The following is a 72,089-nucleotide window of genomic DNA, read 5'->3' as shown; positions in this document are numbered from 1 at the left end:
AGAACCACCAAACTAAGGAATAGACTCTTGGATTCACATGACACACCTAAAGTAAGTGCTGAACTTTGCCTGGGCCCACAGATCATCTGGTGACCTGAAAGCAAAGATTTTCCAGAAGTGAGGTAGATAGCATCTAATGATAAAACATTGGAGCTGGTCTGTTAGAACATTTTGCCAAACTTTTGATGACATAATGCTTCAGATGATCACCAATGTCTACGATCTTGATAACATATGGAGTTTGGATTAAAAATCCTTGAGAGAGACACTCCTACCCCCTGCTTATTACTCAAATGTAACCTCAAATAGGGTTCTGATATGTGCTTTTTCATTTCAACATGAAACACCACACTCAGGAAAGGTTCTTCCTAGTATTAAGAGGCAAAAAAAAGTTGCGAAAAGAAGAAAGCCTGACCCTTGATCAATGACGCTTTCAGAGGAAGATCTTGATCAAAATGGGGCCGTGTAAAAAATTAACAGAAATCTCAAGTAGAGTAGGGTGACCAGAAGGGGGAGCTCATACACCCTGTGACGTATCCTTGCCCCACAGAAGAAATATTCCTCCTCTTTTCCAGTGAGGAAGGATACAATGATGAAAACCCATGGACGTTTTTTATTATATAGGCCTCCCAACCTCATTTTCTCCTCTATCATATAAATATTCTGAACTTCATTTGACTCACCCCACCCCAGATTTATTATCCCTTTATTCTTTTCTTAATCAGTCTTTATAATGATGGTTACAAAATGGTGATTCTATCATTCTTTCTATATTTATTAGTCAGCCCTTCACTGTAAAGACCAAGTTTGTCTTCTCTTCCTATAGCTATCTATCTACCCATTTATCTATATTTAATTATTATAAGCAGAGACATATTATTTTATTTATTTATTTATTTATTTATTTATTTATTTATTTATTTATTTTTGCCACTCCTATGGCATGTGGAATTTCCTGAGCCAAGGATTCAACCTGTGGCACAGCAGTAACAGTGCCAGATCCTTAACCCACTGAGCCACCAGGAACTCCCATGGAATCAAATTTTATTTCATGAATTCTAATACATTACTGTTGTTTGAGACTATGGGAGTCCTTTCATGTTGGCTCCTGGATCACTGTGACATTTCACATTTCTTGGTACTTATATCTGATACCACAGACATTTTATTTATTTATTTAATTTTTTTGGTCTTTTTGTCTTTTTAGGGCTGCATCCACAGCACATGGAAGTTCCCAGGCTAGGGGTTGATTTGGAGCTGCTGCTGCTGGCCTACACCACAGCCAAAGCCACATGGGATCCAAGGCATGTCTGGGATCTATACCACAGCTGATGGCAATGCCAGATACTTAACCCACTGAGCAAGGCCAGGAATCGAACCTGTGTCCTCATGGATGCTAGTCAGGTTTGATAACCACTGAGGCATGTCGGGAACTCCACCACAGATGTTTTAGACTCATCTTGAATTTTCCCTCAACTTCCCTGTCTTGGAATCAGCCATATTTTAAAGAGACTCTGGTTTATTTCAGTGGGGAATGCTTTCTCTCGGCTTCCTCCCCTGGATGGCTTTTCTCAGTCTTTCTAGACTAGTCTTCCTCTGCCAGCCCTTATGTGCAGGGGTCTTTAAGTTTCTGCTCTGGGCCTCTTCCCTTTTCCTAAATAATTTCATCAATCCCATGGCAGTATCTCTCTCCTGAGTATGAAAACTTCCCACCCAAACAGAACTGCCCTGGCTACATTTGTAATTTGTATAGTTAGTTCCTGAAATATCACAGACACACAATTAATGAATAGTTTTATGACAATGGCATAGGGATTAAGTCACCATAAATTGTATTTTACTCTGTGCATCTTCTACTTTTGGCAGATATTCTCTAACCTTCAGTATATCTGACTTTATGCAATAATTTTTCATATCAGAATGGGTTCCTACTGTAATCTTTTTCTTATTTCTAGAATTATTTTTACTAGAAAATTTTAACATAGATTCATCAAGATCAACAAATAGGATTGCCAGATAAGATAGAGGATACCAAGTCAAATTCAAATTTCAGGTAAGCAATGAATAATATTTTGGAAACTATGTCTCAAATAAGTTTTAAAATTTCACTGTTTATCTACAATTCAAATTTAACTGAGTGTCCTATTTTTACTGCTAAGTCTGGGAGCCCTATCAATATATTATAAATATTTAATAGAAAATAGCCTGTAAAGTGAGGTAAGACCCTCTCGTATTATCTAGAAATAAAAGTTATATTGTGTTGAAAACTTATAAAATGTTATATTAGAAAAGAACAAGAAAAAAGGATTCTATTTTCCTGACTATTATACTTTGAATATTTCACAGGTCCACCTCAGATTTATAATTTAATTTAAATTCAAAAAGGTTTTTAGCAACATGGATGGATCAAGAGATTATCATACTAAGTGAAGTAAGCCAGACAAAGATAAATATCATAGGATATCACTTATGTGTGGAATCTAAGAGAAAAATGAATAAATGAACTTATATATAAAACAGAGATAGACCCACAGACACAGAACACAAATTTATGCTTAAAAAGGGGAAAGGGGGGAGGGAAAATCAGGAGTTTGGGATTAACAGATATACACTATTATCTATAAAATAGATAACTAACAAGGACCTACTATATAGCCAAGAAATTATACTAAATATCTTGTAATAATGTATAATAGAAAAGAATCTGTAAAAGAATATATATATTTTATAATATATGCATGTGTTCATCATATTACAATGTTCATCATTCTCAACAGTGAATTGAGTGGGTGGTGTTACATGATGTAAAGCAGACTATGGTTTGTGGAGGATGTGAGGTAACAGATGCAGGATCTCCTCAAGTTAGCACCAGTGCTCCAAAGTCAGCATTCATACAGGCTTCCCAAGTATATGAAAAGATCTGGACAGAGCAGAAAACTCTTTTAGGTAAATGGTAAAACCACGCTAAAAGACAAAATGGGAAAATACAAACAATGAATGTTACTTAATTCTTTCACTACTTAACCCCAAACTCTAGTATTTGAATTTTTGCAGTAAAAATAAAAATGGTTGAGGTAGAAGTGTATTCACTGGAGAGGATTAATAACATGACACTATTATCAGTTCACTTGTTTCACTATCAAAGTGGAGAGAAATGGCCAATTAACTCAAATGTGACAAAGATTTTAGTGGTCATACCAGAAATGGGAATTTCAGTACAATCTCATCAAAATCTACTTTTTACTGGAATGTGCTAGAATTGAATTTAAAAGAACAGATTTCAGCTTTAAAGGTGTCAGCTTCAGTGTCCAGTTTAAATGTTGACTATTCTAAGCTTTCAGTTTGCTAGATGTGGCGTATTTCCACCTGCTCTTGAAAAATGGACTAGATTCTGAAACTTTGTAAGGCTTGTAGTAGAGTAATGGATAGAAAAAAATGAAGGGTCATAATATTACATGATATGTAGTTCCAGTTTATAATAAAGAATAGCAAAAAATAAAGAAAGGATAAGGAAATAAAAAAACATTCAGAATATGATTCTCTCAACACATATATATCTTGGAAGTTGTTATGGACAACAATTTGTTGGGACAAGGATTCACTATTGACTTAATAGAAATTAGTTTCTATCCTTATAGGTTTAACTTACTAATCACTTGAGTAACACCTACTGTGTGCCTGATTAAGCACTGTTTTCCTACTGTGGACACAAAGACTAATAAGACATTGGTGATGCTCCCAAGAAGCCCATTGACTATTGAAGAGAAGCCATAGTCCAGTGTTGGTAAATGAAGTATAGCTTTTGTAAGTACTTCTATTCAATAAATCTGAAATTGTATATGAATTTAAGTATTTAAAAAGATGTGCTTATATTTCCTCTTTCAAGATATTCCTTGGTCTAGGACTAGCCTGCAGCAAGTAGAAAGGAAAGCGGTAAGTAGCATTTACTCTTTATTTTTTAGTAAATGATAACTAATGGGTTGAGTTCACATATGTAGATGAGACATGCTTGACAATTCCAAAAGATTAATGGAAATATGGATTCCATAAATCACTGGAATGTTTTCCAGTGTGAGGGATTATGACACACAGCAACAAGGTAGAAGATCTGGTAATGGAGCATCTTGCACATTTAGTGCTTTCTCTAGGATTTGATTATTTAGCTCAGATTTTCTATAACAAAGTTATTGATGAGGAATTAACTATGGCATAAAGTTTCAGTTAAGCAGTATGACTAAGCTCTAGAGATCTGCTATATAATATTGTACCTATAGTCAACAGTCATGTATTATATACTTAAACATTTGCTAAGAAGGTAAATCTCACATTGTGTTTTTGCCATGATATCAATACTCTGAGATAAATTATATGGGATAAGAATTTGAAAAAGAATGGCTATATATGTACATATATGGCTGATTCACTTTGTTATACATCTGAAACTAACACATTTTAAGTCACCTATACTCCAACAAAATGTATTAAAATACATATGATATACAAATAAATTAAATTAAAATAACAGAACAATAGATTATCTCATCACAGCTTTTTGCTGTTTGATGGTATTCAGAACATAAAGATCTAAAAGGATACTCAAATGAATATTCTGGAGAAAAAAATCTTGAGGTACCAGGATACAAGTTAAATTTCAGTGAATTAATACAGAGACATGTCTAATTGCCAAGGTATTCATGCCCCATGGGGTCTCCAAGATTTTAATTTTTTCTTTACTCAATCTCAGTAAAAACTGGGGAAAGACACTGTAGAATTAGAATAAGCTGTCTTTAGTTATCATACGTATTATTAGATCTTTTCCACAAAGATTCTGTTGTGTCCTTAGCTAATATGACTTTTGTCTGCACATAAAAGCCTTGTCAGAATCTAGTAAATAACAATACTTGGTGCATCTTTACTAAACACATTCCAAAACAGAGGATCAATGTCCATACACAACTGTGAGTAAATTAATTTCAAGTTTTAATTAGTAAAACATTGCCTTCCATTTTCATTGCAATTCTCAATTCCGTGGAAATTCAAATTTTAACTCTGGGGGAGAAATAACCAAGATTGATTCAGGTAATATTTTTTCAGGAAAATAAAGTTCAGTCTCCTGAGTTTATGAAGTTTTAAAATATGTTTTAGCATTTCTAGCTAAATATAGCCAAGAAGAGAATGTCACCCAGTAGGTAAGGAAGTGACAGGTGTGGTGGACAGATCTGGAAATGGAGTTTGGCTGCTTTCTTCCCTAATCATAGGAGATGGATTCTTTTCCATAGTGGAAATACACTCTATGAGAGTGAGCCAGAATCTCAGAAATATTCAGTACGTGCAGGCACAAGCAGTTTGTTTTGTGAGGACTAAATGAATCACAATTTAGTTTCTCAATGTGTAAAACACCTATTTCGGTGAAAGAATTTTCTCAGTCTGAGTTTCAGAATGTGAACAGTGACAGGACGCATACCCGAAGTTTTCCCCCTTTTTTTTTTTTTTTTTGGCCTTCTCATTATAAGAGAGGTTTTAATTGTGGCCATGTGGTTCATATTGAATCTGACAAGTCATGTAGCGATTAAAAATTGGAATGCTTTGACAGCAGGGTGAGCATGAGGATCAGTTGCTGCATAACTCCCCATGATGGAGAAAGCCTGGCAAGTGACTAGGGTCTGGTCAGGGGGGAGTCTTCAGCATCAGTGCACAAGGCGGAGAGGATTGACAAGTCTCATTGAGACAGCACCTGGGGATGTCAGATGCAGTGACCACTTCCAGTACTTGCTTGTCTCTCCCTTGTGCTGTTTCCCCTGCAACATAAAATGGAAACTGAGTTTCTGCCACCTTGGGTTGTGGATTTTAGGATTGGCCTGGAAGTCAATGAGGGCCTTAAACACAGCTTCACACTCAAAAAATATATGTTTACATATACATATGTTTTTTTGCAAAAAGATATTAAACTGTTAAAGCTGTTATATCTGTGAGCAAAATGTAAATGTGAGAGGGTTCATAGTGTTCTACTTATTGTTCATTTTTCTTCAAAATCAAGCAATCAGTAAGATTATAGTTTTATCAGTTTTCTCTACTTTTTGTAGAAATTGAAGTTTATTTTTGCTTTCATCTAATGTATGTTATTGCTAATGACATGATAATATTTTACTGGTGCTGACTGATTTTCAAGGCCATTAGGAAGTATCTTGCTGAAAACGTCAACTTTAAAAATAATGCTATTTTTAAGAAGGGACTGTTCCACAAGTATTTGTATTCATGTGTGTATAAATAAATGTGTTTCTGGTTAGCACTCAATTTTTTCTTAGGGGGACTAGTATTTCCAACAAGTGGTTGAATTCGTGGAGTACAAAACAAAGAAACCAAAGCAGAAAGTTCAAAGGAGGAAAAAATAAACTTATGAAGGAAAAAAAATATTATTACTATATTAGAGTCCATATCATGTATAAAGGAAATTTTGTTGACTTGATTTTTAGCTGTACACACTGTGAGGAACATTGTCAAAATATAACCTACAAATTTTTAATATTTTAGGTTATCTTAAAATTTTAGGTTATCTTGATATTATCTTGAAATTGAATCTCATTGAAAGAGTATTGTAAGAAACATTTCTTAGGCTAAATTGATAACTTAAAAAACACAATTTTTTATTGTTTTCTTCTATCAGTTTTCAGAATAGTAAGATGGTACCTAAGCCACCACCAATGGTAATTAAATATGCATGTTTGTGTATGTATTTTAGGCATTGTTTTAAGCACCCAGATATATTTTTTAAAGTATACTAAATTATTTTTTATTGTTGAATAATATTCCATTTTATGGATTTACCACATTTTGTTTATTTATCCATGTCTTGATAGTTGTTTGAATTATTTCTGTTTTTCAGCTATTATAAATAACACTGTTATGAAATCCATGTACAAGTTTTTGTGTGGACTTATAATTTTATTTATCTTGGGTACATAACTATTTGTGGAATTCCTGACTCATATGATAACTCTATGTCGATCATTTTGAGGAAACATAAAACTATTTTCCAAAGTGGCTTCCCATTTGGAATGGCTTTCCCATTCCATCAGCAATGAATTAGGTTTCCAATTTTCTAATTTCTTCACATTCTTGTCAGTTGAACTTTGAACAACACGGGTTTGAATGGCTCAGGTCTATTTTTATGTGGATTGGTTTCATTTTCTTTTTTTTCAATTTACTTTTTATTAGGGTGTAGTTGATTTACAGTGTTCAGTCAATTTTTTATTACTAATTTTGGAGCATTTTCAATTATGTATTTTTTTAAATATAAGCAAGTAATAATATAGATATTCATATTTCCACCACTTTCTTAAGTTAAAAGTTAGCATACCTGCTTTTTTTTTTTCACTTAACACTTAACAGTAGCACATCAGTAGATAGATATTGCCCTCGTTCATTTTGTAAGGTTCTCTAACATGTGGATGTACCCAGTTGTTTCTTATTAATTGATAATATTAATAAATAATACCAGTAAAAAATAGCCTGTGCAGTCATCGCTTTGCATTTTTGACAGTATGTCCTTGGAATATATTCTTAGAAGTGGGGATTGCTGAATACCACAGACAGCTGGAACTCCTCACTGTCTCCCTTCCTCCCATTTCTATGAATTCCTTCACCAGCATCCCTGAGTATTTGCTACTTACGGCCTGCAGTCATAGCTAGAGAACTACCCTCAGGGTACCAGAGCAGGTACCTAGGAATACCTAGAGATTTACCTCCTTTCAGGGTGGCTTTTAGGAAAGGATAGACTTGTACCAAAGTGTGAAAGCCCAGGTACCCCTTTGAAATTAGGCAGAAGCTTCTTTCTGAAACTGTTGCCTGAAGATAACTCTTCCTTGCCCTCACTCCCTTAGCAATGCCTCCTAGGAGCACCTATCTAATTATACATGTGTGCATGAAAATTTATTGCCGGATCTGCTTTTGACGAAATAGACTCAAGAGTCTAGGTATATGTGACTTTGATAGATATTACCAAACTTCCTTCCAAAAGGGATGCATCATTTTGCCTTCCTACCAGCAAAGCACAAGAGTGCCTATTTTACAGAGTCTCACCAAAGAAATGTGTTAGCAAATTTAATTTGAAACTGTCAAAATATATGCCATTTCATATAATTAGAAGTTGCAATCTTTAAAAAGTTAAGATCTATTTACATCTTCTATTAGATGTTAGCCTATCTTGATAAAATAGTGAAGCCCAGAGTCTATCAATAACAAGACAATCCCCTCTTCCAGTTGATCTCTCTCAACATACTATATGAATTATTTAGCACCAAGAGAGAAACAGGCTTCAAATTCAATCAATTAATCCATAGTATTTAGTGACCACCTGTAAAGTATCTAAACTTAAGAATAATAACCATCAATAAATTATGATAGAGTATAGTTGTTAAAGCATACTTTGGGAAGAAGAGGTTAAAATATTTTTTGATACTTGCAGTTTTTTATCACATGTCTTGACAAACAGGAAATTTGGATTTGTAAATAAAAGATTGTTCAAGGTTTTACTTCAGAAATATTTGCAAAAGCATCAGCTTTCATCCAATGAATAAACCAAAAGATTTATAAAGCAGAGCTCACAGAGTTTGCAACCACAAATCAAGAGCTCAAGATACCTACACTACATCTCATGGCAATGCCAGATCTTCAACCCACTGAACAAGGCTAGGGAACCCACATCCTCATGGACACTAGTTGGGCTCACTACTGCTGAGCCACAACGGGAACTCCCTCATATTATATCTTTAGAAACAAAAGAAGAAATTAAGTTCAAAGATAATAATGTGACATATGAACATAATACACAGTAGTCATACTCCTAAGAACTGCAAGTATTTTACACTCAAACCACAATCTAGTATAAACATTAACTTTTATTTTATTCAACAAATATTTTTTGAATATTACTGATAGAGATGGAGTAAGCACAGGTAATTGTAGAAGTCCCAATAAGGGGCATAGATAGAGAGGGAAACCTAGGGCCCTTTGGGAGATCACTGTAAGTTAATAACTGCTCAGGAGGGCCATCAGAACAAGGCAGGCTTGCTTGACTAGTGGAGGTGCAAAATATGCCTCAGGTCATTGGGTGGGGGATGAGGTGAGGCCTGCATTCAGGTTCATACCAAAGGCAGGAGTTTAAGAACCACCTTCCTTCTGCTGATTTGTACCATGACAGTCCTAGTTTGACTTTATAGAGACAAAAACTCTCTTATCAGATACAAAGGAGGAGCTACTACTTGAAGAAAGAGGAAGAGGTGGTATTTTCCCACTCCCCACTCCCCCTGGATTATAAAAACACAGCCCACCTAATCCTAAAGGCAGGGCCTCCTTGCCTGCCTGCTTGCATCTCTCATAAACATCCTATCTTAATATATCTATTTTTTGCCTATCACTTTGTCTCTCACTGAATTACTTCTCCATGGAGGCATAAAGAACCTGAACCTGAGTAAATCTAGACACTGGGTGAGTGATTCTAATTTAAAAACTGTGGGTTCCACTCTTAATCTGGGTTTAGGCTGGCTTAGAATCCCAGAACGTGGGTTCAAGTCCCTATCTGGGTTCTTGGCTTGGTTCAGGCTATAGTGCTGTCAGTTTCATTACCCTGTACCAGGCATTAATTTGGGTTCTTAGAATACCATTAGCACACAAAACAGAGATTCTAGGGAGACATGCAATAAACAATACTCATAACAAGTCAACTATGTAGTATGTTAAATATTGAGAAGTGCTAAGAAAGAAAGTGAGGCAAAGGGGGTTGGATTTCAGCGCCAAAGTTTGAGATTTTAAATATGGTTGTCATGGCAGGCCTCACTGAAAATAAGACATTTGAGCAAGTGTTAACCACGTGGCTACTGGGTTGAGCAAGTGTTAACCACGTGGCTACACCACGTGGGCTGTGGTGTAGGTTGCAGACGCAGCAAGGATCCTGAGTTGCTGTGGCTCTGGTGTAGGCCAGTGGCTACAGTTCCAGTTAGACCCCTAGCCTGGGAAACCCCATATGTCGTGGGTTTAGCCCTGGGGGAAAAAAAAAAAGATAGAGGCAACAATACTTCCTACCCAAGTGGGTATGGAATGAGAAGGAATGAGAGGAATTAAAGATGATCCCAAAGGTTTCTGTTTGATCAACCAGAAGAATGGAGTTTCCACAAGGGAGATGGGAAAGGCTACCTAGAGGAGTTTTGAAGGAGGGACAAGGGTAACAGCTTTGGGCAAAATGAAATGGGAACTTCATGTTAAAATAATGTGTAGCCTTTGAGATTAAAGGTCAAATTAAAATTTCCTTTAAATCAGGACTGTGACAGCTCTCGAAATGCCACAAAATACCTACTACAGGACTTTGTGCACAGAAGATGTAAAATGAATATTTGTTGCATGAACTAAATGCCCTTGGTTCTTCCATATTTCTCACTGTGGCATGTGTGGAATGTATGCACACAGCCATTCTCAAATTCATTGTTAAATACTTTATTTATACTCTTTTTAAGTGATGGAATTTTTTTTAAAAGCTGGCAAAATAGCCAAACTGATCATTTTTATAAGATAATCTTTTTAATATAGACTTAAAAAAAATACTATACCACCTGTATATAAATGCATACAATGCACTCAACATCTCCACCAACAGTTTTTCTTTTAAGATCTCCAGAAGAAATTCATTTAAGAATATATTTTTAAATGTATTTAAGTGGAACCTAAATAGTTTTGAAATGTATCTTTAGGTTTAATAGATATCCATCTTATACAAAATTTCCATATTTTTCCCTTTCTAAATCAAATTTTACATGCCTATTCAGTAACTACCAATACATGTAAAATAACAGAAAGAGAACCACATACTTATAATATCTTATTCCCATGTCTCTTAAAAAAATCTTATATTCACGCAGTACTCCTTGGATTTCTTTCTCACATTATTCTGCAATGCCATGGAGGATATTTGCATATAATTCCAATTATTTAAAAGTGAAGCTCATGCAGCAAATGGTATTGGACATCTTTTCATTTTAATAGCTGAAATTAAATTTATGAAGAATTTGGATTCCCCAAATAGTGAGAATTGTATGAATGCACAATCTATATATACGCTATAGTGTAAAGAATTAATATTCAGATATACGTGCATCTATATTTTCCATATTACAACACCTAAAACTAAACTTTCCTTTAAAAAGATATAAAGGACTTAGTCTCTAGAAAGTTTACTGCAATATTGACTGACAACAAACAGTTAAATTAAACTTTAGATATGTGTTAGTCATAACATAATCTCTTGATATATTAGTAGGTCAATAGTTCAGCCAAGAAAGGGACTCTAACTTGAGCAGACACTAATTAAAAGAATCAATTCTTATCCTACTACATATGTCCAATCATATTAACACATTTCTAGATTTCTTACTCAGTGGACTAGTCAAGATTAAAGGATTTGCTAATATGAAGGAACAGAGTATGCTTCCAAACTGACTGAGCAGATTTGTGAACAAATTAGTTCATTTAAAATTGACAGTGAAAGATTGATTTTGCACAGAATGAGTTACCTAAAGTATTCATCATTTCCTCTGTCTCTGCACACAAGACAGAGATACGTTTCCTTCACTTTCTGATTGTAATAGGGCTGCTTACCGAGCACCTTTATTTTATAGTCCTGATTGCAGCCTGTCATTCTTTTTAATTCAGATGTATTTTAGCCTCTTAGGCAGACCTTCAGAAATAACTTCCTTAAAAGCCTCTGTAAAATGACTCATTACATATTGCTCAATTCAACCATACTATAAATTATAATGCCGTGGAAAGTTCTAATTGCACAAAAGATCCAATTACTCATAAGGCTATTTGACTCATTATTCAAATGCAGGGGCAAGCAGGAAATCCAGATGCAGGAAACCTTTTTTCAAAGTTGAAGGTCGGTACTCTACAACTCAGACAAAATATAAGATGTTTGATATTTAATATACATTTAGTATATTTTTGTAAATATACAGTAGATAAATATTTTATGAAAAATGTTAGAAACTCCAGACAGAAAAAATGGAAACAGAAAGGTTAAAGGGGCTGAGGTATTCCTTTTTTAAGTTAAAAAAACAAAAGCAAAATCTTTTGGAAGGAGAAAAAATTAGAACACAACAATGACAACATAAACACAATTCAGGAAACAATATTAAGTCAAAACAATGTCCAAAGAAAAGTGTGGGAAGGTAAGCTATTGCATTTACAAAGACCTAGACTTCGTATATCTGAAACATAAACATACATTATGGTAAGGTGACAGACTATGGGGGTAATTTAATTTATCAATTAATTATCAGTTAGAGTTGAGGTGCCAGGAGAGGACAGTAGAGATCTAGGTTAAATACTACAGGTGGAAGAGTTGGGTAACCTGGTCCATGACAGTGTCTACTCATTCAAAAATGGTGATATCATGGAGAAATTAGAGGAGCAATGATTCTGATTTTAGATCTTTGGAATATCTATGGGAAATCAAATGGAGATATCCACAAGGGATTTGAATAGATAGATGTGTGTTCACAAGTTATATAGAAATGAAATATTACATCTATTTTGCAGATAAAATGGAAGCTCAGAGAGAAGATTCAATTTTCCACAAGGTATCACAGTCAATCAACACTGGTATTAGATTATCTGACTTTAGATCAAATGTTTGCTCATTCATAATAAGAGGGGTGTGTGTGTGTGTGTGTGTGTGAGAGAGAGAGAGAGAGAGAGAGAGGGAGAATCTATATGTTTAAAACAACCCACATGTCAGCTAAAGAAATCCAAAGGCTTCCTGAAGATTTCTGTGGAATCCTTGGGTGATTTCATGTTCACTTTTGGTTCTAAGATGCTATTTTCACTAAATTCTCAATTTGGTTGCATTTTAACACCCATGTCCTGTTTGATTTGTTCCATTTATGGCTGCACAGGGAATTCCACTCCCATCACTAAGTCAACAAACCTATGAATAGCTGCACCCAAATGTTTTGTCTATCCTCCAGTCATCAATATGTCATAATAAATAAAATCTTAATGGTCTAAGGCCAACTCTACCTCATCTATACTAAATACCACCTCCCTCTCCTAGTGAAGGAACTCACTCCTGTAGTTGGTTCCTTTGTTTTTTTCAAAGCATTTGCTCTTTTTCACTGTCAGATTGTTTTTTCATTAGCAAAATAAAAGCTTAATAATAACCATGATTCCTTTATTAAGTGTTATCAAAAGTAATTCCTAATAATGATGATTGATATTTTAAGGCTCCAAAACCCACCTCCCCCTCCAAGTTTGCCCACTGTTGCTTAAACCCACTTTAAATTTTTTTGTCCTCCACTGCATCCAATTGCTCTTGTCAAGGACTTTAGGATCTCTACATGCTAAAACTAACAGTCAATGTTCAGACCTCAACTTATTTGACCCAATTATAGTATTTGGCAGAAGTGAAAAGTTAGCTTTGCTTGAAACCCTTCCATTCCTTGGCTACTCAGATACCTCTCTTTCCTGGCTCTCCTTCTCCCTATTTGGCTGCTCCTTCTTGGTTTCGTTTGCTGATTTCTGCTCATCTTCCCAACCCTAAATGTTGTGGAGTATCCCCAGGGCCCTATCTCCAGAACTCTTGTCTTCTCTGTCTACAATCTCTCTCTCTCTCGGTGATCTCAGACGCCCCATATTTTTAAATCCCATATACATGCTAATGTATGCCAAATGTACCTCAGCAATTCAGACCTTTCTCAAACTCCAGACTATTTTTTTTCCTGTCTACTCTCATTTCTAATTGGTTGTCCAACAGGCATCTCAAATGCAGTACATCCAAACTCAAGCTCATCATCCCCAAGCTCCCTAAACTGCCTTCTTACAGATTTTCCATCTCTATACATGGTACCTCCATTTTTTCACAACCCATGCCAAAACTCTTGGTGTTTTTCTTACCTCTTCTCTTTGTTAATACCAAATCATGAGCAAATCCTATGACTCTTTTTAAAAAGCAAGTTTAAATCTCATAATCTCTATCTCCCTTCCCTTGTCAAGGCCTCATTATGACTCACTGGATTGTTGGTATTGCTTTTGAACTGGTCTCACTATTTCCATTCTTGCCTCCACAGATATTCTCCATGTTACTGCCAGAGTAACCTTGCAAAACACAAATTAGATCATGTTATTCAGTGCTCAAAAGCCCCCAGTGCCTTCCAAAGTCACACAGAGTAAAATCTAAAGTACTTACAATGGATTATAAGCCCTGAGGTGATTTGGCCCCCTGTAATTATCTTGACTTCAGTAACTAGCATTCTACTTTGGGCTTACTCCTTCATACTTGCCTCCTTGCTATAATTGTACCGTGCCAGGCATAATCTACTTCTGGGTCTTTGCTCTTGCTATTCCCACAACAAGGATGCTTTTTATCCATAAACCCTCACAATTCCTCTCTTATTTCAGGTATTTCTCACAGTTACCTCTATCCATTAGATTACAGCTTTGGCTATGTGATGTTACAGAGGCCAAAATAGCAATTATAGTCCTCTACTCCAGAGGCTGCTTCATTATTATATTATAAACTCCTTGAGGATAAGAAATCATGCCTTCCTATCGCAGGTTCTCTATTAACACTCAGGACTCGCCTGCAATTAAGAAAACATTTAAAAATGCCTACCTGAAAAAATTTATTAAAGCCAAGTGGGCATTGAGATTTCTCAAAAGCAACAAGACTACACATCCTACTACCCTCACCTTGATCATTTCCAGTGGAAAGAGGGTTCCATCTGATAGTTCTCATGAAAGAAGCTGGCTTTTCTATCTTTTATGAGAAACACTTGGTCATATCCATTATAGGCCTGAAGTTTCCTTTACGCTCTCCATATAGTTAATAAAGTTCTCCTTTTCTCTAGATTAAAAGGTAAGGAGAAAATATGACTCTCGAGAAAGTCACCCTAAGATCTATAGATATCTTTGTGGGAGAAAAATAAATTCATAAGATTGTGATAAACATGTAATTCTTATGGGAAATATGTATCTAATAATAGTTTTAGCTTACTGTTTAATATTGGTTATGGAGGCCAGAGAAAGACCCGACTCATGAAACCCATCTCAAATTGGATAATGAGTTTTGATTGGATGTCATTACTGTCAATCATTTTGACCTTAAAAAGCATTATGAGAGAGGTTGGATATCCCTCCTCCTTTGAAGCAGAAGCCCAGGCTTCCTGCCAAAAAGTATGGCTGAGTATTGTGGTCAAGGGGAAGTAGTCCAGCTTGCAAATACTAAAAAAACAGGAACTCTCAGAAGCAACACACCGAACCTAGAATGTGACATCTTGGTGTTGTGTAATATTATTTTGAACAGGCAATATTGGGCACTAATCTGTTGGATCATTGGTCTATTGAATCAAGAATGCCCTGAAATTTCTGCTTTGTTGCTTATTTTTAAAGAATAGAGAACTGGGTCTAGCGTGGAGAAAGGTCTCACCCTTTGACTTTCCAAAGTATCTATTACAGCTTCTCACAATTCTCAGTCATGTCACCCCTTCTCCTTAGCGCAGATGGGTTTAGAGCCCAACTAGAAGCTGGTCACTGTGGCCTGGAGGAGGATAAACTAATTAGATAAAACAATCAGAGTCCACCTAGGAAGCATGGTGGGTCAATCCTTCCCAGGTGTGGGAAAAGCAAGGAAAAAAGAGTGAATTCTCAATTAAATTATTTTTAAATAGAAAAGGAGAGAGAGTTCTCCAAATGTAAGGTCATACATGTTTATTAGAGATGTCACTGAGAATTTTACAGATGGAGCTGTACAGTATAATTTTTGGGTAAAAAAAAGACTACATTTAGAGAGATACAGGTATACATCCAAAACAGAAGGACTTCAAGATAAGCAACATAATACTAGCAGTGGTTACCTCTTGGGAAGGGATTACAAACAGAAGGGGTTCCACCAAGTGAAGATGGTTCACAATTAACTTTAGGTACATGTGTTCTTTGAATTTCATAATAAGAATAAAGTCATATTTTGACTACTGAAGCAATTTTTAATTAGAAAATAATATGTATCCCTTATGACAGAAAGTTTATAGCTTCACTTAACAGTACCCCTGAACAAGACAGGCAATATTGACAGAATGCCATTACATTCATACTTCATGAACCCTGATATGGATTAAAATAACTGGCTTTATAAATAGTTTTAATTTGTTTGAGTTATATTTACTTTGTGTTATAAGCCAAATAGTATCATTTTTAGTAGGTTAGTGTATATCTTGTGGAATTTCACATGTAGAAAATAACAAAAAAGAAAAATATGTATTTGCCTAACGATTGCCTTTATACATTACAAAAACTGTCACTTTGTTCTCTGAAACTGTATTTACTTATTCATTTTCACGTGAGGAAAACATGTGGGTTATAATTGTCACATCTTCACAGATATTAATAAGCTTAGCGCTTAGCAAAGCACTAAGAATTGTTAATACTGTCCTTGTGGTGTTTCTTACTAAAATAAATCCTTAATGGGCCATTGTAACCCACCATGAGTACCTCTGTGATCTTCCCTTTGCTTTTTGATTTGTTGACAGTTTGATTTGGGGTGTATGTCTGTGTGTGTGTGTGCATGTATAATGACAATAATTATTAAATACATGTAACGTTCATTTATTCATCAAACCTCATTGAGTACCTATTATAAATTAGCCAGTGTACAAGGGATACAGACACAAAGCTGGATGACAGAGTCACTTCTCCAAGAATTACAGGGACTGCTAGAAACCAAGGATAAGTAAAAAGTTCCTTCTATTTACTTATGCTACATTTATGAGGAACAGGGTACCTGAAAGTTGCCAAGTCAGTGGAGGTAAGGATGGGGAAGAGATTCAGGCCAGGCTTCCCAGTAGAACTGCTGCTTAGCAGACCAATGGGTTTCAGAACACACTACTCCCAAATTTGACACTGTGGCTTATTAAACATTTCAACTGGAGGTAGTCTGAGAAAAATAGCAAAAGCAGAAAGATCACTTTGAACTTCCTACCATTCTTTTATTCTGAAACAGCTCATGAAGCCTTGATCTGAGAGGGGCCCTCCCTGTACCTGGAGAAAAAGAGCATCTTCATCTCCAAAGACAAAGAGATGCTGATAAGAATCCTGATAACAGGCCTTGTTAATTTCCCCAGGTTCACTACCCTTACCCTCTACTCCTTAGCCTATCAAATTTCTATACAATTGTCCACTCATCATCAAACCTAGCATGAAAATTCTCAGTCCTGTTTCTTCAGGTCTTTATTTCCTTGTGAAATCACCCATGCCACACAAAATTTATATTAAATAAATGTTTATACTTTGCTCTTGTTAATCTATCTTTGTCAGTCTGATTTTCAAACCCAGTCAAGGACCCTAAGAAGGTCAAAGAAAACTTTTTCTTCTACACAGACAATGGGATGATATTGCATTCTAAGTCCAAGGAATACCAAAGAGAGTTATAAACAGCAGAGTAGAATGGAGAAACTACAAATAAACCAGTACTAACAAAGTGAGGAAGCTTACTGGGCCCAAGATGGAACCGCTCTTGTCCTGTGTGCCAGGTCAGCAACTGAAATGTAATAGCTTTCATGCCCCTGTAAATGTTTCACTTGACCAGAAACATGGTCTATCCCAACTGCCAATCCCCAAACCTCAAGTCATCACTGGGCTCTGTACTTTATTTCCAAACAAAGTGAACTAGGTAGTCCCAGACAAGTAGATGTTATCTTTTTGTCTCTTCCTTAGTCTTTATTTTTTATCCAATAAAGACATCTTGCCTCCCACCCCATCTTGCAGTTCTTAGAAAGGAGACGACTGTCCACTTCATGAAGCATTAAATAAATTTGGTTTGTATCACCTAAATTATCTTCTTTAATCATTTTTTTAACATCACCAAGAAGGCAAAATTTATTATGTCATCATACAGACTTTTTCATGGATAATGCAATGGTTATTAAATTGGGGAGAGGCATAATTAAACATATTTTTAGAGATAAAACTCTAGTCTGGAGATTATATGAAAGTGAATTAAAGGGAATTAAGACTAAAGGATGAGTTAAGAAGCCATCATATAATCCTGATGACAAATGATGGCTTGAGCTAAGTGGCCCTGGGAATAGGAACAAGGGCAAGATTTGAGTATATTTGGGAGATCTGAAGCTCATTTAGGCGTGGGACTGTGAAAGCAAGAAGGATCAAGGATAGGCTTCAGAAAGCTTTCCCAGGCTTCCTCTCTATATGGTTATGTGCATTTTTCTGGGGGAAATAATTTATTTCCAGATCTTTGGTTGGGTTCATAACTGAAAGAAAACTCAAACAACCATACTGTGCTATTATCATACTCCCACTTGATTTAAAGACAAATAGTTTTACAATTGTTTCTTATGGTACAGTATACAAATTTAGGCTTACAAAAACACAGAATGAGATATAGGATTTAGCAAATACAAATTTACATTTAACTGAGTGCCCTGTACTTTATTTGGTATTCCTTCTGAATGACACTAGGGCTGTGAAATAACATTTCGCTGGGAAGATAATTCTATTCTTCATTATCTAGGTACAAGGTTCCTTCAGCTCAAATCCATTAGTTAATTAATATTGATGGGTTGCTACCCTGTCCATACTGAGTCCACTTAATAAGTAAACAGATTATGGTCCCTTTCCCTTGGGAGCTTACAATGGAATTGGGAGATGCTTTTTTTTTTTGAAAAGCTGATAAAAGAATTAATAAATAATTATAATTTGTAAGTACTAAGAGGTAAGCAAGAAACAGTGATAGAGAGCAATGTGGCATTTCACTCAGATGGGAAGGAGGCCAAATCAGGTGAAAGGCAGGAAGGAAAGTGGTTTAAGCAGAGAGATGAGTTTGCTGAAAAGAACCATTGAGATTGGAAACAAGAATGATTTCTTAGAGTGGTCATAGGGGAAAGTGGAAGCACTGTCAGCAACATAATTTGCAGGAACCAATACAAAATGAAAATGTGTCCCCTTGTTCAAAAAGTAGGAAAATATGTCATTAAAGTTCCTAAAAAATAAGATTTTTTGCTTTATTCCACTATCTCTTTTGATTTGTCAAAGTGGGTTTTTTTAATCATTATTTGATATCATTCTAAGTGTAAAAAGCAAAAAAAGTTAAAATTTTAAATCATTTCCATCACTTTCTCCATTTATCTTTCTATTGGGCAATGTTGCTTTTAGGTACAAATATAAGAATATTTACCTCATATACAGAATCACCAAAATCACACAGTTTGTATTTCATAACTTATACATACGTATGTATTTCATTCTTACCAGAAGAGTGAAAACACTACACAACTGGCTCCACTGTTTTTATTTCACTTCTTGATGCAAACACATTCTACCAACATACTCTACCTTCAGTCTATGGATAGATAAGGAGGAAGTGGAAAGGGGCTATTGAGCTGCCCTCTTTCCCTTCCCTTATCTACCATCCCATTCAGTGTAAGTGATTGGCTAATACAGGGAAGTGACAGTAAGAAAGAACATAACAGGACTCTTTGAAACTTTGTGTTTCTTAGAATACTATTGCCTTCTTTCTGCACAGGAAACAAGGTCTGGTTCACAAGAAAAAGATGAGCTCTGGGGGCTCTCAGCACCATCCTCTTACTTACTTGTAGACACAGCACACTTACCTTTCCGTCGCTTTGACATGCTCGTGAGTCCAGCGAAATTTTGTGCTCTTTGAGGCACAGCAAACTGGGGCATCAAGGAACAGTGGGCCCACACTTTACACGCACTGTCAGCGGGCATGTTCTGTTGTCTCATTGGACTTCACTTACAAAACACAAATTCAAAGATAAAATTAAGAATTCCAGAATGGCAGCAACAAAGCATTAAACCAAGCATGAGTTCCTATGAGTACAGGCCCATGAAGACAGTCCTATGTGAAAGGAGACAAAGATGGAGAACTGGACCAGGATCAGAACATGCAATTCATGTTCTGGCATCTGGATTTTCCTTGGTACCTATACTTTTCCCATAGCTCTCCCCATCCCCAGCTCATCTTTACTCTGTATGAAAACCTATATGTGATTTAAATTTAACATGCTATGTCTTATATCTATTCCACTTATTCCAACATAATTTATTCCTTTCACCTATTAATGAAGCCTTGAACTTAAGTGAATAACAATTGGGAGTTCCCATCATGGCTCAGCGGTAATGAACACGACCAGTATCCATGAGGACCCTAGTTCGATCCCTGGCCTTGCTCAATGGGTTAAGGATCTGGCGTTGCTGTGAGTTGTGGTGTAGGTCATAGATGTGGCTCGGATCCTGTGTTGTTGTGCTGTTGTATAGGCCAGCAACTGTAGCTCTGATTCAACCCCTAGTCTGGGAACTTCCATATACTGTAGGTGTGGCCTAAAAGGCAAGAAAAAGAAAAAACAAAGACAATCAAAATACACATTTTCCTTTACCTCAATAATTGATGTCTAGGTCTGTCACAAAGAATAATAATAAAATAACAACAATAATAACATATTAGGAATTGAGGGACAATAATGAAGGCCAAATATTTTATGTAGTAGTTGGCAGTGAAAAATGTTTAAAAGCAGACACCATGACTCCCCAAGAACCCTTTCACAGTTGAATTTTGCCATTTCACAGGACTGCTGGCCCTGGGGTGATGCCCTCTTAATCTGTTTTCTGACACCCATTAATGCATTTCCTCACTTCCATGATTGAAGTAGTGCATGCACTGATCATTGATTTCTAAAGTTGGGTGTGAATGTCCGATGAATTTTAAAGAGAAACCTTTAACACTTCATTCCATTCCAGCCTGACTTCACTTTGCAGTCAGTGCCCTGCGTTACTTGCTGCCTGTATCCTGTTGCGTCAGAACTGGCTAAGAGAAAGGAGATGGGGGCAGAAGAAAGAAAACAAAATAAACTTTTAGGCAAAGAGCCCTCATTCTGCCAGTTTTGTCTCATAGATTGCAGATAAGTGAAACCTCCAAAAATCTCTTTGATAGTATTTTTGGCTTTTTTTTTTTTTTCTAATTTGGTACACAGCACCACTAAATCAAATTATGGTTCTGTTCTGGTCTGTCTTCTTCCTGCATTTGGGGAAGCTTGTTGTCATTAAGAGCTCATCAGACACCCTGAAGTGTTTGCCGGGGATCATGGCATCTTCCATGCTCACAGCCTTGGGCAATGATAGGAATGCCTGAGCTTGGAAACTGGCATAAATTGAGATTAGTAACAAAATGCTGGGCATTGACTTTTTTTTCAGATACTGCCTGCCTATGAAGAGAAAAGGATCCTCCCAGTTTACCCAAAATAATTTTCAAAATTCCCTATAGAATATTTGTTTTTAAAACTTATATTTTCAGAATGTAATTTGGTACAGCCTCCTGAAGAGAAGGAGCCAAGGAGTGGGATGGACTGGGAGTTTGAGGTGAGTAGATGCAAACTATTACATTTAAAATGGATAAGCAATGAGGTCCTACTGTATAGCATAGGGAACTATATCCAATCTCCTGAGATAGACCATGTTGGAAGATAATATGAGAAAAAGAACATATATATGTATATGTGTGTGTGTGTGTGTGTGTGTATATACAGTTGAGCCACTTTTCTGTACAGTACAAATTGGCACAACACTGTAAATCAACTATACTTTAATAAAAATAGATAATTAAAAAACTGGTACTGCCACTATGGAGCACATTATGGAAGTTCCTTAAAAATCTAAACTAGATTTGCTGTATGATCCTGCAATTCCACTCCTGGGCATATATCTGGAAAAAACTATGATTTGGAAAGATGCATGCACCCCTATGTTTATAGAAGAACTATTTACAATGGCCAAGACAGGGAAGCAAGCTAAATGCACATCAACAGAAGAATAGATATGAATGGACACAGAAAATGTGGCATATAAATATAATGGAACACTACTTAGCCATAAAAAGGAATGATACAATGCCATTTGCAGCTACATGGATGGACCTAGAAATTATCATACTAAGTAAAGTAAGTTAGAAAAACAAATACCATATGATATCACTTATATTTGGAATCTAAAATATGACATAAATAAACTCATCTATGAATCAGAAACAGACTCACAAATATAGAGCACAGACTTGTGGTTGCCAAGGGGAAGAGGAAGTGGGGGAGGGTCAGAGTAGCAAATGCAAACCATTATATGTAGATGGATAAACAACAAGGTACCATTGTATAGCACAGAGAGCTATATTCAATATACTGTGATAAACTATAGTGGAAAAGACTATGAAAAAGAATGTATAGATATTTATAACTGAATCACTGCTGTACAGCAGAAATCAATACAACATTGTAAATGAACTATACTTCAATTTTTAAAAGAGAGAGAGAAGTAAAACATAGAAGAAAAAATATTTTTATTTATTTATTTATTTATTTATTTTTGTCTTTTTGACATTTCTTGGGCCGCTCTCACGGCATATGGAGGTTCCCAGGCTACGGGTCCAATCGGACCTGTAGCCGCCAGCCTATGCCAGAGCCACAGCAATGCAGGATCTGAGCCATGTCTGCAACCTACACCACAGCTCATGGCAATGCCGGATCCTTAACCCACTGAGTAAGGCCAGGGATAGAACCCACAACCTCATGGTTCCTAGTCGGATTCATTAACCACTGCGCCATGACGGGAACTCCAGAAAAAAAAAAAATCTTATATTTTCTACACATTTAATTTTTCAAAACTGATCTATAAATACTGTAAATACTGTTTATACCATAATTTTTCGCTCTAAGAGCAAACATGTTTTTTTGCACCAAGTCAACATAACAAAGAGAGGCATTACATTTTTGTCTTTGATGATCTAGGAAAAGAACCAGTAATATATGAGAAGAGCTATGTCCCAATGTGAGATTATCTAATCATTACATTAATTCATCAAATTTTTTTATTATATACCATACACTAGGACTATACTAGGTACAAAGTCCATATATACATCTCTACACACTCTACATCACAATAGTATTTACATAAACAAAAACTGGCAGCAACATTTTCTTTCCCCAAAACTGAATAAGTTGGGATTTCTTCAAGACTGCCTTTCCAGCACACTTCTGCCATTGAATTGTTCCTGCCTTATTTAGCATGACTTTCTCCTGTGGGCCAAAGCCCCAGATGCCTCACTGCCTGATCCTTTTCCTTCTCCCTCTTCTTCCCATTTCCTCCCAGGTAGACAAGTTAAGCTCCCTAAACCATTGCCTTCTTCTGCTTGACAGCAATAAACCTTCTGGCTTTGCTATCTGGAACCTGGAGAATATTTTCTGTACCAAAAATTCCAAGAGCTTGAAATTCAGCTTTTGATATGCTAAATGTGAGAAGAGGGAATTTGGAAAATCCTCTTCCAAGGCAATAGCCTAGTTTCTGAAGCTACTGTCTTGATGCATAATCCTATTTTGCATTTGTTCTTTCTTAGTGACTTCTGTAACATATCTAATTTCTACACAAATGTGTTCCCAGGCAGATGAATGCATAACTGACGAGAGTGAAGCTTTGTTTTTAGAAAAAGCAAAAGAAAAATAATAGTTTATAATTGTCAAATGTTCTATCTTCTTTTGCTGATATACTCAATATCCAATATCTGATATAGTCAATATCCAATATCATAGGAAGCCATCTAATTTGTTTTTGCTATTTATTCCTTTATCTTTCCTCAGCTCTACCTTTTGCTAAAACTATCAACAGAAAAACAGAACCAACTATTGTACTTCCTTCAAAATCATGCACATACTTGATACTTCCACTCTGATAGTACACTGGCAGCACTAAGACCATATAAAAAGAGATGATAAAATAAATGAAATTGAATTACAACCTTCTTAGTTAATAAATTGTATTTTATGTACTATTATTAGTAGTATTATTGATGTTTTTAACAAATGAAGTATACTGAATAACCAAGACTATACATAAGGCTCTGTCCAAATTGACCCAAATTGATCAGAAACATTTATTATAATCAACATTAAAAAAAACACCTAAATATACCACTTCCTAGACCACTCTGTGAACATCAACCTGTTTTGTAAGCTAGCCCATTCATACACTGGAAAACACTACAACTGCTGAAATAAGTTTTATTTTGAAATATTTCCATTTCTACTTTTGCTTCAGGTCATCTATCATAATTACATTATCATTTTTTAAATTCTCTGTAATTATTTTTGGCATTTCTATTACATGGAACAGCAATGGTCTATTAACATATTATACCAGCACTTGGCTATTTAGTCACATAGAATGTTTCAGTAACTGATATTTTAAGTAAGAGAGTTTAGTCTAGAGTGATTTATCAATGTTAGCAAAGAATGAAGAATAGAGAGCAAAGTCATTCTAAAGGGAAAATTAAAGCTACTTTGATGATTGACCAGTTACTGAGAGGAAATAAAAGTAAATCAGAAATTCTGATTATATTTTGAACCATGGTGGATAGGAACATTGTGGGAAATGGGAACAAGCATTAGGTATTTTGTTTCAAATCTCCTAGTAAATTTAGGGTTAAGTGCCAGAGACCTGATTTGAAGACAGAGAAATGTCTTCTGTCACTACCTAAAATTCAACATGATCTTTAAACAATAAAATATATTTACCAGCATTGCTTGTGGGATTACTCTTATTATTTTGTTTTACTCCCAAACTAATCTCTTCTCTGCACCTCAGGAGAAAGTCCTATCCACCTCTCCATTTACTTTGTAGAAGGGAAAAGTTTCTGGGCTCTGTGAAATGAAATGTCCTCGGTTGATTCCAGTGTCACTAAGACCTATAGTTTCAACCTCAGAAAAGAACAGAATTTGAGGTGAGTCTTAAAGTAAAAATGCTGAGACCACAGCCCAAGAAATCGGATTCACATACATAAATACATTTTTAAATTAAAAAAATAACACAATAACCTCTGCACCTTTGTTGGCTGCCTATAGAAGAGAGGAAGGAGATTATCATTTCAGAAGATTTAAAACTCTTCTCCAACTAAGGCTGGCCTCTGCTAACCTTGTGACCTGGTTACTTAAGGCCAATTTAACATATCATTAGAAATGTAACCAACATGTCACTTAAATAAGGTCATGTTTGGCCAGAGGATGACAGGTTCTTTCTTCTCCAATGTATGCTTTCCAACAGCGACTAGTTTCCTGTAATTTCTCTTACAGTGTCAATAACTATTTTCAAGTGTCTACACTTCTACTAATACAAGGATATCATTTCCAGATGTGATAGCTATGGGATTTTTTTTGGGGGGGGGGATGTTGAGTGCAACAAAGAAGGCAAGATATGCAAATAGAATCATCTTGTGGACAATTTAAGGCAAGGTTGGTGCTCTGAGGGCCAGTTCAGGGGCTGGAGATCAACTAATGAAAGGGGTTAACCATTTGTAGGGCTGAAAAGCAAGTTCTTGGAAGTACTTTCTGTTCTTGCCTTCTTTTACAGGCCTGAACAAGAACTACGCAACCAGCTCCTAAAAGACAGAGGTGCCAGGATCTTGTTACACTGCTTGGTAAAGTACCCATCATGACAAGGAGAACCTTGCTGAAGACTCCTAACTGAAGTTTGGGAGACTCCCAACTGCCTCATTGCTACATTGATTCATCAATAACACTGGAGTGAGGAAATATGTAGGCATCTGCATTACAGGCTAACATGATTTATTATATTAGATTGATCTGAGAGTGTGTTAAGGATTTAGAAAGTATATGTGTGCCCTAATTTCTCAAATCTTTACAGATAAACTCATTGTACACTAGGATTCTATTCCATGTACATTTGCAACCAAGTTGTGCTTCCTGCCACCATTAATTACTGCCATTTTAATTTTCCAGTGTACATTCTCTAGAACATGTTCATACTGTATGTAGGTAGAACTTAAAAAAATATAGAATGTATTGATTCTTTTATACTAAAAAGTAATATACATACTATATAGAGAGAGATATGCATCTATATCTGTCTATATATGGAGAAAAATGTACATGGAGAAAAGCACAACACTGAAGAACACTTTAACTTCTAAAATATCTTTATGCCCATTGTCTAATTTTATCCTTACACTAGCCTTACGAATAAAAGCAAAATAAGGATTATTGTGCAATTAGCTATTGTAGAAAATGAAACAGTGAAGTGAATTGCCTTAGTTCACGGAAGATCTAAGGCTAAACCTAGTGCTGTCTAATTCCTAGACCAGAACTGTTTCTGTGTCATACTGTGGGCCACAGGGAGTGGAAAGGGAGCAGGTATTCCCTGGGAATTAGAGACAAACACAGGAGTGTAAACCCATTAACGTGACTAGTCCTGAGTCCCTAGTCAGGCAAGTCCAGCCTGGCCTGATTGTGGATTCTCTCCAGCTGCATCTTCAATGACAAATTTCTCAGCAATATTGAAAAGTGCTTGGGAAGCTGCTTCAGGCAGTGACCATGGAGGCTGCCAACTTTGGCAGAGTGATTCTTGGTCCACATTTAGGTATAAGTCTCTGAGTTCAGGAGGGGTGTTGGAGGGAGAGTGTTTAGATCTTCCTTCTGCCATGCTTACATCCTAAAAGGATGCTTTGGGTTGTAGGCCAGATAATGAATCAGGAGCACATTCGGATTAGCATGACTCATTTATTTTTCAGATGAAGGTGCGCTCCAGTTTGTATTACAGTCGAGGGCTGGTGTCTCCATGTCTGCGTATAAATATATACATTCTCCATTTGTCATTGTCCAGAATCACTCTAAGCAGGTCTGCTTAATAAATGGATTTGTAAAGTGCTTTGTAATTCTAACATGGTTGATTATCCATGTGGAAAGTTTTCCTAATAACCAACAGCTAACAGCAAATGAGAATATGTGATGTTACCTGAGGTCTAGAGGAGTAACAGATTTTAAATGGACTGTTCCCCCCCCCCATTGAATACTTGTACTTAAAGCCTATATTTTAAGTTCAAATATTTATATCATATGGTTTAGGGAAGATTAGCCTTCTGTGGTCCTAAACTATATTGAAAGCATCATTATTTATATGTAAAGTAAGTTTATGAATGGAAAACATTTATGTTAAATATTCTGAGTGGCAAGTAATATGAGAGAGAATGGCTATATTTAGAACAGTAGGAAATAGAGACAAATAGAATAAAGGAAACTATTTCATAAAATGGGCAGGGGCATGTGAAATACAGTAACAAAAACAAAATAGGTAACATATACCACATGCTCATGAGTCAGTATGTTCTGTAGGCTCTTGGCTGAGCTTTTGGATGAAGAAAATGATGTGGTCTTTGCGGAGTTGGAGAAGCATAGGGCAGATATGACATACTTGTTAAACAGGACTAGATGATGAAACCATGGAATCTGTTTAAATCACATTTCCAAAGACTGGGAAAATGTCATGGATGAGGTTTTTGCTTATTATTTTTTCCCATATTGCAAATAAAGTAATAACACTATTTTTCAAGGGAAAACTTCATTTTGAATATTTCATTTACCCATTTATTCACTATTTCCTCACTTCTACTCTCAGCAAAAACACACACATGCTTACCTATGTGCATGTGTGCAATTTAGCCCTGAATATCATTATTGCAAATGGACTACCTCTAGGGTTTTTGCTACCCTTCAGGACAATCACAAATGATGAACATCAGCTGACCCCAGTCTTTCCCAGTTGCACTAGTAACCAACTTTTTAAAATTGACTGCCCATAGAACACCATCCTCAGAAGTAAGGACAGCAGAAAATCAGGGGCCTCTCATGAATCCTTTGTGCAAGGAAAGGACATAAAAGAAAAAGGAATTCCTAAAACCAAATAGTTAGCTTCAAGGCAATACTGTAACCATAGTCTAGGTATTTTTTAATAACTAGAGAACTGGAATCATATTGAGGTTTTTGTCACAAGAAAAAAATAATCTTGCTGAACTATCCTGTAAAAAGGAATAATTCAAGGAAATAAAATGTAAAATTATTCCTCAAAAAGATCTCTGCCCCTCTTGTAACTCATCATGAGGAATTCTAGTCCATTTTCTGAGAAATGCTGACTTACTGGGCTTATAATTATCAAATTACCAAAGGTACTGTTAAATGGTAATATCTATCATAGATGAGGGGGTGGAGAAATGGAGACTCATGTATTGCTGGAGGGAGAGTAAGTTGTTAGACTATTTGTGAAGAATATTTTTTAAAATTAAAAGCCTTTGAATTTTAAAATGTATTTTGATTCAGCAGTTACATTTCTAGAATGCATCCTAAGCAGCAACTGTGATTTTGTTTGTAAGTGGAAGGAAGGAAGGAAGGAAGAGAAAGAGGAAAAGAAAGAGAGAAAGGGGGGAAGAAAGAGAAAGAGAGAAAGGAAGGAAGAGAAGAAGGAAGGAGACAAAAAGAAAGAGAAAGGGAGGAAGGAAAAGGAGGGAAGGTGGGAAAGCAGGAAAGCAGGGAAAGGAAGAAAAGAAAAATTTCAAAAGCCTGAACACCCTAAATTCAGAAATTAATTTCTTTTAAGAGAAAAATAGAGTGAAAGTTACTTATTTTATGTAAGAATTAATCTTTTTACTGAGAAACTCCCGCTACTGCCTTAGGCATTTAGACACCTGCTGACCAGTCATTTCTCTGGTTTCTGGAGGCTTTAGCCAATTCCTTCTAGCCCCATCTTGCACACTCTCTCTATCAAATCTCACCACCCAGTACCTTCATCTGTTCTGGCTGAGATCTATCCTTGTCCAAGCCTCACTGCCAAAACCACAGTGACCAACTCCATTTCCATGCTACTGATGGTCAGGCCTGGAGCACCCATCTATTAACTCTTCTTTTTTCTGTCTGCTTTCTTCGCATTATCCCATTGTACGCATCTTATCTCTTATGAGGGGTTTTCTGGATCTGGATTAGGAGAAGAACATCCTAGAGGCATCCGTTCCTTTAAAAGACAATGACAACCACTAGAACAAAGGTCTTGATGACTAGAAAGAAGTTACCCAAGGGAAATAAAGAGAAAAAAATTTAAGAGTTCAGAACATAACGCTGAACATTACATAAAGATTTTCAGTTCAATGCTGACTGTGGGATTCTACCCAACAATCCAACCAAATCTCCAGGGTGAGACTGAGCATTCCAGACTGCCTTCTAGGTTGCTGTGACACTTTTCCCACTATTGACTGATCTTCTAAGGCCTTGGAAGGAGGCACATATAATCAATCTATCAAACTCTTTCCAACAAGCAAGAGTTACTTTGGTAGTAAAATCATTCAAGATGGAAAAACACATCAGTGTATACTTAGTTCATCATAACAATAATGGTTAGACATCAAAAAAAAAAAAATTCTACCCTTCTACCAGTGTATTACCTTTGAAAACTGGGTTGGTTGGGTTGCCATTATTTGGACATCATCATATAAGAAACCAGCTCAGAAACAAAACTCAGAAACCAACTCAGAAACCAACTCAAAAACCAAACCCTGGGCAGAATAAATTCAGTGAATTCTTAGATGCATTAAGTGTATTTATTCTTGCCCTATGTATGTTTTTCCAAACATGGGCACACAAGGTGTATTAGTCATATATATATGTATTAGTCACATAGATACATATGTGTGTATATATATATGTATATATACATATATATTCAGTTCTACAAAGTATTTTATAAATTACTTTGTGTGCAGCAAACAGCATTTTTAAACACAAGTATATTTCATTATTACATAACATTAATTGCCAAAGTCAACTTCACAAAGACTCGGAGCAGGCAGCTACGTATAGGTGCTAATTTAAGGATACCTCAAATAACATTGTGAAAATATGCTATCTTCACCACCAGCCTGCTGCCATGCCTGAATTTACTGTGATCAGCATCATACATGAGTACTAGGAAGAAATAGGCATTTTACTCTCTGTAAATGGTACTCTATCAGTTGGCTAGCACTTTAGCCTGAATTACTTAAACTTAATGTGACCCATTACGATTTAGCAGAGAAAGTGCTAAGAGAGTTGTATAAAACAGAAAAATATTGATTGAGAGACAGGTGGACAATAAAGGAGATAATAAATGTCCAACAGACAGAGTGACATTGAGCAGTTATTGCAAGGGACCCTAGCAACCAGCGTTTGGCTGTAGGCACAAGGACCCTAAATGGTATATGAAAGGCTGTGTTATCAAGTTGATAAAATCAGAAGAGTCTGGGTACCTACTCTCTCTATAAGAGAGAATTTCATCTAATATTAGTACATGTGTTCTAACATGGCACATACGTAGGATTTTACGCTGGGTCATCTTAAATTACTTTGGTATTCCAATATTGGAGAAAAGCAAAAATTAAAATAAGATGTTAATGAGTTCCCATTGTGACTCAACGGGTTAAGAAATGACATAGTGATTGTGAGGATGAGGGTTCCATCACTGACCTTGTTCAGTGGGTTAAGTATCCAGTGTTGTCACAAGCTGTGGCATAAACACAGATGCAGTTCAGATTCTGCTTTGCCATGGCTGTGGCATAGGCTGGCAGCTGCAGTTCTGATTTGATCCCCAGCCCAGGAAATTCCATATGCTGCAGACGTGGCCTTTAAAAAAGAAAAAAAGAAAAAAAAGATGTTGGGGGTGTGTGTGGGTTTGCGTGCATGTGCATGCACGTGCATGTTTGTAACAAATATCATAATTTAGAGTGATGAATGGTGAATCATAATCTGATTTAGATTAAGTATTATAAAGGGATCAATTTTTCTGACCATTTCTTTATCTATTTACCTTTTTCTTCACTTTACTTTTACCAATTCAACACATTTTCAAGATAGAGAACTACTCAGCAATTAGTGTAAGGACCCAAAAGTTTGTCTTTTGTCTTTGAGCTGAAAAAAAAAATGCAGACATGCTCTTCCTAAATTATCTCTGTTCCATGCAAGATGCTGGCAGATGGACATCCTGGATTTACTGACTCCTTCCCAAGTTGTTTTTCTGTTGAATATACAATTTTTTCAGAATTGTTTGTGTGAATTTAAAAGACAAAATGGTCATATGATTACTAAAGCAAAGTATTTTCTCATTCTTTTGTCTCTGCTTCCTGTATCCAATAGCCGAAAAGGGAGTCAAATCTTTCCAAAATGACTGTGCACCGTCAAAATGAGACACTAATTTAAATAATAAATAAGCTTCGTGGTTACCTTTTGCTCTATTCCATGATAAACATTAGCACCTGATATGGTTTTCGGCATTATTGCAGTGACATTTAAGTGTACAGTATAAGATTGTACTTGATTTATTAAAGTAATGAATTAGTTTTATTGTAGGTGATTAAATGTATTTTACTTTTTAAAGCACAAGAACTAGAAAAGAAGAGCATTGTTACAATCTGAAAATAACTAGAAAGATAAGTTCATTAACTTGCCTACACTTGTGCATCATAAAAACCTTGTTAAAAATTACTCCCCAGCCTGTTGTATTAGCTTCTTTATGAGGTAATTTCTCCATACAGTAATAAGATTTTTCTTTTACTCTCCAGTGCATATTAAACCCACTAATCTTCTTTTATAAACTATAGTTTCAGCCACTTTCTCAATTTACTCACTTTAAAGATACACTCCTATTAATATTAAAGGTAGCAAATGCAGATATGAACTTTGCAAAACATGCTTTCGGATTTATGGCACAATCTTTTAACAGTGTACTGGAATAGCACAAAAGGGAAAAAGCCGTAAATGTCGAGCAGGTCTCATGACAAACCAAACAATCTTAGTCCCCATAGAATTAATTTCCCACCTCATTCATTATGTGAATGAACTGTAGAATGAGCTGTCAGCAAATAAAAACAGAATGGAAAGACTCCGTTCATAGAAAGAAGTAAAATAAAATCCTGCACAGGAACCACACAGATGTCAGTGATCTAACTGATATGGGTTATTGGTGTCCTGGGAAAACGACAACTTGTCGTCATTTCTCCTGTGGGTTGATCTCTAAGGATCAAGATTTTCATTCTGTATCTAAACTCAAATAAGTCATAGTTTGTGATTAAGAATTACATCTTGGAAAGCTCAAATTCCAGTTATTTTGGCTGTATCTTTTGCCTCTATAATCTTTGAAAATATCCAATATTCTAAAGTTTATTAGTTAACAGTGGCATTTAGTTAATGCTGGGTTTCAAACATCCTCAACTGTGTGATGCATCTTGGAAATGATAAATTAACTCAAATTGTTACATAAATCTATTTCAAAGAGAACACGGAATCAATTGCTCTGACTTTTTTTCTTTCACTTGAATTTAAGGTGAAAAATAAGAATTTCCCTGTTGTTCTGTGCTTGGACTTGCTCACTGCATAATAAAGATTTTAAAAAATTTCAGTTTGTATGCTGAATTAGGGAAAGATATTTGAAATATATGAGAAAGACAAAATTACTAATATATAAAGATTCTTCCAGATCAACAAAAACTAGAGAGACTTCGTAAAAATGAAGCTAGTTGTCGTACACCTGAAGCTAATATAAATTGTGAATCAACTCTACTTCAATTAAAAAAAGAATTTGAGTTCCCATCATGGCTCAGTGGTTAATGAACCTGACTAATATCCATGAGGACACAGGTTTGATCCCTGGCCTTGCTCAGTGTGTTAAGGATCCGACATTGCTGTGTCCATGGTGTAGGTCACTGATACAGCTCTGATCCTGTGTTGCTGTGGCTGCAGCGTAGATAGGCAGCTACAGCTCTGATTAGGCCCCTAGCCTGGGAACTTCTGTATGTCGCAGGTGCAGCGCTAAAAAGACAAAAGACCAAAAAAAAAAAAAACTGAAGAAGCTATATGGAAGGAAGAAGGGTCATAGTGAATAAATTTTAAAAAGTTCAACCTCTCCACTAGTTAAAAATAAAAATTAGAAATTTGAATGGAAAATATCTCTTTTTTTTCCAAAATCAGATTGACAAAGATTAAAAATAATGGAAATAACTACTATTGTCCAGAGTTTAGGAAAAAAAAAATCTCCTATATGGCTTATGACTGCATAAAATAATACAATCCTTTGAACGATTTTAACGGTATGTAAAATTTAAACATGCATGCTATTGACCCAACACACCTAAGGATATATAGAGAGAGAAGATGATGGTGAAAGAGAACAAAATTGGTGACAACATAATGTTCATCAATATGTTAGTAATTATGATACACTCAAAAATTTGGAGGAGTACCTCCTGGGGCACAGTGGGTTAAGAATCCCTGGCCTGGTGCAGTGAGTTAAAGGAACTGACATTGCTGCAGCTGTCTTGGTTTCAATACCTAAATCAAGAACTTCCACATGCTGTGAGTGTGGTCATAAAATAAAATTTAAAAAAATTTTAAATATTGAACATATTCATCCATTATGTTACTTGCTTAAATTGAAAGGTATCCATAATATATTGAGTAGGAAAGCAATTTACCAAGCAGCACACATTGTACAGTATGCTTTATCTTAAAAGTACAAATAGAGAGACATTGTGTTCATTAGAAAAAAGAAATATCCACTAAAATTGTATAGAATAGTAAGTTATAAATAACCTGTGCTGATTTTTGCCAACATTCTAATATTCTTTTCATTCCACCTGTCAAACATATTGAATAGATCAATTCTTAGAGGCTAACTTCAATCTTCTGATTGATATGATTACTATCACAAGAAATTAAAGTCTAGGCATATTTTTAACTTTTCTAAGTGACACAAATTATTCAACTATATGTGAATATATATAAAAGAGAAAATAATGACATCAGAGATTATTACTAGAAATCATACAGATAAAGTCTCTGACATTTAATACATAATAAATAATGTCATTAATATTAAAAATTAATGAATTTAAGTTAATATATTTATGCTGTATTTATTAAGTTAGCAGATAAAAATCATAAGTAATTATTTTCTCTTTTTTCAAGATTTTAAATGTGTTAATGCCAATTAGAATTTATAACATGTTTTAAGCTATTTCTAAAATTTCATACACATTAAATACAACATTTCAGAAATCCTTATTTATTTAAAATTTAAAAATGGAATAAAATTTACATAGGCTTTCTCCAAATTTGTTTTTTTATGTGTATGTATTCTTACAGAAATTATAAAGCATTTTTACATAGGCCAAATAATTTACTTATTTGTTCACTCTATGAAGAGGTGCTTTGTACTTCCAAAGTTTTAACTTATTTTGAATAAGAATTTTTGTCATCTTTACATTTACCTCATAAAGTTTTATGTTCTCATAATCCCCTTTCTTTTTTATGATTTTTATTTTTTCCATTATAGTAGATTTAGAGTGCTCTGTCAATTTCTACTGTAGAGCAAAATGACCCGGCTATATATACATACATATATAGTTATATATTTTTTTCACATTATTCTCCATCATGTGCCATCACAAATGACTAGATATAGTTCCCTGTGCTATATAACAGGATCTCATTGCTTATCCACTCCAAATGAAATGTTTGCATCTATTAACCCCCAACTCCCAGTCCATCCCACTCCCTCCCCCTCCCCCTTGGCAACCACAAGTCTGTTCTCCAAGTCCATGAGTTTCTTTTCTGTGGAAAGGTTCATTTGTGCCATATATTAGGTTCCCAGATATAAGTGATATCATATGGTATTTGTCTTTCTGACTTACTTGACTTAGTCTGAGAGTCTCTAGTTCCATCCATGTTGCTGTAAACAGCATTGTTTTGTTATTTTTATGGCTGAGTAGTATTCCATGTGTATATATACCACATTTTCTTAATCCATTTATCTGTTGATGAGCATTTAGGTTGTTTCCATGTTTTGGCTATTGTGAATAGTGCTGCAATGAATTTGTGGGTGCATGCATCTTTTTCAATGAAAGTTTTGTCAGGATATATGCCCAAAAGAGGGATTTCTGACTCATGTGGTAGTTCTATATTTAGATTTCTGAGGCACCTCCACACTGTTTTCCATAGTGGTTGTACCAATTTAAATTCCCACCAACAGTGTAGGAAGGTAATCTTTTCTCCACACCCTCTCCAGCATTTGTTATTTGTTGACTTGTTAATGATGGCCACTCTAACAGATGTGAGGTGGTAGTAGTATTGATTTGCATTTCTCTAATAATCAATGATGTTGAGCATTTTTTCATATGCATGTTGGGCATCTGTATATCTTCTTTAAAGAAATATCTATTCAGGCCTTTTGCCCATTTTTCAATTGGGTTGTTGGTTTTTTTGCTGTTGAGCTGTGTAAATTGTTTGTATATTTTAGAGACGAAGCCTTTGTCAGTTGCATCATTTGAAACTATTTTCTCCCATTCCATAGGCTGTCTTTTTGGTTTTTTTATGATTTCCTTTGTTCTGCAAAAGCTTGTCAGTTTCATTAGGTCTCACTAGTTTATTTTTGCTTTTATTTCTGTTGCCTTGGAAAACTGACCTAAGAGAACATTTGTACAGTTGATGTCAGAGAATGTTTTGCCTATGTTCTCTTCTGGAGTTTGATGGTATCATGTCTTATGTTTAAGTCTTTAAGCCACTTTGAGTTTATTTTTGTGCATGGTATGAGGGTGCATTCCAGTTTCATTGATTTACAAGTGGCTGTCTGGTTTTCCCAACACCACTTGCTAAAAAGACTTTTTCCTATTTTATATTCTTGCCTCCCCTGTCAAATATTAATTGACCATAGGTGTCTGGGTTTATTTCTGGGTTCTCTATTCTGTTCCATTGGTCTGTATGTCTGTTTTGGTATTTGATTACTGTAGCTTTGTAACATTGCCTGAAATCTGGGAGAGTTATACCCTCCTGTTCAGTTTCATAATTCCCCTTCTTGCTCCCTACTTTTGTTTCTTCTTCATCTTAATTTGCTTCTCATTCCTACAATTAAACAAGCCTTCCTCCCTGGTATATCTTGAGAGAGAGAAGTTTGTGTGTGTGTATAACTTTTCGTTGCTGCAATCCTTTCTTAGATCAGATATTAAATATCTGTAAATCTACATTACACTTTAGAATTTCACTTTCCATTTGTCTCCTTTACTCTAAATAATTAAATTGTTTAATAGTCCCATTTTCTCTCTGATTTCCTTGTTGAGACCTTTAAATCATTTCAAACACATCTGGTTTTCACCATACCTTTAACATCACATTAACTTCCTACATGATAAGACTTTTATCCCAACATGATACCAGTACAATTTCCTTGAGATAGGGCAATCAAGTATCTATATCTTGTAGGCCCCTATTCAACAAAAGCAAGTCACTTGTTCAAAAGTCAACTGAAATAGAAGCCAGTTCTAGGAGAAGTTAAAGATGAAAATAGACACACAAAGAAAATTCAGCAGCTGTGCATGCTAAAAATTATAAAAACCTTGACCTATAACAGTGAGAATTTAAACCATCAGTAAGTGTCTGCAGAATGAATAAGTGATAGAAAGTTGGCTGGCTAATCTGATCTAGAGTTTTAAACACTGAAAGAAGGAATCAATCCTCTTTATATCTTTTTTTTCTTTTTTTTTTTTTTTTTTGGTTTTTTGGGCCGCACCCACGGCATATGGAGGTTCCCAGGCTAGGAGTCTAATCAGAGCTACAGCTGCCAGCCTATGCCACAGCCACAGCAACACAGGATCCAAGCCACATCTGTGACCTGCACCACAGCTCACGACAATGCCAGATCCCTAACCCAGTGATCAAGGCCAGGGATCGAACCTGCAACTTTATGGTTCTTAGATTCGTTTCCATTGCACTGTGATGGGAACTCCCTACATCATTTTTTCAAGAGAAATCTAATATTGTTTCATCAGAGTCATGTCTTATATCTAGTCTTAAGAAAAAAATATATTTTAGTAGTCTCAGGACCCATTACATTTGTTAGTCATAAGCTGTTCTCACCAGCACCCTTTACACAGGCTTTATATATGGTTTTTCTGATTAAAGAAGGACAGAGGTTGCTGGTATCATTAATATGAACTGTTCCTCCCTTCTGAGTACATATATTGCTTCTCATGACAGATGGAAGCATTGCTTGGTTACACGGACTACAAAGACTGAGGATTACAGGGCAAAAGGGATGCAAAAATAATAAAAGACTAGCTCTGGTATTGTAATTAAGTGTGGAAGAAGTTTCTTCATCCTTGCTTGTCGATAGCCCCTCAACAAGGCAATTGTGTATGTTGCGGGGGCGGGGTGCTCTGTGGCAAATTTGACCAGGGTATATTATAAGCAACCAATGGTGGTGAGCTTAGCCTTATTTGTCTAAGACATTAAAGTTACCCTTTTTAGTTAAGTGTTTTATTCTGGCATTTTGGAAAGATACATGATGCCAAACAGAATATTTATAACAAACCTTTTAAGGTTTATTCTCATCTATTTTTGCCCTCGAAGGTCATTTCATAAAAGAGATCAAAAGGCAGCCTCATCCAGACCAGCTCAGTGGGTGGCCAGAAACCGATTAAGTACTAACAGCCCAGAAGAAGTACAGATCTGCAGGACTTGTTTTACACAGTTCCATAATATATTGTCTCGATTACTAGGCCACATAATTACATATACAAAGTAGTTTAATTATAACTGATATAATGAAAAAGCATTAAAAATGATCTTGAAATAAGCTTACCAAATGGGCTTCCTGTGAATATCTAAATCCTTTACTGGTAGTAACTTGTTTGTGCAGTAACTTAAAAATCTTCAGGAACCCTGACATAATTCACTGCCTGAATTCTATCCCAAAACATAGACTTTTATCTTTCCAATTGCTAAAGTTCTACTGTTAGGAAAATCTGAATTTTGGGCTTATTTTCCAGACCAGCATTAATTAAGTAGGTAAAAATCTGGATTTGATCTGGATTTGAAATATGTATTCTTCAAGTAAACAAACTTTCATAACTTGTTACTTTTGTAGGTCCATTCACTCACAATATTGTGTGCTATCTGCATGAAAGGCATTTATACTAGGCCCATTTCTACACAAAGTTGAAAAGGACATGGTAACCAACTTAAAGGAGGTAAAATCCAGAAGGAAAATCATACATATATTTTTTTAAAAAAGTAAAATACCTCTTGCAGTATAAAAAATGCTAAAGAGAGGTACTTATAAATTACAGTGATGGTTCAGAGTACTTGAGAAACTCTACCAAGAGATGCAGAGAAGGCTTCCATTAAGCTTTAAGACATAAACAGTAGTTTATCAGAAGGAGGAAAATGTGGAAAAAAATTTTTTTTGAATGGAAATAGAACAATATGTATGAGAAAGGGAACAAAAAAGATAAACCAATAGATAGGAGTCAGGTCATAGATGATTCTCACTGTTTATAAAAAACCATCAAACTGTGTAAGAAAAGAGGTGATGAGGGAGTTTCTGTTGTGGCTCAGCAGGTTACAAACCCAGCTAGCATCCATGAAGGTGCAGGTTCTGGCATTGTTAAGGATCTGGCATTGTTGTGAGCTGTGGTGTAGGTCAAAGTCTTGGTTACGATTCCACATTGCTATGGCTGTGGCATAGGCTGGCAGCTGCAGCTCTGGTTTGATCCCTAGCCTGGGAACCTCCATATGCCACAGGAAAGAAAGAAAGGAAGGAAGGAAGGAAGGAAGGAAGGAAGGAAGGAAGGAAGGAAGGAAGGAAGGAAGGAAGGAAGGAAGGAAGGAAAGAAAGAAAGAAAGAAAGAAAGAAAGAAAGAAAGAAAGAAAGAAAGAAAGAAAGAAAGAAAAGAAGGAAGGAAGGAAGGAAAGAGGTGATGAGAGTTGTATTAAAGGAAAAGAGTTGGGAATGTATTGAAGAAAAGTGGGAAGGAAATATGAGGCCGAAAGAATAATAATGAATATTTCATTATCTCTGATGGGGAAGTTGGGGGGGGGGGTGTGATGAAGGTATCAACTGACAGCACAGGAGGAGGAAGAAAGACCTGAACTGGATGGTGGATGAAGAAGCAAAAGAATTTAGCAAGTTTCAAATTAGTAAAAATAGTGGTGAGAATTTACTCACCATTTACTCCAGGTTGGGTGAACGGGTGGGTTTCCATGCCAACAACTATTGCTGGAAATACAGAAGGAGAGGCAGATAAAAGAAGCATAACACTGCTGGAATCAGTCCTGTTGGGAAAAATGATGCCTTATGTTACTCACAGACTGCCAGGATTGGGTATGATAGGGTATGTATTATCTTGCACAGAAAAATCAGCCTTATGACCCAAGGGCTTGGGAATGTAGAAATCCAAAGACAAATGTGGCTGAATAACATCCCTCTAAACTGGTCCAGGGATGAATCCCCAGAATCTATAAAGATGCCACCCTACATGGCAAAAGGTATTTTTAGTGATGTGATTGAGGTTAAAGACTTTGAAATGGAGGGATCCCAGGTGGACACAATCTAATCACACCTGTCTTTAAACATGGAAGAGGAAGGCAGGGGAGCGGGTCAGAGACATGCAATGTAAGAAGGACTTTACTTTCCATTGCTGACTTGGAAGACAGAGGAAAAGATGCTAGAGGCCATGGAATGCAGATGACCTCTAGGGCCTGGGAACACTTCTCAGCAGACAGCCTGCAAGGAAATTGCCATTTCAGACCTATATCCATAGGGAACTGAGTTTAACCAACAACCAGAATGAACAGGTAGCAGCTTCTGTCCTGGAGCCTGCAGAAAGGAATACAACCTGCCAACATTTTAACTTTAGTCTGGTGGGATCCATAACAGATTTCTGACCCACAGAACTTTAAAATAAGAAATTGTGTTGTTTTAAAGCACTGAGTTTGCAGGAATTTTGTTACAGCTGCAGTAGAAATTCAACACACTAAGTTAGAACATAGGTGGAGGGGAATTATGGAAGGGGCTGAGGTGGAAGTAATAAAATTTGGAGGCACAAGGCAAAATTACAAAAGCATTTTCTTCTTCATCATAAATAGCAAAATATAGAATTTTTCCATGTACTTAATGGGAAGTACCTAGGTTTGTCTTCCCAAGGCACTTCCCTTAATATCACTTGAAAAACTTTGTTAATACAAAATATTGGAATAACACAGCACTGATTATAAATATTTATTTACATCTACCTCATTACCAATAGACAGTTATCCAAAAAAATGTATAGCAGAATAAAATCTAGTATATTGTCAGAAATCTTTTGCTTGCAAGTAAAAGAAAGCAACTAGAAGTAACAACCTAAAAAGAGGGTTTCTTAGAAGGATTTGAGGAGGGCTCAGAGATTCAAGGAGAGGAATGCAATTCTGCCTCAGGACCAAATGTGGTGGGCACATTCCCTAAGTGTTTCTCAACTGTGGTCTTGCCTGGCATCTGGTCCACCCTGTTCTCTCACTGTTGACTGCCGTACTTTGTTCTTGGTCCACATGGTAGCAGAGGGTCATCAAGTGCACCAAAGTTTAATTCTATTAGTGGTCTCTGAAAGAGAGACTGACTCGCCTCCCTCTGCCCCAAGTCCACACCAAAGGAAAGAGACTCACTTGGCCCAGGTTAGGTCAGGGGCCAATCACCTGTGGCCAAGAGTGAGGTTACAGCAGGTTAAGTAGATCCATGAGGCTGTGGGGAAGAGGAAATTTCCACCTAAAGAATCTTAGACGGTTTCATATATACTCACTAAAAACAGAGTACAAAACATAAAATAAAGTTAGAAGATCAGAATAAAGCCAATGTTAAAGTTGATACACAGGGGTTGCATATTTATCTCTAAGTTTTGTAAGAGTCAAGCTAAAGTTAGGGCACAATCAGCTACAAAACTCACCACTGCTATGAAATAAAACTGTCCAATAGCTAAAGAAAAGCAAGACCTTTCAGTTTAGTAAACTCCATTTAACTTTGAAATAAATTTCTCTCCAGACTCATTTGATCCTCCAAAATGGGTTCTTTATGTGAGAAAATGGACAATAGCCTAAAAAGTATTATGAAGCCAGAAACTGACATAGAACTGTTTCTAATACATGCTTCACTGTGGTTAATATCACAGAGCTCAGCAATATTTGCTGACTGGCCCCCTGTTAATTGATTGACTGTAAGCATTAAGTTTATTAATTCTAATTGTTTCTGATTTTTAAAATAAAAATTTCTTGATCATGAAGTCTAACTAATCACCTGTTAATATTCATAATGAATGTTGAAAATAGAAATTTCATACTAAGTTAAAACCTCATTGTATTAATTTGATTTGTATGAAAGCCAGTGGTGTGCCACTCAGTATTTAACAACCAGTTCTAGATAGTTTGGGTGTGAGGGTTTAAGTGAGTTCATGCATTTCTACAGTGTAAATACTCTGAATAACCAATTTCAAGTGAATTATGTGATATCATCGAATGTGGAGTTTGAAAGAAACATGCACACCATTACATAGTATTTCTACCATTCAGACACATTAGAAATAAACTCAAGACATAGGTAGTAGTAAAATGTAGTCATCAGGGAGTGGTAAATTTTTTAGTCTTTGTGATCCAATTTGTCTGTAAGTTTGTATCATTTAAATTTTAATAACAGATGGATTTCACAATTGGTTCTCAAAATTCCTTAAAGTGTAGCAATCAGCTCTTGCAAACTGGCACAGGCCCGCTCTATTACACTACTAAAAAAAGAATACCAATCGTTTTCTAAAATGTTAAATCAATTAATCAAGAAATGCAACATGGACTACAATTGATTATAACATAATGGCAATCAGCAAATAGTACTGAGAACATTTTTTTAAAAAGCTGTTTTGCTCCAGCATAGGGATAAACATCTGTTTTATTGTAGTAGGTGCCTTCTCGATGCTGGTTTTTCTTTTTCTTTTTCAGTCTGCTGCTGATGTTGTGAGCCATGCAGCAATTTGTTTTTGTTTTAATGCTCTATAAACCCACTGACTTTGGTCCAGTCCAAATGCACTTCAAGAATCACTTATTAGTGTTTCTAGATTTGTTTTTCTGATTAATTATTTTAGCTTTAAATAATAAAAGCTATTTTATTATTTTAAACCATACAGGAAATATAGCCTTCTTATTATAGGTCTAAAAACCCCACTCTCCTCTTTTTTCCTCAACTGAATGAGTTTTTATGATAGAATTTTTGGAAAATGTATGATTTCTTATGAATATAGTTATTTTCTAACAGCTTAACCTATTATATTTAAAACTTTTTAAATATTTTATGAAATGTTAGAGTCCTAAATTTCTCAAGTGTAATTAACTGAAAACAATGGGATAAAATATGAAGATGATATATTTTCTAAGAGAGGAACATATAAAGTTGGCTCATAAAATAACCCTAGAAAACATTCAAAGAACATCAACAAATTAAGGCTTATTACATGTATGCACTGCACTAAAAAGCAGTGTATAAAGTTGTGGAGATTTGACATATGGTTCAGCGATATAAATGCAGGATATAATGCTATTTGAGAACCAAGAATGGAAAGATAAAACTCAAGCATACAGAAATTTTCTGAAAGTTAGGTGTGTAGGTGATCAGAAATTTGAGATATTGGGCCCCTGGAAGGAAATATGATTTTGCACAGGTAGAAACAGCTAATTTCCAAATAATTATGTTCACTTGCAATTTTGATCAAGTTTGATGAGGTAAAAATAGATTAAAGAAGAATGAGGGAAATCCAGTGGAGGGTACAGAAATGGAAACATGGTTGTCGCCAGAGAGGCTGAGCAGCATTTCCCAGATATTGAGAGACATTATCATGAAATTCTTGATGACTTTCCTCTCCTCATTGTATTATTTATGATCCAGAGGCAAGGAATCAATGTAAAATGGAAAGTGTGTGGAAAAAAGAGATTATGCTAGAAAAGGTTTTTTTATAAAATTTTCAGTTGCTAGAGACCTCATCACAGCCACTACTTTGTAATGACCTCATATCTATGTTTCACCTGTAAGACAGAAACTTGTTCATACTAGTTAGAATATACATACATATATACTTGTGTGTATATATATTTATACACACACATACATAGAAAGAGAGCATAGCAATTAAGAGTGAACACTCTAGGAGTTCCCGTCATGGCGCAGTGGTTAACGAATCCGACTAGGAACCATGAGGTGGCGGGTTCGGTCCCTGCCCTTGCTCAGTGGGTTAATGATCCGGCGTTGCTGTGTGGTGTAGGTTGCAGACGCAGCTCGGATCCCGCATTGCTGTGGCTCTGGTGTAGGCCGGTGGCTACAGCTCTGATTCGACCCCTAGCCTGGGAACCTCCATATGCCGCGGGAGCGGCCCAAAGAAATAGCAAAAAGACTAAAAAAAAAGAGTGAACACTCTAGAATAATAGTGTCTATATGCAAATCCCAGCTCTGTCATTTGCCAATTGTATAAACTCAGGCAAGATATGAACTCTTTATGCATCAGTTTCCTCATCCATATAAAGGAGATAATAGTAACTAATTCATAGGATTGTGGTAAAAATTTAATAAATTAATATACACAAATATATTGAACAATACTCAAATGTCAGCAATCATCACAAGTGCCATCATTATTGTTACATTATTATTGTGAAAAGAATACCATATGTTCACATATATAGACCTCCTAAAATGCTGAGATGTCAGCTAAAAAATGTTCTAAAATTGAAGCTCAAGATGATTGTTGAGATTGTCCCCAGAGGAAAACTGTCTGCTGTGTTAGGAACTATCTATCAAAACAAAGGGGTTGGTGGAATGAGCCCTCAAGACAGATACAGAAGATAAAATCCTACAGCTGGACCTAATAGCCCAAGCTCCTGGCACTGCTCCCACTCCTTAACCTTGCCTGACCTGGTGGAAAAAGGATCTGGGCAAGCTGCCCCAATAGCTTTGGGGAAACTGCCCCTAGATGGAGCAGTTTAATTGAAAATTCCAAAACTTCCTAAAATTCCATGGTGGTATCACATCATCCCTTACCCAAGAGCCTAGAGCTGTTTTCTGCCACCCGATGGATATTTATTCCACCACTGTGCTCCAAGCAACTGGGTTTAAGCTTCTTTGTCTTCCATTTTTTCAAAGGGGAAGCAATAAATCTATTTAAAGAACCACAGCTTATTTTTCAAATTCTGTATGGGACAGGACTAGATTATAGGAAAAAAAGGGCTGCAAGCTTTAATTAAATAACCAGAAATTCTATTCACATTCAAAATTGAATACAGGTTTTGTGTATATATGTGTCTCTGTGTATTATGTGTGCATGTGGGTTGTGTTTGGATGTATGTGTGTGAGTGGTGTGTGTGTGTACACCCACATATGTGAGTAAGAAAATATCTGTGCACAGGTGCCTGGATTAGAGAATAACAGAGCAGCATCCATGGTATATTTCAGTGCATACTGGAAAATTCACAGATGTTTGGAGAAAGCGGCAGGAAAATACAGTTTATCAAAGCTCCCACCCCAATTTTGCTGGAGGAATGCATCTGAACCATACTAAAGGCCTAAAAAATGTGATCAACTTTAAGTTTAAGAATAATCCTGGGAGTTCCCATCGTGGCGCAGTGGTTAACGAACCCGACTAGGAACCATGAGGTTGCGGGTTCGGTCCCTGCCCTTGCTCAGTGGGTTAACGATCCGGCGTTGCCGTGAGCTGTGGTGTAGGTTGCAGACGCGGCTCGGATCCTGCGTTGCTGTGGCTCTGGCGTAGGCCGGTGGCTACAGCTCTGATTCGACCCCTAGCCTGGGAACCTCCATATGCCGTGAGAGCGGCCCAAGAAACAGCAAAAAGACAAAAAGACAAAAAAAAAAAAAAGAATAATCCTGGAAAGTGATTTGAAGCATTTTGAAAAGAAAGTTGTTAGATAAACAGTATGAGAAGAAAATCATGTCATTAAAAAAAGAAAAATCCAGAGAAGCATGCCTAGATATGAAAAGCTGAACTCAGCATGATAATGTACTGTTTAAGGCACTAACAGGATAATAGTAAAGACAGTCTTGCTAACAAGTTATTTACATAGACTCAAGAGCAGTAGTCAATGGAATAAATACCGGCTCATATTCTCTTGGTTAAACTTGCACAGAGAAAAACAAAATCAGAAAGAAAATTAACCAGTTAACTAATGCGATAGAAAATTAACCAATGTCCTCTACTTAATATGTTAAATATAATTGCCAAAAGGGACATCGTTTTTCTTTGTAACTATATTGTTGCATCATTTTTTCAAAATGCATTAACTATACTTGCCCTCAAATATCTGAGTCTTTTATCTAAAGAAAATTATACAGCCTTTTGGATTTAAAAGTAGATTTTAGTCTCTCGTATTACCATTTTGATAAGCTCAGTCCTATGAAGTTGTCATCTGTCTGCTTTATTTATAGGAACCGACCAAACATACTTCCTTATTTACCAGAAAAATGACCATGTGATCCACTCCTGTTGTACTCAAATAACATCCTAATTTCATCAAAAACCGAGATCCATGTGGTCTGGTGAATAGTATCACTGTTATATGGGTCAAAACTGACCTGCCAATGTGACAAATAGAGAAGTCACATTAAGCTCATTTTAGTTACAAGTGGTTCCTTGAATATTTTACTAGCAAAATTGCCACCTGCCTTGAAACCTGAGTTTTATGACCTCACTTGAATGTATACCAATTTGTGATCTGATTCTTCAGAGGCTGGGACCGAGCACCATTGGTGACAGTAATTAAAGAAAACAAAACACGTTGCTCACTATCAGACTATAAAGAAAGATCTTTTTAACTATGTGTTTTCTTCCTATGCTTCCCCCCCCCCCCAATACTACTATTTGTTTTACTGACAGGTTGTATATACTCTTATAACATATGTGTTTTCACTTTAAAATAGGGGCAAATACTCTATAACTGCAGGAAAAAAAAATTAAGAAGGAAAGGAAAATTCCTAGACAACAAACAAACCTGAGGCAATTTTAAAATATTATATACTATTTATTTGTATTTCATAAGTACTAATAACTTATTTTTTAAAAGCCAAATTCAGTAAAATCCTAGATGTTCACAACTTAAGAACTACTAAATATATTTATTGTACCTTTATTTTACTTAAGGAGAGTGGAAAATATTATGCCACCCAATATCAATACAGATCCTATATAAAACTTTAGTTTAATGTGTTATAATCTCAATTTGAGGTACTTATAAATATAATTGTGCTTTGTGAGTTCCTTAAAGTCTCACTCATTTTGTACTTTCATGTTTGACTGTACCTGTGGACACTCAAACAATATTTCAGAAATGTAATTGAAATTGAATAAGCAGTCCAGGTTTGTAGCTTCACTTTATTCATTTGTTTTCTTGTCTACTCCTCAGGGACTATGTCAGGTACCAGGCTAAGCCCTGCACACACTACAGTAAACAGCCTAATATAATCTAATAAAACAAATCAAGGGAAGAGCTATAGCTGTTGACCAAACAATTCATTGCTAAAAATAAAAATGTGAAATTCAATATAAATAACTTTACAAGAGATCTTGGTAGCACTACCCACAAAACTGTGGTCTGTCTTCCCTCTACTTCATTTACTGCTCTATCCTTTGCTTCCATTCCTCCACTGTCTGCACATCTGGATTGATTTCCCCTCGAAGTCCAAGGAGACTTAGACTGATTTCTCCACCCATCCTTGTCTAGTTTTTCTTATAACCAAAGGCCTATAATTCAAGGTGTCGGTCAGGAATTAAGATGGCAATTTGTGACCTGGAAAGAAACAGGGGTCACTGGTCTGTACTCTTTTCACAAACTCTATTGCTATATTGTGGCACTAATTAGACATTACATAGATGATTGATAGCAGATGATAGATAAATAGATAGCTGATAGATGGATAGATAGATTGATAGCTGATAGATAGATGGATAGATAGATAGACAAGACAGACAGACAGACATAAAACTTTATGGAGATAGGTCCAACTTCCTAAAGGAAAGTCTGCTTTTTAAAGAACCAGCTCACATTGTGTTCTTCAGTGTCCTAACACCAGGAGCCCAGAAAAAAGAAAAAGAACAGTGTGAGTAAAGCACATTGGACATGCCAATAAATGAATGATAAATTATTAAAGCATGATTGGAAATATTGCCATTTTTCATAGCTGTCACTTTAAGTATAAAAGCATCAGCACATTAAACTAGTTACTGCTTTTTCATAATTGAGACTTTAGCTCCTAGCTGTGCCCTGCAGCTTTTCATTAATCACTGGGACTGAAGTTCAAGCTCAGTGACAGCTTAGAAGGCATTAAATGGGCAAAGTATTTTCCAGGTACAGTTAGGAAAGGCCTTTTAGTCGTATAATCCATAGCTAATTGTTTTTCAAAGTCTCTAAACACAATCTACTCCTGGCGTTTCCTAGTGACAGAATTAGCTGCAAACTGGTTTTCTTTTTATCTTCCCAGGCTTTCTCTCATGAAAATCTATTGAGAGGCCTATTGTTAGCTGCATAAAACAGGTGCAGAATGACTGTGATATGTAAAACTGTAACTGATACTTAACCAAGGAAACATTTATTAGATTGCCTCTGAAACAATACTTCCTGAATACTTATTCTAATCATACCATTTAATTTGTCATAAAAGAAACAAGATGGCATGAAACTTTGCACCCAGGCTGAGTTCACTTTTCTAATGGAAAAAAAAAAAAAAGGACCCCATTGGATTATTTTAACAAATGCAACTGAATTTTCACCCAACATGAAGTAAGAATGTGGTTTCCCACATTTACACTTAACTCCAAGATTCCCAGCATAAGCCCCTCTGTTGCTTTGGTTCTTCATTTTTTTTTTTTCCTTTTCTGCAAAGTGTTCTACATCAGGTTTTAATGGATGTGCCAAAACATTCTTTCTTTTGTATAACAAATTATCAAGAGCATTGAGGTTCATTAATTATGTCATCTAATTGGATTGAGGCAGGTGCAAAATACCTCAGATGAAGTGGTCACTGGCAGGAAGGCCTAAGTGCAAGTTTTTCTATTAGAAACCAGCATGTCTCCAGACTCTTGGAATTACTTTGTACTTATTGATTAATGGCCATAATTTATTACAGTGCAGAAGATCTTGCATTGAGTTAAATGTGTGATTAATCAATTTTCCATCAAATTATGAACAGCAGACCAGTTGCCAGAAAGAAAATACCAAGTGCATTTTCCCATGGTGTAAATATATCAGGACTTCAGCTAATAACTGTCTATCACTTGCTTAATATTTCCTGTCACACTGATAAATGTCATCTCCACAAATGGGCCACAGGTAGTAATGATGGAAAGACCACCAAACATGTTTTATAGCTACCCTTCTTGTATAATGAAATGCTCTTTGAATCCATCTCTAAACAATTTATTAATGCAAAATTCACTTCTGCCTTCAGCTTGAAATATATCATTGTTAAGTCAACAATATTATATTAAACTGATAACTGATATTGAGGAAAGAAAACCTTAGGCGAAAGAGAGATGAATTTTGGACTTCCTGTGCATAGGAGCTCATTTTTACTTCCCGTCAAAAATTCAGACACATGACGAATTGTTGTCAGTTCTAATCTGCTTTTAAAGCACAGCACATTTAAGAAGTGGGAACACTGAAGACACCTGCTGATGGAAGGGAACAAATTTTGTTCCAAAGTTTAGTTTCTTTGATTAAATAACAGGTATTATGGGGGCTCACTAAATAAATTGTCCCTTTTGAGCAAGGGTACTTTATTTTACAACCATATGAAGTAGATGCCACTCCTTAAAAAAAGTACAAAAGATATATGAAAGTGGCAAGATAACCTAATATAACCCAAATCAATCGAGTTTTAGGAAAATTAATTTGTATTAAAACCTACTATAGAAATAAAAACTTATAAGGCCATGTAAAAATTTAACTGGAATAAATAAATGTAAGCATAACCACTGAGCCATCCCAATCCAGAAGTAGTACAATAATACGTATAACAAATATAAGCAAAAATAAAAGCTGAAATGGCAGTTCCTGCTGTAGCCTGGTGGGTTAAGAATCTGGCATTGCTGCAGCTGTGGTAGAGATCACAGCTGTGGCTCGGGCTCAATCCTTGGCCCAGGAACTTGCATGTGCCTCAGATGCATCATAAAAAGAATGAAATGAAATGAAATGAAATGAAATGAAATGAAATGAAATGAAATGAAATGAAATGAAATAAAAGCTAAACTAAACTTGGGCACTATAAGAAGGGCACAAAAATGCTACAGCGGAACGATCTTAAATACCATCATTCTTGGGTGTTCCCATTGTGGCTCGGCCAGTTAAGAACCTGACATAGTGTCGGTGAGGATGCAGGTTTGATCTCTGGGCTCCTCAGTGGGTTAAGGGTTCCGTCCAGCATTGCCACAAACCGCGGTGTAGATCGAAAATGCGATTTGGATCTGGCATTGCATCAGATTCAACCCCTAGCCCAGGAACTTCTATACGCTGCAGGTGCAGCCTTAAAAAAAAAGAACAAAACAAAAACAAATAATTATTCTTGGAGCAGGAGGGTAGATGAGCCCAGGCTGTGAGGCTTGTTGTGTGGATTATCAGTCAATAAGGTAACAGATCTCTCTTAGTGAATCTACAGACCCCTAACTCCATGAGGAGGGGCTTATTCACTCTTCCTCTACCAGGACACAAACATTTGGCCAAACTCCCTGGTCAAAGTTGCCTTGGGGGCATAAACTATAACTTGCACCCTGACACTTTAGGTCCTCTGTCTTGAAGCTATGGAGATAGAATCAATTCTACTCGACCTTATCTGAGATGAGAATTTTTCTTATCTTAATCCCACCCCTCAAATACAGTGCAACACCTCTTATCTCCAAGATGGTTGGTTCTATAATAGTCATAACAGCACTTTGCAGACCTCCTCCACCATTGTCGCAGTCTCTTGGGCTGAGTAGATCACCATGCCTCCAAACCCTTTCTTCTACAAGAGTAGTCACATGCTCCAATTAAATTTAGATTTCCTAGTTTCTAAACTACACATGCAAGTGGAAAATGAACTAAAAGCTATATCTAAAAGCTCTATCAAACACAATTCCCATTCAGATATTTACTGTATAATTTGGCAAACATGGTCGTGGAAGTAATTCCCCAGCCCTCCTTTTAATGCCACACAAGGGATGCATTTTAGCTGGGTCTTTATTCTCAATTTTCTCCTCCTATGTTGTATAGAATGTTTAAGCATGTCTGTGTTGGATGTTTTATGCTATGTATTAAAATTCCGTAATTCCTTAAGCTCAAGTCTCAATCACTTTAACACCTATTAAATCTCTCCAGCTAGAAGGGATCAAACTTCTCCCTGGAAGAAGGGGGATTAGGGCTTTCCACGTGCCTAGCAAAAGCATTATATTACGTGAGCTTTTTCTAGTTCTGTGGAATTTTCAAGCTGAACCTTACTCTGGCACTTATCTTGATATTTTTCTTTTGTCACACCATATTTTAAGGTAGACTCCAAACTTGCCACAGAAAAGGAAGTTTCTGCTGTGGGGAGGGGCGATGGAATAAAGGAACATATGACTGCAGTGGAGAAATTGGAACCTCTGTGTGTTGCTGGTGGGAATGTCAAATGGTCCAGCTGCTGTGGAAAACTGTCTGGTGTTTTCTCAAAAAATTAACCACAGAATTATCACTTCTGGTAAATCCACCTCTGAGTACATACCCCTAGGAATTGAAGCAGAGTCTCAGATATTTGTACACCCAAGTTCATGGCAGCAATATTCACAATAGTGAAAAAATGTAACAACCCAGGTGTTCACTGATGGATGGATGGATAAACAGAGTGGTTTTACATTTTACTGTAATATATTATTTAGACTTATGGAGGAAGGAAATTCTGATACACGCTATGATACAGTTGAACTTTGAAGACATTATGCTAAGTGAAATAAGCTAGTCAGAAAAGGAGAAGAAAATTAATGATTCCACATATAATTATATGAGGTTCCTAGAGTAGTCAAATTCATAGAGTCAGAAAGGAGAATGGTAATTGCCAGGGGTTAGGGTGTTTAATAAGTATATAGTTTCAGTTTTGCAAGATGAAGCATTCTGGAGATGGATAGTGATGGAAGTGGTACAAAATGTGAATGTGCTTGATGCCCCTGAACTGTACACTTAAAATGTGTAAAATAGTAAATGCTAAATAAATCTTATTACAATTTTTTAAAAAGGAAAAGAAACACATGGCTATAAAGACAGGGGTAAGCAGCAAAAAAACAGTTCAGAGGTGGTCTAACTACATTGGGCCAGAATGCTCCCCAGATATGCTACACATCCTGGAAAGATATGGCCAGTGCCTTTTGTAACAATGAAAGATGCCAATAATCTACTTGTTGGGAGAGTTAAGTTCAATTATGTTACATGTCATTGTTGACTATATTTTTTGCCTCTCAATAAAGACTAACAGATAGAAGAGTGACTGATAGTGGCAGGGATTACACAACAAGCAGTGTGTAAACCTACAATTAAAGTCTTTAATTCCTAAGTATCCAGTTCACAAGTTTGAGTATATGGCTACTGCTGCCACAGCAATGGAAGGATTAGATGCTCTTTTTAGAGGGGCAATTTTTAATGGTGGTATGGACTGGATGTTTGCATCCCTCCAAAATTCATATGTTGAAATGCTACCCCCACAATGTGATGATATTAGGAGCTGCGGCATTTGGATGGTAATTAGAATTACATGAAGTCATGAAGGTGGACCCCTCATGAATGAGACTTGTGTGTCCCTCATATTTGAGACTCCTGTCATGAGAGAGCTAGCTTCCTTTCTCTCCCCTTCTGCCATATGATGGCACAGTAAGAAGACAGCAGCCTATGAAGTGGGGAGTGGCTCTCTCCAGACACTGAGTCTATTGGACTTGTGACTGAGTCTTGATCTTGGCCAGAGTCTTGATCTTGGACTTCCCAGTCTCTGGTACTAAGAAGTAATTCTTGTTGTGTATAAGCCACTCAGTCTATGGCATTTTGTAATAGAAGCCTGAATGGACCAAGATAACTCGCTTCCAAACGATAATGGCATGTTGGAACAAAGGTTAAGGATCTTCCAATTTTTCAATGAAAGCTCAAAACATAGACATTTCTGAGAAAACTGCCAATGTTTAAACACTTGAAAATAGCACAAAAAATAACCTTTAAAATATTGTACATTTTTATCCTGGTAACAAATTCAACCTTTGAATCACCAGTTTTTCCTTTTCACTTCAATGGATCAGGCCATCTACCACTATTATTCTTTTTCTAGATCAATTCTAGTTAGAAGCTCTCTCTTCCATCTCTGAACCCACAGACAGACTGTATCTATTCATACACTTTCCAGATACCATCTTTCTTTCATGTGTGTATGTATATTTTGACTACTTTATTATTATTACTTTTTTTTTGGTCTTGTCCATGGCATGCACAAGTTCCCCAGGCCGGGGATCAAACGTGTGCCACAGCAGTGACCCATGCCACAGCAGTGACAATACTGAGTCCTTAATTACTATGCCACCAGGGAACTCTGACTTTTGACTACTTTAATCCAAGTTTCTTGAGACTAGAATACAATTATTCATCCTTTGCTTAGTACATCTACCCATTATTTGCTAAATAAATACTTGCTGAATATATGAATGTATGAATCAATGAATGTAAACTGAAGGGGGTGATGACCTCAAATAATAGCCTGCATTATACTAGAAGTACATTTCCAAATTGGTTTGTGATGCTTTCTTTTGCAATTTGTAAACTTACATGCAAACTCTGTCTTTTTTCATCTTTGTATCTCTCTCTTCCACGTACTAAGTGCTAAAATATATTGATTAATTTTTCTAATTAATTACTAATTAAGTGCCCCAAATTCTACATATTAATTAATTTAATCCTCCCACAAACTCTACAGTGCAGGTGAGATTATTGCCCCTAATTTCAAATGAAGAAACTGAGAGGTAAATACTTTGCCTGCAATCACACAAAAGAGTAGATGATAGCACCCAAATTGGATCCTGGCTAGTGGCCTTTTCACCACACCATGTTGTTTACATTACAGTTCCTGGAAGGAAACTGCTGATAGGGACTGCCTCTCAGCCTGGAAATGGTGCAGGGGAATAAAGATAAAGACTTCAATGACCATCACTCTTTTCAACTAAATTTTTTTCCTTTTGTTTCTATTATTTTCTTCTGTTCTTTCATAAGAAAAAGAGATAGCAACTGCATTTGTCAAATCATGGTTGAACTGAAACCATAGGTTGGTCACCAATCCAAGATTTCATCAAAAATTGAGGGAAACTCTCTGTGAAAACCAATTGACTATATTAGGAATTTACATTGGAGTATTATATATCTTAGTAGTATTTATGAATTATGTATAAATCCTTGATATCAGTAAAATCTATAATAAATATGCGTGCATATTTATACTCATACATTTTATCCCAGAAAACTGGTTGTTAAACCTTTACCATACATCATTCATTGTATTGGAGAAACCGCGTGTATATTCGTGGTCTAGCTAAGGAGAAGGTGAGTTGAAGACACATTTACTTTGGCTTGGTGGAATATATTTATGAGGTCTGCAGTCACTTCCATGGGTAGCTAAGTTATTGTTAGCCACACACATTTAGGAAAGTCTTCTATAAATATTTCAACTGCCCACTGAGCTGACTTAGCACAATGACATAAAAGTGCAGAGGCAGAGACGATATTGTGAACATACCCTGTGGTGCCCTGCGCAGGAAGTACGTGGGTTGTGATCAAGAAATAAGAGCCAGAAGTGAGTTGATGGAAAATTCCTCAACTTATCAGCTGTGAAATTATTAGCAGATAGTTAGAATATACTTGTCACACAGTAAAATCCAAAATTTTTCCCAGTCAAGAACATACACAATGTATTTACAATTAGAAGTACACCATACTTCAAAAGGAAAAGGACTTGATTTAGAAAGCCAACTTTTACCTTTTTGTCTTTTTTTTTTTAGGGTTGCACCCATGACATATGGAAGTTCCCAGGCTAAGGGCCAAATCAGAGATACAGCTGCTGACCTATCCCACAGCCATAGCAACGCAGGATCCGAGCCGCAGGTACACCACAGCTCATAGCAACACCAGATCCTTAACCCACTGAGCAAGGCCAGGGATCAAACCTGCGTCCTCATGGTAACTAGTCAGATTCGTTTCCGCTGAACCATGATGGAAATGCCCTGATTTAGAAAGACAACTTTTAAAAATCTGTGGGGGGACAACCTGTAAAGGAAGTCTTCTGCAGTATAGATTCTTTTTCTTTTTTGATGGAAATGGCATATTTGATAAAACTAGAATTCAGCATTTTAACTGCAATTTGGATATGTTTTGGAATGTTTCAATTAAGCAACTAAAAAAATTATAATCATCTGATTTGGGTGTATATGAAGGTTACCTTTTTTGCCCTCTTTAAATTTGCTTAAGTAAAAAACAGAAAAGTCGGACAAAAATAACTGAAATATGAAATCAAGGTAACAAAGTTGAGCAAGAAAATTAAAGAAATTGATAGCTAATATTAATAAAGCTATCAGATAACAGCAAAAGCAGTAATTCATTCAGAAGAGATGCAAGTGAGATAGATAAATTTTAACTGTAGTGAAAGTGATTGTTGCTAAAGGAAAACTACTAGACTGATATATAGTGATTAGGAAAGTTATAATATGGGGAATGGTATGTTGGAAAGAACACTGGTCTAGGACACAATAAACATGGGTTCCACCCCAACTTACTCCTAACCAGTGGTGACACTGGGTTTTTGTGTTTCCTCAGTGCTAAAAAAAAAGCCATGCAATTGAGCCAAGAGTCAATCACCTGACTGAATCTCAAGTTCTCTCCAACTTTTTCTCAATCAATTAATTCGGATATTTCTTACACGCAGAGGGTATATAATTTCTATAAACAATGTTGAATATATTCTTCAAATATCTCATGGCTCATGCACGGTCTATTGTGAATTCTTTTAATGTGGACCAGAGCTCCTGCCCTTCAGGAATCTGTCATCCTCCATCCCATGCCCAAACCAACTCACCCCCTAAAAACATTTTCTAATGTTTCATGATAGCATTGCCAAAAACATCCATCTGTCCTCTGCCTACCAAACTTGGCCGGAGTAATGTGAAACGTTCAAGTTGGGCAAATGGATTGGAAATTCAGTTTTAATTTTCCAGACTGTGGTGGCAGTGCTCAAGCATGAGAGAAATAGTATTCCTTATTTATACGTTCTAGGACACCAGTTAAGAACTGCTTGCATGTGTTCCAAGCCAGAAGGTACTGAGGCCAAAGGTTTTTTACACATTTTATCCACAACTTGAATGATGGGATGCTATTTATCCACTTAAAGGATAAAATCCTGGAAGGAGGTATTGCTTATCCTTTGGAAAATTTGATTGAAATTCAAGAAGATCTAAGTGACTTGGAAAGATAATCAGGAATGAGTTGGGCTATTTAAAAAGATATATATATTTGATGATACAATTTTAAAGTAAATTATTTAAATGTCAAATAAAAATGTATTGTGTATGGTTGTGAACACATTTTAAGGGACTAGGTTGGGACTGAACATTGAACAAGAAACAGCTATATTTCAACCTAGTTTTTTTATTCCCCTGAAGTCATTGTGAATCTGGTTGAACTTGGATATATATAAAGAAATAGTTTCAAATTCACCCATTATTTTATCCTTGAAGTTAATAAATTTAAAACAGTAACAAGCAACAGTATCATCTACAGAACTTTTTCTTTCAAACTTCTCTGTATATTGTGTATTACTCTAGAGACATATTGGGTTATTGATTGCATAATTAAGAGAAAAAAAGATATCCTGGGGACAATTCAGAAGAAAGCAGTGATACTGGTCAGAGAATTAGAATTAGGTGACCATAAAAAGAAACCTTAATAGGAAATAAAATTTTCACAATGAAAAATAAGATGCCAGAGGAATAACATAGTAAGGATTTTGATGTTTATAAAATATCTAAGACTCTTTTTGTTGAAACTATGAATAGAAAAAAAAAATAGTTATTAAAAAGGAGTTTGGACCTAGGAACCATCTACTTACAATTTTGGCTGGAAGTACAAGGGGCAATGTACAAAGTAGAGAAGACAGCCTAACTGCCCAGGTCTAAAAATATCATCCCCTGCTTTTCCTTCCAGGACTAAAGCTGCCTTAGGCTCTCCAATCTCCTACTATCTCCTTTTAAATGCAAATAGCTTGGGAGGAGTTGCCCTTAATTCACACATTTTGTCTAGCAGTTAACACCTTAAGCAACTAGAAACCAAACTAAAAAAAGAAAGAGAAACTGGGTGAGGGTTTTGGTGGGTAGGCAGCCCTCCCCGTGCTGAGTGATACCTGGAGGAAAGAAAGGCGTGTTTATCACAAAGGAAGACTGTACCCAAAATGGTGCTCAATCTCCATCCATTTTTGGTGTTCCCACCAAAGGTTTCCAACCCCTGACCCAGCATAACTCTTGAATTTGGTATGAAATGACCAAAGAAGGTTTAAAGGTCTCTCTTGTCACAAATTCCAAACTCTGTGAGGCACTTTCATCTGTAATGTTCCAGGGTTGGTAGGAAGAGTGGAAAGTGAATGGCTTGAAAATAGTCAGAGCTCTTTAACTAAAATTAGTTTCTGGCAAGGGCTCTTAGCAACACTGGCCTACATTTTCCAGAACTATTGTTTTTGTGCTGTTGCCTAAGTGTGTTTGTGTAGTTTCCAAAGTCAGGAGCTGGCCATAAAGGGAAATAAGAAGAGCTATGACTAAACGAAGGAGAAAATAAAATCCATATGACTCAAATTCTAGTGCATAAACTCCATTAATCATTACTTCAGGAATGTAAGATTCCTCTTTGAGGATACATGGAAAAGTTCATTTTGTGTCCCTGACACACTATTAAAACTTGCCTCCTAGCCAAGAGTTGGCTCACCCCCATGTAAAGGAACAATCTTTACTCAAGGGGAGTGTAGAACACTTTGCTCTAGGTGTTGCTGCTTCTCTTGTTTGATATCCATTAAAATTCTGTTTCCATTCTCCAATATGGTTATACACTGCAAACTTTTAGTTTTAGGCACCTAAATTATATCCAGTTGAAAAGAAGGAAAATGGGCAGACTTAGCTTTTAGAGTCATAGGAGATACATAATCATCAAAAAGTTTTGAAAGAATCATTAAAAAGTGGAGAGTATGGGGTTACTACTGCCCTGGGATAGCTGAAAAATGACTAAGCATACACTCCAACAGTGTAAGTATCAGATCAACTTCACTTTGAAGAGCTGCGTTTACACAAACCGCACATATATTCATTCTGACTGAGGAAACAAGGATACAATAATTTTGCAAAACGTTATGTTTTAAAAACTTACTAGACCAAAACACAAGTTGGTAGTGGAATCTATATTGCAGAACACACTGATTTTCTACTCTTGGCATCCTAATTAACCTTAACAAAATGATGGTCTTTTTTCACTTTTTCTGCAAAGTATATATGAACACTTAATTTCCAATATTGTTATGAACTCTGAGCCAGCCCTTCTGAGAACATTTCAATTTTTGTATTTGCCTTTTTTTTTTTTGTCTTTTTTGCTATTTCTTGGGCCGCTCCCACAGCATATGGAGGTTCCCAGGCTAGGGGTCCAATCGGAGCTGCAGCTGCCAGCCTATGCCAGAGCCACAGAAACGCAGGATCCGAGCCGCGTCTGCAACCTACACCACAGCTCACTGCAACGCCGGATCGTTAACCCACTGAGCAAGGGCAGGGACCAAACCCGCAACCTCATGGTTCCTAGTCAGATTCGTTAACCACTGCGCCACAACGGGAACCCCTGTATTTGCCTTTTATTTTAAGCCCATAAAATGTTTTAAAGTGAGAAAATAGGAAAGAAGGAGGGTTTTGGAGGAAGAAATCATGATATAAGATCTGTGGAAAAATAAGCAAGTGCTTTCTCTCTGTTAAAGCACCTATTTTTCTTTTTTCTCTCTCTTTCTCTCTCCCTCTTTCTTTCTTTCTCTCTTTCTCCTCTCCCACCCTCCCTTCCTTTCCCCCTCCTTCCTTCCTTCCATCTGTCTGTCTTTCCTTCCTTTTCTTCTTTCTTTCCTGCTATGAAGGACAGGTTTAGGTCTGCCTTGTTCACTGCTATATTTCCAATGCTCAAAATAGTGTCAGGCAGACAGTAGGTGACCAGAGAACATGTACTCAATCAATGAATGTTTTTCTCAGTAAATTACATTCAATGAGTATTTTTCTAAGTATTACTTCTTAATGGTAGAAAATCCATTGATATTTACTGAAAACAATCTTTTTTTTTTTTTTCCCCCCACTCAGGAAAGAATCCCCTTAACAGAGTATATAAATTCCAAAGGAATCCATATGAATAAGTAAGGGACAAAAGCAACATTCTCTCCACATCCACATTTTCCCACTGCCCAAACAGACCCAAACCAAACGTTGGTGTCTTCATTGAATTACTCTCTACAAACGTCATTAAACCTATGTGTGTGTGGAACTCTGCTGAGAGCCAAGTGCACAGGTGATTAGGCCATGGATGTTATATTAGAATTACTCAGAGTCTGGTAAGGGAAAAGGTTACATAAACAAACAAGTGCAAGACACTGTACAAAGTACAATAATAGAAGTAATTAATCCTGTTTGGAAGAGCTGGCAGGAGGGGCCAATTTCTCAGAGGATACTGTGACAGATATTACGGAACATATTTTGACTGTTTGAATGTGAAATAGGAGCTTGCTAAGCAGACAAGATTAGACAAGCCATTCCAGACAGAGAACAGAGTGAGCAGTAGGTTGAAGGCAAGAAACTGCCTAACAGGTTTAGGAAACCACAAGTTAATTCTGTGAGAAGAGCCACGGGAGTTGAGTTTGGAAAGATAAACACGTATGAATACTGAAGGTGGTGGGGAATAGAAGGGTTTAATAAATAAGGGCTTAAGATGATCAGATTTGCATTTAAGAAAGATAACACTCAATCCACTGGAGTATAGATTTAAATGGACATGGCCAAGGAATGGAATACGGAAAAAGGAATGCATTCAGGGGCTTGGGAGCAGGGAGGACAAAGCTCAGGTATCTGTGACTAGCTTGGTGTATATTACTCTACAGATGAGAAGTTTATAAGCTAAAATGCAGATTGAAGAATATTTGTTCTATAAGTGGTCATGAAGTCCGTGGTACATGATAAAGTTACCACGAGAAAAAGCTAGAGAGCTAAGAGAAAATGAAAGAATAAAAAGAAAGGAAAAGAACCCAGAAGGAAATAGAGAAGTGATGGGCATGGAGGTATGAGAAGAACCGGGAGATAAATACTCGTAAATATATCCATCCACCTCCCTTGTTTCTACAGTTTGAAATCGTCAGAAAGTAAGCATACGTTTCATATAGTTAGATAATTCAACTGTTCAGAAGTGTAAAAGAAAATTTTCTTACAGGACATGAAATATTCTTATGACCAACTCTGGTGCCCAATTGGCTCCTGATTGTACCTATGGGCAAAGCATTTTTTTTTTTTAAATACCACTTAACATTTGTATAGTGCTTTATTGTACATAAGTTTTTTTCATATGTACCCAGCTTATTATTAATTCTTACAACAAGCCTGTAACGTAGGAATTATTTTCAAATGGAAAAACCCAAGATTCAAAGCCCAAGTAACCAACCCAAGAGAAGTTTCCAGGACTTCTGACTTATCCCATATTCCATATACCAGTACTGTACTCAGTCCAAGAAATAAAAATCTTTCATTCATCCAAAACAACTATGTCTTCTTGAAAAACCAAGTTGATTTCACATGTTGACAACTCCATGCATTGCTTAAATTGCATCCTTAGGGTTTAGTCTTTTGGCACAGACAATAGCTTTTCAGCTGAAATGATACTTGGAACAATAAAACAATATATCCCAAGGCTTAAAGGGACCTATTGAAGGCTCACCATAGTATTACAAACTACCTTTAAAATTTGGGAGAAAACTCAAGTGAAATTTCAGCTTGACCCAGACATCTTAGTAAAGCAAAGTAAAATGGCCATACTTGACGGCATGGTCATGAAATTCTCGTGAGAATTTGTGGCCAATCAGCTTGCAAGATCTGGAGAAATAAGGGGAACATTTTGTCTTCCTCTGAGGAGAAAAGCCCATATTTCTAGTGTTGTCATGTCCCAATTTCTAAAAATTCTACCGTTAAGACTGGCCAAAGCCATGATCTCAGTGGCTAATCCTGAGGTCTTCAAAAGAAATGCTCCCATGAGAACACCCATAGATTCTAAACTCACCTATCCCTCCAGACTCTCAGCCTGATAGACTCCAGTATCCCCTGCTGGGTGACTCAACATCCGACTGACTGTGGACAGCCTCTGGTTTCAGCTTTGCTACTATCATTTGGGTGCTGACAGCTCCTTGCTAAGCAACCCAAAATCAACTCTGCTGGCTGAAGAGCCTGGACTCAGCCCAGCATTCTGGACAGGATGATGAATAAAGGCATCCAAGCCAGGCCACTGCTGCCACCCTCACCCTCCACTGACATAATTCTAACTTGGTTAGAATTCTTTTTTAACACTTTTGTGCCACTATATAGTTGTGTTTAAGACAAATTAAATATCCCTTTTTTAAAAATGTGATCCAGATTTTGAAACCACAGGTCACTTTAACAGAACAAATTTAAGAATGCTATTTGCATGGTGGTAAAATGAGTGGGTATGTACAGTGAGTGAGAAATGAAATATTCTGAGCATTGAAAGAAAATATTTTTGAATCAATTACTTGCATTTTCTCTTAAAATTAACTTTTAGGTCATCAAATTTCAGAATGCATGTAAACTTTTTTTTTTGGTATAAAGTAGCACTGCAGATTCATTTAATAAAGTCAATTCAGTAATTGCATGTGTCTTACCAATATCTCCAAAGACATCTTTTTACAAAAAGCAGTAGGGTTAGAAGAAAATCAGTTGTTTCAAAGACAAGTAGTCTCTTAAACCCTGGTAAGTATCAATTACTATTCACAGTACTGTCTAAACAGAACAAAATTTCTTGACTGGATACAGCTCCCTGAAAAGTTTCAGGAGAAAGTATTATGCACTTCTACACATGGAATGTTTTAGCCAAATCTTTTATATCAAATACAGAGTCATTTAATAGCTTATATTGGAAGATCCTTTACTATTATTTTAAGATCTTCCTATAATTATACGGAAAATTTGTATTCAGCTAGGAAATTTTACCTTCTCCCTAATCCACCTTTTTAAGAGAAATATTTCTTCTAGCGATTATTTCTTCCCATTGTTTCTATCTGTATTGAAATTTTCCAAAGCTTAAAACTATAGCAGAGGATGAAATTAAAAGCACTATCGATATCTAGTGATCTGAAAATGACCTTATACTTTTAAACTAATTTTCCTAGGCTCTGAATTAATTATTTTGTGCATTCACGTTAGGAGCTACAGACAGAATGCCTGCTAGAGTCCACAGCAGGATAAGACAATTAGAAAATCCATGAAATCTCCTCCTGTTTATACTTAAATTTTAAAGGTCAAATGTTTGTTTAAGACACTTTATGTGTTTATCAGAGATGTTTCTGTATAACAGTGTTGATTGGTTTTTTTCTTGGTATAAAATATAAGTGTATAGAAATCAAACATGCATAAGGAAACCAAACATGGTTTCATTTATCATACGGCAATGGACATTACAGAGCCTGTGGAATAAATAAATAATTCAATTCATTTCACTTAAAATGGACCTGTCTGCATTATGCAAGCCTTGAGTCTAACTTTGTAAAACTTAAATCTAGTAAGTAAACTAAACATACACACACACACACACACACACACACTCATTCACTCACAGTATACACAGCTAATGCACAGAGTTATACTCATAGAGTGTGTATTCAAGGGCAAAGGCACTGTCCACTTTGCCTCACACATAGGCAGGACTGATCCTCAGTGTGAAGGGACCAGCACAGCAGTCCTATTTGTTTAAATGGTGAAACACTTCCATATTGGGTAACCGCCTGCTGAAGCGCCTCCCCCAGTCTCTCCAAAGTTTAGGAACATAGGTTTGAAATTGACCCAGAAGGAGACCCTGCGGGTTGCAATGGTGGGGGGGAGGGGGATTTCTTTCTAGCTGACTTTTGCCTTATGGTTGGAAACCAGTCTGCTCACTCATCTGATCTCTTGAATATCCATTTTGAGAATAAGGTGTAGATGCCTGGAAAAATGAGAGGGGAACTCAGAGCAGATCAACACCTCATATGCTGGAAAAGTCTCTGAAAACTAGTCCTTAAGCCTGGGATCAAAACCTTGAATGCTACAGGAGTTAAGAAAATAAATCAGTCAGTGGAAGAGAATGGCAAACTGAAGGGTGTGTGCCCCACAGAAGCTGAAAGTTGCTGCTGCTCTCCAGCCCAGTGTTATGAAGTTGTCTGATTTTTCAAGTGATACTAGAAATCTGAATCTGTATGTGAGAGCTATTGATTTCTAACCATTCACAATAAATTCAAGTAAAAATCAAAACCAAACCCAAAACACAGGGTGAAATAAAACATATATTCATTAGTGCAATTCACCTTGAAGTCTGTTAGCTTGCAACTTCTGACTTGAAATCTTCATTCTTTTCTGGTGAGTTGTGAACTTGTGCTTTCTCTTTTGACCCAGATAGTGCAAGTAGAAAAATCAGTATTTTATGGCCCTTGTCATTTCATCAATTCACAATTACACAAAATGCTGTAGAATTTTATACCCTGGATGCAATCAGGTGGGTTGAACTCATCTCACAAATCAAAATAGTAGGCATTCATGTGGCCAATCAAAAGAGCATAACGTTTTAAGGCTGCAGGCACCTGACCCACTTTGAAATAGCCACTGTGTATATTCTCCTACAGAAACATAAACTGGGGTTCATTTTGTCTTTGTCTTAATGCAACTATAATGTAAACTCTGGTTTAGGATTTGTACCTAAAGAAAATCAGGTAAATTCATTTTAAAAAATTATTCTAAAGGCATGATTAAACACAATGAAAATAAAACATATATGTCCACTTCTTCATTTATACAAAATGAAGAACAGAACAGAACATCACTGCCCAAACAGAGGTTGAAGAAGAACCAGAATATAGTGCAGAGGTACCTAGCTCTTCCCTGGAACTTTTCCTCCTCTAGAGTGAGGGAACAGTGGTGCCTAAGCACTACTTAGGTGGATCACAATCTATCTAGTACTTTAAAAAGTCTCTATCTCTGAACATACATTAAGCGTTTGGTGAGAGAGGGAATAATGTAAAGAGTTGTGATGTTTCAGAACTTTTAGACTGACCGAATTTCTAGACTCACAATATGAGTTTGAGTATATATTTGAGTTGAGTTTGAGTTTAAGGTTGAATCTAAGTTTGAGTTTGATTATGAGTTTGAGTTTCAGTTTAAGTATTAGGATGAGTATGAGTACAAGTTTGAGCTTGAGTATTGATATGATAATGTATTTGAGTATGAATTTGAGTGTGAGTATAAATTTGAGTTTGAGTATGAATTTGAGTATAAATTTGAATTTGAGTATGAATATGGTGAAAGCAAACAAAACCAAAATTCAGGTATCAGAAAGACATCTGTTATCTACTAGCTGAGTGACTTAAAGCAAGCTGTTTAGCCTCTCTAAAGTCAATTTACCCTTCTGTTAAATGAGGGTAAAAATGCTTACTAGAAATCCTGTGACAATCAGAGAAGATTACAAAGGGTTTATAAAGAATTAAATATAGTTAGCATGGTGACACAAATTTTCCTGATATCTCATCCACCCAACACATACACAACAAAAACTGCTGTTATTTGCAGCCCAGAAGCAGGTGAGATATTAGAAACAAGTTTGCCAGTGAGTTGGCCCAGGTTAGCTCTCCTGCCCACACAGCTGGTCCATTACCAGGAAATCTCTTCCTCTTTTCCTCTTCCCTTTCCCCCATCTCTAGATCATCAAAGTGTCTAGAAGGAATAATGCCTTAAAGTTTATCAACTAATAATTTAGCAGGGATTAATTTTGTGACCATGGCAGAGTGACAAAAAGTACCAGGGGATAGGACATAACATATCCTCTAGGCTCCTGAATAAACAAATGAATAAATGAATGAGGTGCTTGTAAGTGGACAGGCTCTGGCAGATAAATAAAGAAGGAAGATGTAGAGAATTTATGAAAGCCAAAGACTTAAAACCAGTCCTATCTGATCAACAGGTATATAGTATATGAAAAACAGGATCTGGGGGGGGGGGGTGATATAAACTTGGAGTATAGTTGATTTCAAAGTTGTATTAGTTTCAGGTGTACAGCAAAGTAAATCAGTTATACATATACATAGAACCATTCCTTTTCAGACTCTTTTCCCATATAAGTTTTTAAATAGTATTGAGTAGGTTGTCCTGTGCTGTACAGTAGGTCCTTATTACCTATCTGTTTTATATATAGCAGTGTGCATATGTAAATACCAACCCCCTAATTTATCTGCTCCCCACCCCATGGTTTCCCTTTGGTAACCATAAGTTTGGTTTCAAAATCTTTGAGTCTATTTCTGTTTTGTGAATAAGTTCTTTTTCATTATTTTTAATTAGATTCCACGTATTAGTGATCTCATATGATATTTGTCTGTGTCTGAATTACTTCACTTAGTATGATAATTCCCATCCATGTTGCTACAAATGGCATTATTTCATTCTTTATGGCTGAGTAATGTTTCATTATATACATGTACCACATCTTTATCTAGTCCTCCACTGATGGACATTTACATTGCTTCCATGTCTTGACTAATGTAAATAATGCTGAGATGAACACTGGGGTGCATGTATCTTTTTGAATCATGGTTTTCTCCAGAGAGATGTCTGGGAGTGGGGATTGCTAGATCATATTGTTGTTCTAGGTTTAGTTTTTTAAGGAACATCCATTCTGTTCTCCACAGTGGTTATACCAGCTTACATTCCCACCAACAATGTAGGAAGATTCCCTTTTAGGAGCTGTTCTTTATTGCCTGCTGGTTCTGTTCCAATTACTGTGTAAGTGAATTTACAACAATGGTTTCTTTAATCCCTATACTTAACTTTAGGAAGATACTATTACCCACATTTAACACATGTGGAAATGGGCGTAATGGAGAATAAGTAATGTGTGCTGCTTCCAAAAGCATGTCAGAACTAAGATGTAAGTCAAGTTCTCGTCTAAATTCAAAGTCTACATTCTTAACCAATTCTGTTTACTATCTCCCTCACAAAGGAAGAGAATACACCTCTAGTTGGATGATTTAAGATATTCATCAGTTCCCTCCATCAAAAGTATAGAAACAAGTGAAGAGTAGTGTTTGATAGAGAGAAAGAAAGATCCCACACATTTGGTTTCAGAGAAACAGCCATGAGAGAAGAAAGAGAAAGAAGCAGCAGCCTTGTATCAAAAGGAAAAGTGGGAGAGGTGAGAAAGAACTAATCACAGGGAGGTGGGAGAGAGAGAGGGAAAGAGAGAGAGAGAAGACTTTCCTCCTAGGAGAAAAGAAGTGCTAACACAGCAGGCTGGGGAGGCAGGCAAGTGATAACAGAGAGACATGATAAGAGGGAGTGTGATGGCAACAATAAAGGGATCCAGTTAATGTGGCCCTGACCAGAAGCTGTGCAAAGAAGCTCTGTTGAGAATGCTACCAAACAGCTCTTCTGAGAACTTCAACAGCCTCAGAATTGCTCTGCAACCCCTAGGGGTGCCCAGCCCCAATTCCTGAAGCACAGATTGGAGAATCCATTCAGTTAGCTCTTTTTCATTTTCTTATCTAAATCAGCCTGCTGAGGAAAGATTGGTTCAGGAGGGAATATACTTGTCCTTTGAGCAAGAGAATTATGATACATCTCTTTCTAACTATATTGAATACAAAAAAAAAGAAAAAGTGTATTTTTGTGAAGTCACTTTCTATATATTTAGAGATACATTTAACATTAGAGTATGTTATTCTAAGTTTTTGATCTGCTGTTTCATCCTAGTGCTCTGCTAATGGTTGAGATCTTTCAAATCCATGACTGTGGTTATAAGGTTTTCACATGCCATTGTAGATAGGAAGCAATATTTGGACTCTGGATTTGACATAGAGAAAAATGACAAAAACTAAATGAACTCATATTTCATCAAGCTTTGGCTTAAATTTTACTGGACATCACCACTAAAGTATTCTGCCAATATACACCAGATGTTCTATTAAAAACAATAAAAAATGTTCCTGAGTATTGTGCTAGAGTATGGCTGTGTATCCAAAACCAGCCTTTGATGAGAAAATTCAGAGATTGTGCAGAATTTTGAATTAAGAAATGCTTCCCTCATGCACATGGCGTCATTCTAAGCAAGTCAACAGAAATTATAGTCTCTTACCCATAAATTTGATGCTGTAGCTCTTTATGGAGGGTATTATTTTCTTCACTGAAACAGAAGTTAGATGGAAATTTAGGATATGGTTTCAAAAAATATACTTCACGCAGAAATTGAAGTATTTAAATATAATACTGAATGTTTTATTTTGAATCATTCCTGAAAACTATTTCGTGAAATAGGCTCTACACATCACTTTATTCACCTGTTCTTTCCTTAAATAATGGGTGTGTGTGTGTGTGAGAGAGAGAGAGAGAGAATTTACAGTATGACCACTTGAGGGTCACTATTAGGTTAATACTTTCAAGAGCCCTAGGAAGGTTCTTGTTCCTAACATGTTTCCCATATTTCCTAAATACTGTATCAGCAGTTAAGCTAAAAAGAGATACTCATCACTCCTCAGCATCTAATAAAACAGCACAGCATCCAGAAGCAAGGGCTTTGGCATCAGAAATCCAGACTCCACTACTCACTAACTATACAAATGTGTACAATCTCCCAAGCCTTAGTTTCAACATTGGTAAGACACAATAACAATTGTAAATCACCTCAAGGATTATCATGAGATTCAAGATTTGATGGATACAATGGGAACACAATATGCTTCTTATGAAGCACCTTTGAACACATTTTAGCATTTCAAATTATTACCAGTAGAAATAATAGTAAAAGTGAAAACCTTCCTGGAAGAGTTACCATACCGGCTCAAATGTAAACCTGTGTTTAAGGACTATCAGATATTTAGGAACTGCAAGAGAGCAGCAGGGGTGAGAATATTGGCCCCTGAAACAGCCATGAAAAAAATGCTGGAGGAATTGAGCACCCATTTTCATGAATGTTATTACTCGTCATTTACTAGATTCTTCTTTTAATGACTGAGGAATGATTTTTTCCTTTATATGCTTTTCTTTAGAATTCAATAGGAAAGATGACCTTTAAGACAGGCAGATCTATGTTTGACTCTCAAACTGTATAAACCATCACCATTAAATCTGGACAAATCACCTCTCTGAAGCTCAGTTTCTTCATCTGTGAAATGGGTATGGGACAAATCATCTCACAGATTTGTCTGGAATTGAGTAAACAAGTGCCTAGCACCATTCCTGGCACACCGTAGGCACTCAGAAAAAGGTTAATTGCCTTCCCTGTCCCTTTTCCAGCATAAATGAGACTATAAGACAGAGTCTCTACCCAAGCAAATGTTTCCCCTACTGATGTTTCAACTCAATACATTACAATAAAAGTAATATAAAGGTTATCATTTTATGCCAGTTACAAAGAACTTTATTCTCACAATAGCTAATCATCTTCTTTTTATAAGCCACACAACTGATAAGGAGAAGAATAAGAATTTCTATGTAGCCAATCTATCCCACATCCTCTCTACTACCTCAGGCCTATTATTAATGCATTTAAGGCAAGCCACAGTGTCAAGCTAAATACATGTAAATACTTGCTATAAGCTTTACCTCACTAAACTGTTAATGAATCACTTCTTAACTGTTAGACCCCCTTCCATTACTGGTATGTCTTTACTTTCAATACAGAGCTTTCAGGATTTGAAATACCTTGTGTCTTCGAGCAAGCCACCAGCAACAGAAGAACTTAAAGTACTTTCTCCTCCATTATGCTTTAATTCAGAATCACTAATAGGTGAAATTCTATCCTGGCACTTGGCTTTAATTAAGCAATGAAGATCTTAAAAAGGGACCAGTTTGCTAATCTTGAAGCAGGCCTCCAACTGTCTCTTCTACCACTTTCTCAGTTTCTAAATCTTTTCACCATCAGAAGCAGAAAACTTAAGAGAAACAAATGCTTCACACCTAATCAATGTAAATTTTTATTTAGATCCTTTAATGTCACTTTCAATCAAGAAGGTTGGAAATTAAATAACTCATTCATTTAATTGATTCTCCCTTTCCTCCTTTATGTGTACTCAGTTATTTGAATCATTCTTTATCAAATCATGTAGTTTCATTATCTTCATTCTTCTTCCTATTTCCTAAAGTGGCCATCCCCTTTAAGAAATATATCTTTTTAATTAACATGTTCTCAAAATGTTTTAAAATATACTTACAATAGAGTTTCTTCATAAATAAAATTAAAATTTTACCTAAGGAGAATTGTGTTCATTAACCATTAAGGCATCTTTTTTTATAGGAAAGGGTACAGATATCCTCTCATTTTAAAGATTATTTCTGATCAACAAGATAATCCAATTTATGGAATTAATGTAAACAAATTTAAGGGAAAATATAATGATGGGTTAGAAGAAAGATGGCAGAGTAACATGGTAGCAAAATTTACTCCATGGCATATGAGTGATACAATTAGAAATATGAGGGCTACACATTTGAAAGAATTCTTAATTGTGTACACCAATAATGTTGTAATTATATATATAACACTTACATCCTGGAAAAGAGGAAATGAACTTTGTTGAAATATAGTTTCCAAAAATATAAATCTCTTTTAATTTGACTATCATTAAACAGACTAGTACATGAAGTCCACCTGGGCATTTCTAGTAAGGAGATGCCCCATGCGAGTTCAGCTGTGTATGGTAAGCAGTTATATGTCAAGGCAGTGTTAGCCCCATAAACACTTTTGTGTAATGGCCAGAACTCTCCTGAGTTATGGTGCTATTGGGTTTTGCTGGCTTTCCCCTCAGTCTTAGTCTGACAGAATATAAAGATAAAATACGCATGACAGCAATGACTGTGGTCTACCATAATTTTAAAGGTTTAGTACTTGGAGTTCCCATAGTGGCGCAGAGGTTAACGAATCCGACTAGGAACCATGAGGTTGCGGGTTCGATCCCTGCTCTTGCTCAGTGGGTTAACGATCCGGCGTTGCTGTGAGCTGTGGTGTAGGTCACAGATGCAGCTCGGATCCCGCGTTGCTGTGGCTCTGGCGTAGGCTGGCAGCTATAGCTCCGATTGGACCCCTAGCCTGGGAACCTCCATATGCCGCGGGAGCGGCCCAAGAAATGGCAAAAAGACCAAAAAAAAAAAAATTAAAATAAATAAATAAATAAATAAAAGTTTAGTACCTCACCAAGGAAAAAGACAAACATTAAAAAGGGTCAAAAATTTCAATACCTTCTTGTTGAGATGAAATTCTTCTTATGATACTAAAAACCCATCTTTAAAATCAACAAGAAAATATTTGAGAAATGAACACTTATCCGAAAGACCGCTTCGACTATTAAAAAACTAGGCTAAATTACTTTTTTCAGGATATCTGTATATATGAACTAAATATAGACCTTAGAGAAAAACTGTTTTTCTTCTGCTTTCTCCTTTAACTGTGTCCAGAGGGCCTTCAGCCTCTATACTCTGATGAGAGGTACCAAATTTGTTGCACTGTAACTTTGAGTTAAAAGTGCATTGGCCTATTTTCTGAACACAAAATTGGGACAAATAGTCTGACAAAAGATTCTGTGGCTCTTCCAGTGAAAGAGGTAGTCTGGAATAAATGTCAGACACCAAAAATATAGGAAATTCTAAGATGTTTCAATAATTTTTGGTGATAAAGATAGAAAATTTAGAATTAGGGCTGCCCCAGAAAATTCACAGTAAGTAGAGTGTGATCTGTACCTGTTTTTGAATATCTTTTTCTCCAGTGTTTTGGTACTCAATTTACTTCTAGTTTATCTAATGGAGTCCCACAGTGCCTCATGAAATCTTGAAAGGCCCATGTGCTATGCACACTAGGGCTGGTGGTTGAACAGGCAGTACACCCTTCTGCTAGATCAGCTTTGGCAATATTCACCAGGAAAAACCAGAGACTAGAGCAATAGACAAGATCCAGTTCCCTCAGAGCTTATACATTCTAGTGCAGTGCAGGATAGTGAAGTTATTTGCAACATCAGTTTTGCTAAATAGGGAAGCAAGAGCTATACTACTAGCATGATGGCAAGGATCATTGGTTAGGGCTTAAGATTCAAGGCTTACAGTTGATCAGGTGTTAGTTACAATTACTGCATAAAAACAACCCCCAAACTTAGTATCTAAGGACTACTGTGTGATACATAGTTCATGATTCTACGAGTTAGAAATTCGATCAAGTCTCAGCTATGTGATTCTTCTGTTTAATGTGGCATTGGCAGAGCTTGAGTTGTCCTCAGCTGGTAGATGGGCTGAGCTGGAGGATCTAACATGGCTTCACACACATATCTGGTTCTTTGGCAAGGACAGCTAGGCTGATTACACCAACCAGGGCACCCAAGCAGATCTCTCCACAAGGAGATTGTGGCAGCCTCAGAGTAGACAGACATTTTACATGGTGGCTTGGGACTCCATGAGTGAGAGTTCTGGGAAATAGAGACAAAGTTGCATGGGTTTTCATGACCCAGGCTTGGAGGTCACATGGTGTCATGTCTGCTCTATTGTACTGGTAAAAGCATTCATGGCTCCACCCAAGTTGGGACCTAGACCAAGCCTCCTGATGGGAAAACATCACAGATCGGGCCACATTTGTAAACGACAGCACCAGGATTGAATGACTAACTATAGGGACATAAACATATTTAGAAGAGTTTGTAGGTGGACTTTTTCTCTGGGAGGCCAACCTACAGATAAGGACACTTGAACAAGTTAAACTTTACATCTCTTCTTGCTTCTCAATCACAATTTATTGCTTTTGGAAATGCTATCAAATCAGGTCATGACGATCATTGTACAACTATAAGTGTAATAAAATTTTTTGAGTAATTAAAAAAAGAATCTATTGCTGTTGATATTTGAAGGAAAATGTAAAACCATTATTCCTAAAATGAAGAACTAATATAATATTTTAAGTAATTAAGTAAAATAACTCCTCCCCACACATCTGGTCTTGTCATGGAAGCCCAACATAACTTACATACTACACGCTGCTTGTCAGTGTTCATTCTATTCCTTCTCTATGTCAGAAGCTCTCTCTGAGTCTCTCCACTCACTTGAATTGTCATTCATCTACACATAGCGTAAATCCCACGAGGTTCTCCCTAGCACACACGGCCTACCACAGTGCAGTTTTCTCTCACTACAAAATCTTTTCTGTTTGTACCAACCATTTGACTTTCTTTTATTGTTAAATATTTATGTCTACATTTTCTTATTCAGCTAAAGTGTAAGCTCTTTGGCTGCAGGAATTGTTGCAGGTAGTCTAGCACACTGATTGCTAATTCAATAATTAATCAACTGATAGACTAGTCTCCACAGACTATAAGAATTCCACTATTTATAAACAGCTGGTAAAATGAGTTTAAAAGATTATTCTATAATCCTTAGGATGGGCCACCTTTTGCCTTTGGAGAAACTTCTAGATAAGAGAGAATAATTCTCTATAGAATGAAGACTAAACTGAGTGAATAAATGATAGTTGCTTTAGGTAATACTGCATCTTTCATTTCTGGGAGTATAACTTTGGATTTCAGCTTCTTCATCTGTAAAAGAGAGATCATTGTACATACCTTACAAGAAAGATTGCTTTGAGAATTAAATTAGGTAATACCTGAAAATCTTTAACAGTATGGCTGGGACTTCCTAAGTCCCAGTAAATTAGGACAGCAGTAATTTTAGTTTCAGGAGAAAGTGTAAACTGTTGATTTCACTATCATTATTAGTATGTCTTCTGAAATTCTACATAAGTCACCTCAAGATACCTATTTTATCAGTTTATCTCCTTTATGTGAAGTGATTCTCCACAAATTTGAGATCACATTGGTTACTTAAGCTTCTTTTTTTCCATAAATGGGCAGACGAACATATGCATGAAGATCTCAGACACATGAATTAGATCCATTTGGGTTAAAATCCCATTTCCAAGTTTTATTAGCTCTTTGACTGAGTATGTTGCTGAATTTCACTTTACCCCAGTTTAGTCATCTATAAAAGTGGA

General features: G+C 36.3%; 1 long non-coding RNA gene across 1 annotated transcript; it reads right to left on the bottom strand.

Moving 5' to 3' along the window:
• Positions 1–19,673: 19,673 nt before the first annotated feature.
• On the bottom strand, positions 19,674–60,166 carry LOC125112586 (uncharacterized). Its single transcript, XR_007131190.1, has 3 exons — positions 60,108–60,166; positions 38,920–39,026; positions 19,674–19,809 (listed from the first exon to the last, which is right to left on the bottom strand). It is a non-coding gene; the product is annotated as an uncharacterized LOC125112586 (long non-coding RNA).
• Positions 60,167–72,089: the final 11,923 nt, after the last annotated feature.

This window comes from Phacochoerus africanus, chromosome 1 (assembly GCF_016906955.1).
Source record: "Phacochoerus africanus isolate WHEZ1 chromosome 1, ROS_Pafr_v1, whole genome shotgun sequence".
NCBI classification, from domain to species: Eukaryota; Metazoa; Chordata; class Mammalia; order Artiodactyla; family Suidae; genus Phacochoerus; species Phacochoerus africanus.
The sequence above is the reverse complement of the archived record's forward strand: the minus strand, read 5'-3'. Positions and strand labels throughout refer to the sequence as shown.